Raw genomic sequence first — 72,089 nt, 5'->3', positions numbered from 1 at the left:
AATCTTCACCTACTACACCAGTTAAAGAAAGTTTGGTTTTCTTGTACGGTATGTCTAAACCTTTAGCCAATTTTGTAGGAATTATTGTAATCTCTGCACCTGTATCAAGCAAAAAATCAATTTCTTTCTCTTGTATGCTACCTTTCACAAAAATTAATTTGTCATTATGATGGATTACAGGTGAAAGGTAGCTACTCACAGCCCCAACAATTAGTTTTTTTCCTGGTCTTTTTGTGCTCTTAGAAGAGCCTGAACTAGCTGTCCTAAAGTTTCAGTGGACACTTGCGGAACTATTTCAGGGTTGTATGCAGGCTGAGAAGTAGCAGAATTATGCATAGCATTTCTTTTTGTATCTTGCAACTTCTTCCTACACTCTTTCTCCCAATGTCCTAATTTTCCACAGTAGTGGCATTTGCCTTCTTTTTTAGACCACCTGTTTACTGGTGGCGTTGTGCTAAATGTAGCTGCTGCTGCTACTCTCACTTTGGCTTTAACATCAGCATCTCCTTCCCATGCTGCCAAACTGTCTAAGTTACTTCTGAGAGTTCTGTTAGACCAAGCTATATCTAGGAATGTCAAAGCTTTTCTGTATTCAGCAACAAGACCATCTGACCAGATACGAATCAGTGGTCCTTTGTCATCAAGCACACTTTCAGAGTCATCCACTATTCCACTGTACGTTATGGCTGACTGACAAAACCTCTCAGTATATTCGACACATTTTCATCTTTCTTTTGTACACAGCTAGTAATTCTAGACCAATCTATTTTGGGCCCTAAGATATTCTTTAGGATTTTCAAAACACCTTCTCTCATATCACTTCTACTGGCATGTTGTAGTTCAGAAGTCACGGCAGATTAGAGCTGTCACGATAACTACTTTTTGTTGTGCGATATATTGCACCAAAATTAATTGTGATAAACGATATTACAGTAATTTTCAGACCATTTTATGCCACTGATTACATAATGACAATATAATAGCATAATAATGCAAGTACAGTTTCAAAGAACAAAGAACATTTTATTCTTATTCTATTCAATATTTAGACATTGTGAAATGTGAAAAAATATATCCCAAATAAATAAAACAAGTAAATAAATACACTTTCGCTAACAAAAAAGTGCAAGGTATCAAGAACTAGATAAAAAAAAAAGTAATATGTCAATTTAAACTTTTAAAGTGTCTCACACAAAGGCACAGATGCATCAACAGGACATTTCTGCTGCCAGATTAGTTTTTTAATTGTTAGGCAGATTCCGAGAAAGGAACACCAACATGTTTACCTTGTGGGGCTTAAGGCAGGATCTTACTGGGGTAACAATGTTACCAGCTGTGCTAAACAGTCTTTCTGAGCTGGTGCTTGTTGTACAAATGCACATGTATTTTTGTGCTAACTTGGCTACTAGGGGAAATCTTCTGTGGTTATCACGCCACCACATTAAGGGATCAGATGATGCATGAACTGGTTCTTCCTGGAGGAACCTGGTCAGCTCCACATCAGCCTGCACTCTTTTTGGAACCAATGCCTGAGTCTGGTGACTTGCAAGTAGGTTTCTTCTGTGCTGGAGAAGGTCACACAGCCTCTTCTTCTTGCTTGCTGGAGGTCCAGATTCAGATCCTTCATTTCCCCCTGCAGCTTCAACACAGTTCTCACCACTGGCACATTCTCCTTTTCCTTCTTCCTCGTTCATGTCTAGTAGTTCTTGCAATAGCTTTTCTTTTACATCATCCAAGACCTCCGCATCCTCCATGGTACCACGATACCTTGGATCCAAGATGGTGGCCTTTGTCAGAAGGTTTTGGATTTCAGGTGGGCTGTATTTCTCTTTCAACACCCTGCACATGTTTGCCTTTATGTTTGCTGTCAGTGCAGTGTCATTGGGGTCTGGTGATAAAAGTTCACCTTTAAGAAGTTCCAACACAGGCTTTACTGAGGACACAGTCACATATTTTTCCCCTGAGAGGACAATCTGTGAAATCAGCCACTGGCTTCATTGCTGCATTAATGGATTCCAACACAGAAACATCCTGCCAGGTTGGGTTGAGGTGGCCATGTTTTCGATCTTCAACCATGACACGTCTTATGGCTGGGAGTTGCTATAGCACACTCTCGATCATTTTGTGCTTGGTACCCCATCGTGTGGCGACATCCTGTGGAAAATATATTTTTTTTTTTGTCTAACATTATTTAACAAATGCTACTTTTACTACACTGTAAAAAAAAATAATCACAATTTTTTTTCTTTTGTCAAATCAACTTAGATAATTTATGTGGTTCAGATAACATAATAGTTTGAGTTTCTGATGGTTAAATCAATCTGCTTCATTGTATTAACTAAATTTTTCAATTTCAATTAACTTAAAATTTTAAGGCAACCAGGTTACTTATTTAATTAAGTTAAACCAACAATATTTTTATAGTGTTAGTAGTACTTTCACAAATAATAATATGGTTATTATAATGTAACCAATTATATAATACATACAAACAGGCCCCAAAGTAAGTAATAAATAATAAAAACCCTTTAAATTAAGTTTATATAAACCCTAAATATTGTGTGTTGTATAACAAGTTACCGGTATCATCACTCACCAGAACTAGATTGTGTTGGGGGACATTGGTTTCAGTCTGTGCCTTCCTCAGGTCTCTCTTCTTTAGCCAGCTCAGGTTGAAGGTGTTGACAAGATTCCTACAAATTCCCATGACACGTGCTGTGCGATCCTTGTCACTGTCCAGTCCATGGGAAACAGCCAAATGGAGGTTGTGTCCAAATCAATTGAGCCATGGCCAGCCAAGATTCATATATCGTGCGATAAGTCGATATATTGACTATCGCGACAGCTCTACGGCAGATTCAAAACTGTTGAATTCAGTTGCAGTTAAAATTTGTGACATTAACTGTGTGACCTCTGTTAACGACATGTCATATAGACGCATTTTGCTGATTAATGTTCTTCTAAATTCAGAAAACTGTTTACGTGCTGAATGTAGGCTCTGGGACAGTCGCTCTATGTCTTTAGGTCCAAGTGCTTTTGCAACAGTTTGGATTTGGACAACAGAAGAGTTGGGAGGAACACTTTCAGTTCCCTCAATTCCCTGCGATCTCTTTATAGCACCACACACATTTACTGAATTTACAGGCACATCAATTACTGGGCGGAGAGCCGCATCTGTTTCAAAGAACGCTCGTAAGTCAGGGTAAATGTTATCCGGCTGACTAACTTCTTCTACATCATTTTTTTCTATAGGTTTGTTGCGGTTCAATTTCTTAGTCAAAAAAGAAATTCTAGCACGTAGCTCTTTGTTCTCTTTTTCTAGTTCTGAGTTATGCTGAGACTGTTGTGTAGCTACTGCTAAACCAAATTCTCTATGGCAGCATAATATCCCTTTCACATTTTTTTTGCGGATACTTGCTCCAAGCACCTTTTTACACTCATCTACCGACCAAATCTTGTCTGGATGAATCTCATATTTCTGTGTTAGTTCTTGTCTAACTTTTTCTGTGACTATTAGGTTCATTTGTTCTCCTAACAGTGTTTTAAATTCACTATCTGACCACAAAGGGGTCGCAAGACCACCTTTTTCCGTTGTTGGAACCAGCCTAGCATTTCTTCTAACCATTTTGTGATGTTTCTTTATCACACAATCAAAAACACTAAAACTTCTCTGATCAACAGAGGGTACACTTGTTAACACAGATCAACTATTGTTAACCTTCTTTGACAGAGCAAAGGGTAACACAAATTACTAGCACTTTACGCTAATCTTCCCTGATTGAATCAGAGGATACAAACAACTTCCCTGACTATTCAGAGGATAAAACCAAAATATTATTGGCACGTAATGCTAACCTTCTCTGTGACCAGAGGGTAACCAAACCAATATATTAACACGTAGGCTAATGTTAAAACTTCCGTGCCTGACAAAAACAGAGGATATCTTTCATCTCTAAAAGCAAACTTTTAGAGGCGCAGAGGAAAACACATTTGTACTGGTCTGCAGTTGTTCTTTGAATAGAGTGAAACTCACCAAATCTTTAGTTGTACGGAAAGATTCCGTCTGGAACTCAGTCAGAAAGATAATTCTTTGTTGAAATCTTTGTTGAGCTTGAAGTTTCAAAATTCAGTCTGGAATTCAGTCAGAAGTTCATTCTTTGTTGAGATTCTTTTTTGCGATGGGGTTCTGCTTTCCACTGCTCTGCCCATGAGACCTTGTGGTCCACTGCATGCTCCCATCTTGTCCAGGCTCCCTGCTGCCGCATTACAACCATCCTGCTGGCTCGCTCCTCCTCTACTCCTGCCCTCACCTTATGCTGCACCAGTGATCTCCTGTCCTTCCCCTGTGCCTTGTTGTAGCGAGATGTTGTGCCGTTACCCAGGCCAGCTCTTCCATGAGTCACTGCTCCCACCAGTGCCCTGTGCCGTAGCCGCGACTCAGCTACATTCACCGCCTCTGCTGCCCTCCACCTCCGCCCTGTCCTCACCTCGATCCCAGCCTGGGAGACCTTCGGGTCCTGTGACTCTCTGTATTGCAGCACCTCCCTGGCACGGCCTACCTTGAACTCCTCATTCAGGCTTCTGAAAGGGAGCTTCAGCTTGTTGCTCTGGCCATACAAAGCGGTGCTGCTCAGGCTTCGAGGTAGACCCAGCCACTTCCGTAGAAACCTGCTGACTCTCCTCTCAAAGCCCTCGATGGTGGAGATTGGAACCTCATTATTCAGGAGGGGCCAGAGAATCCGTGGGAGGATGCCATGCTGGTAAATCCAAGCCTTGAACTTGCCAGGTAGGCCTGACTTGTCCACTGCGGCTAGCCAGCCTTCCAGTTCAAGGTTGGTTGCACGGATGGCTGCCGTGTCTTTTAGGCTGCAGTCGAACACCTTTCCCAAGCTCTTCACTGGTTTCTCAGTGATTGGTGGTATCTGAGTCGTGCCAAGTGTGAAGTAGAACTTGTTGGTAACCTTTCCTTTCTTCAACACCAGAGATCTGGACTTTGTTGGCTTGAAGCACATGCGAGGCCAGGTTGTCACCTCTTTCAGGCCCTTCAGGATCCACCTGGCCCCTAGGACGTGTGGTGTTGTCACTGTCAGATCGTCCATGAAAGCCCTAATGGGCGGCTGGCGGGCACCAGACTTGGTGAGGGGACCTCTGCACTGGACCTCTGTAGCCTTCACCAGCATATTCATGGCGAGTGTGAATAATATCACTGAAATTGTACACCCAGTGATCATACCCTTCTCGAGCCTGTGCCAGTCTGATGTTGTAGACCCCGCAGAGACTCTCCGACTGAAACTGTCGTAGTAGTCCAGAATGAGGTCTCTAAACTTGTCTGGGACGTAGTGCCGGCGCAGGGCCTCCTGTACCAGTTTGAGGGGTATGGACCCATGACACATGACAGGAAACATGACAGAACCCACACCGTGACACATTCATGTTGATCACATATTATGAATGTCACGGTGGATGTATTCGCTGGTTCCTTCTAGTCTTGTGTTTATGTTGTTGTATGAGTGCACGTGTGCAAGGGGCGTGTCTGTATGTCATTACCTGATCCACTCCAGCTGTTCATCATTACAATCACCAGCTGCAGTTCATCTCACCACGCTTCTTAAACTCACCGCTGTTCTCTCACCTTTGTCAGATCGTTGTTTGATGTTCCCCTGTCTTCTGGTTCGTGTTCCTGCCTGGTGTTTCCTGTTCGTCGTCTTCCGTGTGGATTTGGATCGTCTCACCGTTTGTCTGCACGTCACCGGTATTGACCATCGAAGTCCCTGCGTCACCTATCTCCACCTGGCTCACTGCACCCTGGACTTGTGTGTTTTGTGCTAAAAATAAATATTGTATTATACTCGCGATTGCTTCCTGTGTTTCTGCCTAAACATGACAGAACGATCTGACCATGGTATGGAAGCAGCGAGCGCCTCGTCATCCTCACTCGAAGAGTTCATCCATCACAGCATCTGTAGAATGGACTCGCAAGAGAAGGAGATTGGAGATACGGGCCGTGCAGTTCAAGCCCTGGTGACGCAGGTGTCCGAGCTCACCCAGCAGATCCAGCGCCTACGACCTCCCACTGCGCCACCCACACCGGCCGTTCCTCCCGCACCATCAGGAAGCCCCTCCCAGTCAGAACCCCGGCTACCCACCCCAGAGGCATACTCAGGTGAACCGTCATTTTGTAGAGCTTTTTTGACTCGATGTTCTATGCACTTTGCCCTGCAACCTCACACTTTTCAGACCGAGCAAGCCAAAGTGGCGTTTGTGCTGACGCTATTGACTGGGAGAGCGGCACTCTGGGGAACGGCGGTGTGGGAAAACCAAAATCCATGCTGTGCCTCGTTCCAGACCCTCGCCGCCGAGATGAGACTGGTTTTTGACCGTGCGGTCACTGGAAGAGAGGCGGCCAGAACATTGGTCGAGCTACGGCAGGGAAGAAGATCAGTGTCCGAGTTTTCCATCGAGTTCCGGACCTTGGCGGCGGAGTGTGGATGGAACGAGGAGGCGCAGTGGGACATGTTCCTGCATGGGCTGGCTGACCACGTCCAGAAGGAGATCTACGCCCTGGATCTTCCCACTACCCTCAACGGACTCATTGATCTGGCCCTGCGGGTGGACGCTCGGCTGTCCAGAGTCGAGCGTCGAGCCACCCCACCCGCACACTTGAGGCAGCCAACGGGCTACGATCCAGCGGCAGGGACGTGGTCAGCCCCGTCTACGATCACGAGCCCATGCAGGTGGGTCGAGCTCGGCTTTCCCGGGAGGAGAGGGAGAGGCGGAGGTCCCAGGGCCTTTGCCTGTACTGCGGAGGAGCCGGACACTACGCCTACAACTGTCCGGTAAAAGGCCCAGCCCGATAGTAAACATGAGGCTACTATCGGGTGGGATCTCCGCCAGGAAGACCTCATCCATGACAAGATCTACCTCCACCCTCCTCTCGGTAAGACTAAGATGGTCAGTCCACCAGCACGATTGTCAAGCACTGTTGGATTCGGGGGCCGAAGGTAATTTCATGGACCATAATTTTGCACGCAGATTTCAGATTCCCATCAAACCCCTCCCACAGCAGATTGCAGTTCATGCACTCAACGGACAAGAACTTCCCACCATCTCATTATCCACTGAAGAAATCACTCTCATCACCTCTGGCAATCACTCGGAAACTATTTCATTTTTTATTCTGGATTCACCCCTGGCACCCGTTGTTCTAGGACACCCATGGCTCATTCAACACAACCCCCGAGTGGACTGGATACATAGATCTGTGCTGGAGTGGAGTCAGGAATGTCATAGGTCTTGTCTCGTGTCTGCTTGTTCGTCTGTACCTGTTTCTGTGTTTCAGGAGGAAGCAGGGGATTTGTCTAACGTGCCCGCGGAGTATCTGGACCTGAAGGAAGTGTTCAGTAAGTCTCGTGCTGCTTCTCTCCCTCCGCATCGTCCCTACGACTGTGCAATAGATTTACTCCCAGGTAAGTCTCCGCCTAAGGGCAAGTTATATTCGCTTTCGATTCCTGAAAGAGAGGCTATGGAGAAATATATTTCTGATTCTCTAGCAACCAAGTTCATTCGCCCTTCCTCTTCTCCAGCGGGGGCGGGGTTCTTTTTTGTGGGGAAAAAGGATGGTTCTCTGCGACCTTGCATTGATTACCGAGGGCTGAATAACATCACGGTAAAGAATACTTATCCTTTGCCGTTGATGTCTTCAGCCTTCGAGAGGTTGCAGGGAGCATCCATCTTCACCAAATTGGACTTACGTAACGCTTATCATTTGGTCCGCATCAGGGAGGGTGATGAGTGGAAAACTGCGTTTAACACCCCTAGGGGGCACTTTGAATATTTGGTCATGCCGTTTGGGCTGTCCAACTCCCCAGCAGTTTTCCAGGCACTGGTCAATGACGTGTTGCGAGATATGATCGATCAATTCATATATGTCTACCTGGATGACATATTGATTTTTTCTGCATCTCTCCAGGAGCATGTGCAGCACGTCCGACGAGTGCTTCAGAGGTTGCTAGAGAATGGGCTTTTTGTCAAGGCGGAGAAATGCGATTTTCATGCACAGTCTGTTCCTTTTTTAGGATACATCGTGTCGTCTGAGGGGATACGGATGGACCCTGAGAAGATTAAGGCTGTGGTGGATTGGCCAAGTCCAGATTCCCGCAAGGCCCTGCAGAGGTTTCTGGGGTTCGCCAATTTCTACCGGCGATTCATTCGCAACTTCAGCCAGCTGGTCGCGCCTCTGACTGCCTTGACCTCCCCCAGAACTGCGTTCAGGTGGTCCGACACAGCCGAGACTGTGTTCAAGAAACTCAAAGGCTGCTTAGTTTCAGCCCCCATTCTAATTACCCCTGATTCATCACGTCAGTTCGTGGTGGAGGTCGACGCATCAGAGGTGGGAGTAGGGGCGGTGTTATCTCAGCGTTCACCTGTAGACGACAAGATGCATCCTTGCGCGTTTTTGTCCCATCGTTTATCTCCAGCCGAACGTAATTACGACATCGGTAATAGAGAGTTGTTGGCAGTCAAGTTGGCGTTGGAGGAGTGGCGACACTGGTTAGAAGGGTCGGGGGTACCTTTTATCGTCTGGACTGATCATAAGAACCTCGAATATATCAGAACTGCTAAAAGATTGAACTCCAGGCAGGCTCGGTGGGCACTTTTTTTCGGTCGTTTTGATTTTTCTCTCCAATATCGTCCGGGTTCTAAGAACATCAAACCCGACTCACTTTCTCGTATATTTGATTTTTCCGGTCGCCCGTCCACTCCCGAGTGTATTTTACCCGAAACCGTATTTGTTTCAACACTCACATGGGAGGTCGAAGCGAAGGTCAAAGAGGCCTTGGAAGGGGTAACGCCTCCGCCCGGGTGTCCACCGAACCGATTATTTGTGCCGGAGGGCTTACGGTCTGACGTTATCCAGTGGGGTCACAGCTCCAACGTAGCTTGTCATCCAGGAATTAATCGCACTTGATTTCTAGTCAAGCAACGATTCTGGTGGCCACTTATGGCTCGTGACATTCGCGATTTTGTTTTGGCTTGCTCTGTTTGTGCCACGGGTAAGTCTTCCAATCGACCTCCAGATGGGCTACTTCAACCGCTGCCGGTGCCTTCGAGACCCTGGTCCCATATCGCTCTAGATTTTATTACCGCCCTCCCACCCTCCCAGGGTAACACAGTAGTTTTAACTGTGGTGGACCGATTCTCGAAGGCAGCACATTTCATTCCCTTACCCAAATTACCTTCAGCTAAGGAGACAGCGGCTACGGTCGTAGATCATGTCTTTCGGTTACATGGCCTCCCGATAGACGTGGTCTCCGACCGGGGACCCCAGTTTGTGTCCAAATTTTGGCGAGAATTTTGTAGATTACTGGGGGCGACGGTTAGTCTGTCATCTGGGTTTCATCCCCAGAGCAATGGTCAAACAGAGAGAGCCAACCAAGATTTGGAGAGAATGTTGCGATGTTTGGTTTCCAGAAATCCTTCGTCTTGGAGTCAACAACTGTCTATGGTGGAGTACGCACACAACACGTTGCCAGTGTCAGCGACGGGCCTATCTCCGTTTGAGTGTAGTGTAGGTTACCAGCCACCAATTTTTCCCAGTCTGGAATCCGAGGTTGCGGTTCCCTCCGCTCACGCCTTTCTCCAGAGGTGTCACCGCACCTGGACTAGAGCCCGGGAGACTCTACTCCAGGTGGGGACGCGCACCAAGGCCAAGGCCGATCGCCACCGGTCAAAGCCTCCCGTATACGTCGTTGGTCAAAAAGTGTGGCTTTCAACTAAGAACATTCCTCTTCGCACCGTTTCTAATAAACTTGCTCCCAAATTTATTGGCCCGTTTCCTGTCACCAAGATTATTAGTCCGGTGGCAGTCCGCCTCAAACTACCTCCTGCGTACAGGAGGGTTCATTCCGTGTTCCATGTATCTAAAATCAAGCCCGTTTTTCATTCTCACATTAATCCGCCTGTCCCGGTTCCTCCCCCACCGCGGCTCGTAGATGGGGAGACCACATATTCGGTCAACCGTATTCTGGACTCTAGGCGGAGGGGACGCGGATTTCAGTACTTGGTGGACTGGGAAGGTTACGGTCCGGAGGAGAGAAGTTGGGTTCCTGCTAGGGACATCCTGGATCACTCCCTTATCGATGATTACAATCGGCAGGTAAGGGAGTCTGAGAACGCCAGGAGGCGTTCTTAGGAGGAGGGGTACTGTCACGGTGGATGTATTCGCTGGTTCCTTCTAGTCTTGTGTTTATGTTGTTGTATGAGTGCACGTGTGCAAGGGGCGTGTCTGTATGTCATTACCTGATCCACTCCAGCTGTTCATCATTACAATCACCAGCTGCAGTTCATCTCACCACGCTTCTTAAACTCACCGCTGTTCTCTCACCTTTGTCAGATCGTTGTTTGATGTTCCCCTGTCTTCTGGTTCGTGTTCCTGCCTGGTGTTTCCTGTTCGTCGTCTTCCGTGTGGATTTGGATCGTCTCACCGTTTGTCTGCACGTCACCGGTATTGACCATCGAAGTCCCTGCGTCACCTATCTCCACCTGGCTCACTGCACCCTGGACTTGTGTGTTTTGTGCTAAAAATAAATATTGTATTATACTCGCGATTGCTTCCTGTGTTTCTGCCTAAACATGACAATGAAAGCCCAATGTGACAGATGTTAATATTCATTAGTAAATGAATGTACTTCACTAATGAATGTATTTTTTATGTATTTACTTTATACTAAATTGTCTAAGGAAACGCTATATTTTTGTTTTGATCATCATTAGTGTCAATTTGGAAAAGGAGTTTTATGTTGTATTTGTACTGCCGTCGTGACGTCATTGCCGTTCAGCTCACGCTGCGTCCTCAGACTGCTTTGAGCAGCTGAAGAGAGGTAAGCAGTTAGTGGTACTCTTTCAATATAAGCCTGTAAAAGTTCTCAGGAGTTTGGTTAAGTACATAATATGCAGTAATATTACTGTTAAGACTGTTATAAATGTCCTAGGAAGTGTTTTATGAATGGATCGATAGGATTTTATAGTTTTATTACTGAGTACAGCAGTTTATGTGTGTGCGTCAACAGAACGTGGTGATTTTAACTCAATCATTAACTGGCCTTTAATCTGTGCAGGTGCTAGAATCTCGGAGAAAACATTTCTGATTGCTGTATTCTCTCTTTAATCCATCCAGGTATGGTTTATATGTGTTCAATTTTCCAATGTATTCATTTTGTATCAATTTGTTTCCTTTCTAATTCATGATGGATGTAAAATTAGCTGCAATTCGTTTTGCACTTAATGTTTGTGACATGTTTTCATCCATTGTATTTTTGATATGTTATAATTGTGATGTTTGTTGAGACTGCTTTGAGCATGCTGAGGAGAGGTGATAAAATCACAGAGAAAACATTTCTAATTGCTGTATTCTCTCTTTAATCCATCCAGTACATCTAAATGCTCCATGATAATATCCATAATTCAATATGATTAATACTCCTTAATCAGAAACATTAGTAGCAGGGATACAACAACATGCTGCCTTCCACAAGCAACAACATCTGATTGTCAGGAGTCTAGTTTTATTCCTCTGCTTGTTTCTCTCTCTCTCTCTCTTACGTGTGCTCTCGCACAGCTGAACCCATTCTCAATCAGCGTTTACTCCTGCTCTTCTCACACCTGTTTCCCCTTGCCCTGATTTTCTGGCTATTTAGACCTCATGTTCTCTTTCCCTCTTGTCGGTTTATTGTTTGTTCATGTCTGTTACTGACGCTTGAGTATTGCTACTGTTTCCTGTCCTGTGTGTACGCATATGTCAGATGAGTTTCTGCCCCGGCTATCCTGTGTCAAGTCTGATTCTCTGTGCTGCGGTAACTGCCTGGTGGACTCTGCGCTTGCCTATTCCTGTGAGTTCTCCCTGACTGCTTACCTGCATCCATCATCCTGCCTGGTTTCTGTCTGGAGATCGTTTACCTGTTCTGCGTTCATCAAGACTACCTGTGATCGGCAGACAGCCTTTGTTGCATTTATCTTCTTTCTTTTCAATAAATCATTAACCTGCTTTCGCGTTTGGGTCTATTTCGAACTGTTACAGAATAAACCGACCATGACGGACCCAGCGAACGATACTACCATCCGCTCAGCCGTTGAACTGCAGGGAGCATTGCTGGGTAGACATTCCGATGAATTAGCCACAGCCAAGCACGCCGTGGATTCACTCGTTGCCCAGGTGTCGGATCTTACTGGTCAGCTTCATCACCTGCGTCAAGACCAGTTCTCTTCTGGGTCGCGACACACCTCCGAGCCTCGTATTAACAATCCTCCCTGCTACTCTGGTGAGCCTACTGAGTGCCGTGCATATCTCACCCAGTGTGAAGTGATATTCTCTCTTCAACCTGTCACGTATGCCTCCGACCGCGCCAAGGTTGCGTATGTGGTTTCCCTTCTCACTAGTCGAGCCCGGGAATGGGGAACGGCTGTCTGGGAGGCTGGAGCTGATTGCTGCGACCAGTTTAATTCATTCAAAGAGGAGATGTTGAAGGTTTTCGACCGTTCTGTCTTCGGGCGCGAGGCCTCTCGTCAGTTGGCTGCGCTTCGTCAAGGAAGACGCTCCGCAGCTGATTATGCCATTGAATTTAAGACTTTATCTGCTACCTGCGAATGGAATGAAGCTGCGCTCACGGCACGCTTTCTGGAGGGCTTGAATGATGAGCTTAAGGACGATATTTTTGCTCGAGAATTTCCCTCCAGTCTGGATGAGCTGGTTGAATTAGCCATCCGTTTAGACAACCGTTTCGACCTACGCCGACGTGCTCATTCTGACGTCACGGGATTCCGGGGAGCCCCACTCACTCAGACTGTGTCACCTGAACCTCACCCTGAATCTGAGCCAATGCAGCTAGGGAGAATACACCTCTCCTCAGCTGAACGCCAGCGCCGTATTCGAGAGAGGTTGTGCCTTTACTGTGGTGGCACGGGTCACTTTGCTGCCACATGTTCGGTAAAAGTGAGAGCTCGCCAGTAGTTAGGGGAATATTGGCGAGCGCTACCCCACTATCCCCATCCTTCAGTTCCCGCTCCATGATTTCAGCCATCCTTCGCTGGGGTACCAGTTCTGTTGTCTGCTCTGCTCTTATTGACTCCGGGGCGGAGGGAAATTTTGTTGATGAGAGGTGGGCTATTGAACATGGTTTGCCCCTTCATGAATTAAAGGATACACCCACAGCCCTCGCCCTGGATGGTCGCGTTCTTTCCAATATTCACCTGGCTACTGCCCTGGTGAGTCTCACCACGTCTGGCAACCACCAAGAAAAGATTTCTTTTTTTGTTTTTCAGTCCCCTATGGCCCCCATTGTCCTAGGACATCCATGGTTAACTAAGCACAATCCACATGTTTACTGGTCTGATAGTTCTATTGTTTCTTGGAGCTTGTCTTGTCACATCAATTGTCTTGTCTCTGCTGTTCCCTCTGTTTCTTCTTTGTCTGTTTTACAGGAGGAGTCTATTGATGTATCTGGGGTTCCGGAGGAGTATCTCGATCTGCGAGTGGTGTTCAGTCGATCCCGGGCCGCTTCTCTCCCTCCCCATCGCCCTTATGATTGTAGTATCGACCTCCTCCCTGGCACCACTCCTCCCCGCGGGCGTTTGTATTCTTTATCCGCTCCTGAACGTGAGGCGCTCGAGAAGTTCCTTGATACTTCACTTATGGCCGGTACCATCGTCCCTTCCTACTCCCCTGCCGGTGCGGGATTTTTCTTCGTGAAAAAGAAAGACGGCTCTTTGCGCCCCTGCATCGATTATCGTGGACTGAATGACATCACCATTAAGAACCGGTATCCTTTACCATTGATGTCATCAGCCTTTGAGATCCTGCAGGGGGCAAAGATTTTCACGAAGTTAGATCTTCGCAACGCGTACCACTTAGTGCGCATCAAGGAGGGGGATGAGTGGAAGACGGCGTTTAATACTCCGCTGGGGCATTTTGAATATCGGGTTTTACCGTTCGGGCTGGTAAATGCCCCAGCCGTTTTTCAAGCGCTCGTAAACGATGTATTAAAAGGATCCCCGGCTAGTTTGCCAAATTGGTCTAGATATGATGTCAATACCCCTCCTAATTAAGGCACTTGGTTAAAAATACCTGAAACGCTTTCATGATTAAGAAAAATAAAAAAGCGCGATCACTACTTTTTTTCAGCTTTTTTGTACTATGGGCCGTCGACTGTTGATGACGCACGACGGTCCTGAGCGCTAAACTAAAAATGACACGTCAGAGGCGAGCGTTCGCGGGCAGTTCAACACACTCTTCTACAGTTCATCGTCGGACCCACCTAGAGAGATGAAATGCCACATTGTGTGGCTGTTGGTTGTGATGCCCATTCGAAGACAAACGAGAGTGGTGATTTGACCTTCCACTGTTTTCCTAGTTCTGATGCAAAGAGAAGAAAACAATGGGAAGATGCTTGTGGGCGAGTGAAACTCCCCAATTACCCGCGGCTCTGTTCTCGACACTTTAGCCCTGATTCATTTAAGGATTTTGATCGCCGAACAGCTGATGAACGAGCTCATTGGGGTTCGTGGTTCTTGCGGAACGGTTTGCTTACGTTCTCTGACTGAAAATATCACTGTATTGGAACTGTCACGGAGAGAGTGCTAAAGCTCCACAGGTCGTATTTTTGGTGGAAAATATGTAGAAATGATCATTCTTTCTAATTGTGCTATAAACATACTGTCCAGTGACTAATAAACAGAAACAGACACGACTGAATGTTATCTTTTTTTGTGAAATAATGTTAAATACCACTTTATTTCAGTGTGACTAATGTGCAACCTTGACATAAATTAACTATGATCAATGTATCATTATTGTAAAACTGTGGGTTTTACCGTAAGCAAACGGTCTTTACGGTTTGCTTTTCTATGCATTTTCTTTTTTGCATAGTAAAATAAAACCTGTAGCTGTAACGTTAGTTTGCCTTTGTATGCCAAATAATTCTGTCAGATCAATACCTTAACCAAGTTCGAGTTTTGTTCTTCCTATTTAACATATTTTCCTCATATTTTGCTGGTTTAACTGAACTTGTAGGGTCATTAAAAGTCAGTGCCCAGACATTTCGCTCGTTTATTGAGGTAGTAGTTTAACCTGATAACGTTAGTGTTTACGCGCCTTCTGTTTGTAGCGGCGCTGGGACCAGTCTACGTCACGGCCCAGAATGCAATGGGTAAAAACAACAATGGCGACTTACAGGTAAAAACTTTATTTTAAAATATCTCGCTACAACGAAAACATCGGGTGTGTTATTATATCACGTTTGTGGCGCAAATGGTATCGATAACCCAATAAGACTAAGTTGTCAAACTAGCCGGAGATCCTTTTAAGAGACATGCTCAACATTTTCGTCTTCGTGTACCTGGATGATATTCTCATTTTCTCCCCATCTCTCCAGGTACACACCCAACATGTGCGTCGCGTATTACAGCGGTTATTAGAGAATCGCCTCTATGTTAAGGCCGAGAAATGCGCGTTTCACCTCCAGTCAGGTACTTTCCTTGGTTCGGTCGTGTGTGCGGAGGGCATAAGCATGGACCCCTCCAAGGTTCAGGCGGTCACTGACTGGCCTGTTCCTGAGTCTCGCTCGGCGCTTCAGCGGTTTTTGGGGTTTGCAAACTTTTATCGCCGTTTTATTAGAAATTTCAGTCAGGTTGCCGCCCCTTTGACTGCACTCACATCCGCAAAGTGTCGTTTTGTCTGGGCCGAGGCTGCCCAATGTGCTTTTGAGCGTCTTAAATGTTTGTTCACATCTGCTCCCATTCTGATTTCGCCTGATCCTAAGAATCAGTTTATCGTTGAGGTGGACGCGTCTGACGTCGGGGTGGGAGCGGTTCTCTCGCAGCGCTCTGCTCTTGATCAGAAGGTTCACCCATGCGCATTTTACTCGCATCGACTCTCGTCTGCCGAATGTAAGTATCATGTGTGTAACCCGGGAGCTTCTAGCTATTCGACTGGCCCTGGAGGAGTGGCGCCTTTGGTTGGAGGGATCCTCCTGTCCGTTTATAGTCTGGACTGATCACCGTAATCTTGAGTATATCCGCTCCGCCAAGAGGCTTAACTCTAGACAGGCTCGCTGAGCTCTTTTTTTCGGGCGTTTCAATTTCACTATCTCTTACCGTCCCGGGTCAAAGAACATTAAGCCTGACGCCCTTTCTCGCCAGTTCTCCTCCTCTGAGGGCCGTCCCACCACCGAGACCATCTACCTGAGGGATGTGTGGTTGGGTCCGTCACCTGGGGGGTGGAACAGCTGGTGCGAAAGGCTCTTTCTCACACTGTCGTTCCCCGTGGGTGTCCTGAGGGGAAGCTATTTGTCACCAAGTACGCTCGTCCGGCCGTCCTTCGTTGGGGTCATTCATCTAAACTGGTCGCTCATCCGGGGGTGGGTCGTACTTTGGCAGCTGTCCGCCAGCGATTCTGGTGGCCTGCCATGGAACGGGAGGTACGCCGATTGGTTGCGTCATGTTCTGTCTGTGCCCAGCAGAAGTCCAGTAATTCGCTCCCCGATGGTCTGCTTCGCCCTCTCTCTATTCCCTCCCGGCCTTGGTCCCATATTGCCCTGGACTTCGTTACGGGGCTTCCCCCCTCCAGCGGCAATACGGTGATTCTCACTGTTGTCGATCGGTTTTCGAAAGCGGTTCACTTTGTTCCATTCCCCAAGCTTCCGTCGGCTAAAGAGACTGCGCAGGCGGTTGTGGACCATGTCTTTAGAATTCACGGGCTTCCTTCTGATGTTGTTTCGGACAGGGGACCCCAGTTTGTCTCTAACTTTTGGAGGGAATCCTGCAAACAGAATGGTGCTACCGCCAGTCTGTCTTCAGGGTTTCACCCACAAAGTAATGGGCAAGCTGAACGCGCTAATCAGGACCTCGGTCGGATGCTCCACTGTTTGGCGGCTCATAACCCCACCTCCTGGTGTGAACAATTGACATGGGTGGAGTACGCTCATAATTCTCTGCCTTCGTCGTCCACTGGCCTTTCCCCGTTTTCTTTTTGTCTGGGCTGCCAGCCACCTCTGTTTCCCTCTCAGGAACCAGAGGTCGCCGTCCCCTCGGTCCAGGCCTTTATTCAGCGCTGTCGTCGCACCTGGCGGAGGGTGAGGTCAGCTCTGTGCCGGACCAGGGAACGCACTTGTCGTATCGCCAATCGTCGCCGTTCCAAAGCTCCCAGGTATGTTTGTGGGCATGAGTTTGGCTTTCCACACGTAATTTACCCCTTCAGGCACCCGCTTGGAAACTGGCCCCCCGTTTCATTGGACCATATGCCATCACTAAGGTCATCAGTCCGGCGGCTGTACGGCTCAGGTTACCACACTCCCTCAAACGTGTCCATCCTGTTTTTCATGTCTCGTGTATTAAACCTGCGCTCCTCCTCCGTTCTGCTCCCCTCCCTTCCCCTCCCCCCCTCTTGCCCTTGCTGCTAACTCTCCTGTCTTTAAGGTTAAGAGGCTGCTGGACGTCCGACCCCGGGGACAGGGCTTTCAATATCTTGTCGATTGGGAGGGATATGGCCCGGAGGAGAGAAGCTGGGTACCGGGAAGGGATGTGCTGGATCGCTCGCTTATCGACGATTTCCTCCGCTCCCGTCAGTCCTCCTCGGGGGCGCCAGGGGGCGCCCGTTAGGGAGGGGGTACTGTCAGGAGTCTAGTTTTATTCCTCTGCTTGTTTTTCTCTCTCTCTCTTACGTGTGCTCTCGCACAGCTGAACCCATTCTCAATCAGCGTTTACTCCTTCTCTTCTCACACCTGTTTCCCCTTGCCCTGATTTTCTGGCTATTTAGACCTCATGTTCTCTTTCCCTCTTTGTGGTTTATTGTTTGTTCATGTCTGTTACTGACGCTTGAGTATTGCTACTGTTTCCTGTCCTGTGTGTACGCATATGTCAGATGAGTTTCTACCCCGGCTATCCTGTGTCAAGTCTGATTCTCTGTGCTGCGGTAACTGCCTGGTGGACTCTGCGCTTGCCTATTCCTGTGAGTTCTCCCTGACTGCTTGCCTGCATCCATCATCCTGCCTGGTTTCTGTCTGGAGATCGTTTACCTGTTCTGCGTTCATCAAGACTACCTGTGATCGGCAGACAGCCTTTGTTGCATTTATCTTCTTTCTTTTCAAGAAATCATTAACCTGCTTTCGCGTTTGGGTCTATTTCGAACTGTTACACTGATGTAACCAGGGAACTTCAGAACATTCTTATGAAACATAAGACTGCAAATCGACTCATCATTCATGTGGGGAAGAATGATATTCATAAAGAGCAGTCGGAACTCCTTAAGAAGGATTTCAATTAACTTTTTGAAACACTTAAAAGACTGAAAACATTCATCAGTGGACCACTCCCAGCAAGAGGAACAAACAGGTTTTCACGGTTGCTTGGGCTTAAAACAGGGCTGCATAAAACCTGCAATATAAAAGGAGTGAACTTCATTGATACCTTCAATCTTTTCTGGAGTCAGAGGCAACTGTTTCAACAGAATGGCCACCACCCAAACAAACTTGGTTCAAGAGTGCTAAAGGACAATATCTACTTCTCCCTCCGTCATCCTTCTGCAGTGTGTGACAATCCATTCATGATCTCGAGACTAGATTATTGTAATGCTATATTAGCTGGCTGTCCTGCATCCTCAATAAACAAGCTACAGTTAGTGCAAAATGCAGCTGCTAGAGTTCTTACTAGGTCAAGAAAATATGATCATATAACACCAATTTTATCATCTCTACACTGGTTACCTATCAAGTTCCGTATCAATTACAAAGTACTATTACTGACCTATAAAGCCCTAAATGGTTTAGCTCCTGTGTATTTAATGGACCTTCTATCGCCCTACAATCCATCACGTTCTTTAAGATCACTAAATTCGAGGCTTCTGGTCATTCCTAGGATATCTAAGTCCACTAAAGGAGGAAGGGCGTTCTCACATTTAGCTCCAAAACTCTGGAATAGCCTTCCTGATATTGTTCGAGGCTCTGACTCGCTGTCCCAGTTTAAAACTAGATTAAAGACGCATCTCTTTAGCCAAGCATTTACATAATGCTTACCTTTTATACCACTGCTGAATCAGATCAAATGCATTTAATATTATAAAACTTGAAGAGTCTGTAGGTTATTTTTATAGGTTGCATAGTATTTACAGTCATTACGTTCCTGTGTATATTGCGTGAATGACGGGTGGTTGGGTAGATATTGTGTTTTGCGGTAGGTGGTATGCCATACGGAACCGTTGCCACTGAACCTGCTTTAACGACGACAGTGGGGCTCGACAGCCTTAGTCAAACGGGTCGGCGCGTATGGTTGGGCTGCGGAGAGATTGTGAGATTGTGGTTGGGTCTCAGCAGCAGGAGGGATGTAGAGGTCAGTAAGCAGGGCTGAGTTGAGTGGGGGACGGAGGGGGGTGACTCTGGGACGCAAGAATCACTGTCTTCATGTTTTTTATCGTTTACGCCCGTGTTATGGAAATCATTATGAACAGCAGCTACGCTAATTATTTTCCCTTTTTGCTTTTCTGCTGTTATCTCGGGACGCGAGTCCCGAGAAAAACGGCGTTCGTCAGCTCCAGTTTGTATCCAGCCTTTCACGGAGACTTCAGATACCCCAATCACAAAGCCTGTGAAGAGACGAATCAACACCGGCGATATGGACCCTCTATGGTGGACGGCACTGATCCTCAACAACTCGTCTCAACACCGGCGTAATTACTTGGACTTCCAAAAGATGGAAATGGATAAATATTCTAAATGTTCCGATCCAATCTGACTTGTAATGCTGCCCGAATCATAAATCATGCACTGTTCCTTCGTTGGCCAGAGGAGAACTGGCCCTCCGACTGAGTCTGGTTTCTCCCAAGGTTTTTTTCTCCATTCTGTCACCTGATGGAGTTTTGGTTCCTTGCCACTGTTGCCTTGGCTTTTGGCTTGCTTAGTTGGGGACATTTAATATTCAATAATATTATTGATCTGCCTTACTTAAGGTGGACGTTGACGCAATTTTCTTTTAGAAACAAACTCTGTTATATTATTTTCATGTTATCACTGTGAAGCTGCTTTGATACAATCTGTATTGTAAAAAGCGCTATATAAATAAAGGTGACTTGACTTGACTTGACAATCCACTCAACCTGAATGGCACACACACACACCTGGATACAGTATGAATGACCACAGGACTTCACTTCAGCACCTGAATAGACATACCGTTTACGCATCACACAAGGACAATGATAACACCACTCAGCCACAACAACCTCTGCTCACAGACACAATCTCAGCTGAGCCCTCAGCTGAGCCCACAGAGCTCAGCTGAGCCCACAGAGCTCACCACAGACAGACTGTGACATACTAGCACTGCTCCAAGATTCAGCAGCCAAGGATGACTTTCTGGAAAACAGCCAAGGAAACCAGGACAGCATATTACAGCCTCCAATAACACCAGAGCAACAGTCCCTCTCACCAGACACTCTCGCCCTCCCCCTCGTCCGGTGAGAGCTCTTCGGCCTCTGCCACAGCGCCAAGGCCCACACCCTCCTCCAGCGGCTTGAGGTGAACCAAAAACACCTGATACCAGCTCTCAGTTATATGTGTCGGGTCCCCGCTATGATAACAATAACTTTCACAAATGTTTATAGAACAAGCGGGAACCCATTGGCCCTCATTTATTATTCTTGCGTAGAAACGGGCCTATATGTTGGCGTAAGATTATGCTTACACTCCTCTCACCGCCTGATTTATGAAGCTATGCGTACCTTTGAAATCCAGGTGTACGCAATACCTGCCCTTGATAAATGCCGCGGCTGAAAATGATCGTCATTAGAATAACACGCCCCTATATATTCAAGTCTCCGCTTCCCCCACACCCTCATTTTACGCTATGAACACACGGAAGACGGCAAAGAAGATAAACTTCTCCGACGTGGAGATCAAGGCCGTTTCTCAATACCAAGTACGCAAACTTCGGACTTGCGTCCTTGGTAGTTCAGACTTGCGAAGTTCGACTCAGGAGAACGAACTCCCGAGGACGAGAGGACGCAAGTCCGGTTATTCTGCAAATGCAACAGCGGCGTTCTTGATCGCGTCACTCAGCACGCTCTGGCTACTCCGGTTATCTCTTTATGTATATTTTAGGCAACAATAAAACAAAATATGTAATAAAACACCACTCTGCCTCTTTTCATTTAAAAAAAATCTTAAACATATTAATGGCCACACAAATGTGGTTCAGGCAACGTATATATTTATAACAACACGAAATATAAAACACAACCCTGCTTCTTTTTGTTTTCATTTTAAAAATATGAAACATTTATCATTAAAACTGACATCTAACTAACAGAGACAGGGTTGTGTCATTTTATTTGATTATACATGTAGGCTACATTGAAGAAAATGTATAGTAAAATATATATAAAAAATCTTCTTTATATTTTAGAATATATCAATTTACACAACCCTGTCTCTTTTTGTTAAATGTCAGAGGAGCCAGAGTCAGACTGGGGGAGGCCCACCGGATCCAAGCCTCCAGCTGACACCGAGCGAGGAGAATATTATTATGATTTTTATTATTATTGTTATTTAGAAGAAGAATGTCGTTATTATTATTATTTGTATTATTATTATTATTATTTAAAAGAAGAATGTCATTTTGAAACGTCAGGTAAAGCGCACAGGCTCGCAACTGAAGGAATACATATGCCTACAAATCAAATGCTTTGGTAAAGTCACACAAATTAAACATTGAAGTCCATGTTGCACAAAAATAAACACTGAAGTTTATAATTACTATGTTGTTGTTTTTTTCACAGTGGGTCATAATATGTCATATCTTTTAGTTTGTCAGTGCGTTTTGTGGTGTTAGGAATTGTTTTTCTGCGCATTTCCGCACTAACTCAAAACGTGCGTACATGTACACCACCTCCTGACCTGAGATGCTGAAGAGATGCTTAAATGAGAACACTAGTATACTATTTATGAAGGCTATATCTTTAACACCAAGCATATCTGCTGACTCTGTTGATTTTCTCCTTGATTCTTTTAACTCAAAAGTTAAGAGTGTAATTGATGATATTGCTCCTGTGAAAGTCAGGAAGAAGAGTGGCAGACAAAAAGCACCTTGGAGAAACTCAACAGCAGTGCAAAATATGAAAAGACAATGCAGAAAAGCAGAGCGCATGTGGCGGAAGACAAAACTTGTAGTCCATTATAACATCTACAAAGACAGCATCCATGCTTTCAATAAGGAACTAAGCAAAGCTAGACAGACTTTCTTCTCGAATATTATAAACAGCAATATAAACAACACGCGCACTCTTTTTGCTACTGTAGAGAGACTGACAAACCCCCCAAGCCAGATTCCCAGTGAAATGCTCTCAGTGAGAAAGTGCAGTGAGTTTGCTTCTTTCTTCTCTGAGAAAATCAATAATATCAGAAAGGTGATCAGCTCATCCTTGAGTTGCGCTGGGGTCAGGCAGATCAGACCACAGCCTGAGAAAGTAGTCACTATATCTGATTTCGAAGAAATTGATGGCAAATTTTTGGAAGAAACCGTACAGCAACGTAAAACATCAACCTGTGCCCTTGACGCACTTCCCACATCTTTTTTCAAAAATGTGTTACACAGCTTAGAAGCAGATCTCCTAGAAGTGGTAAATGCCTCACTTCTCTCTGGGAGTTTTCCGACCTCCCTGAAAACTGCTGTTGTCAAGCCCCTCCTGAAAAAGAGCAATCTGGATCAGACCATATTAAACAACTATAGACCGATCTCAAATCTTCCTTTCATAGGCAAGATCATTGAAAAAGTTGTCTTCAATCAACTGAACAAATTCTTAAGCTCGAATGGATACTTTGAAAATTTTCAATCTGGTTTCCGACCGCACCACAGTACAGAGACCGCGCTCGTAAAGATAATAAACAATATTCGCTTAAATACTGATACAGGCAAATTATCAGTGCTGGTACTACTCGACCTCAGTGCTGCATTTGACACTGTCGATCACAACATACTTCTTGACAGGCTGGAAAACTGGGTCGGGCTTTCTGGGATAGTCCTAAAATGGTTCAGGTCATACTTAGGAGGCAGATGTTATTATGTGAGTATAGGAGACCATAAGTCTGAGTGGACAACCATGACATGCGGAGTCCCGCAAGGCTCAATTCTTGCGCCACTACTATTCAACCTGTACATGCTGCCAATGAGCCAAATAATGAGAAAGAACCAAATCGCTTACCACAGCTATGCAGACGATACACAGCTCTACTTATCCCTATCGCCTAACGATTACAGCCCCATTGACTCCCTTTGCCAATGCATTGATGAAGTAAACAATTGGATGTGCCAAAACTTTCTTCAGTTAAACAAAGACAAAACTGAAGTCATTGTGTTTGGAAACAAAGATGAAGTTCTCAATGTGAACGCATACCTTCAGTCTAGGGGTCAAACAACTAAAAATCAAGTCAGGAATCTGGGTGTGTCTCTGGAGTCAGACCTTAGTTTCAGTAGTCATGTCAAAGCAATAACTAAATCAGCATACTATCACCTGGAAAATATTGCAAGAGTTAGATGCTTTGTTTCCAATCAAGACTTAGAGAAACTTGTGCATGCTTTCATCACCAGTAGGGTGGATTATTGTAATGGAATCCTCACTGCCCTTCCCAAAACACCATAAGACAGTTGCAGCTCATACAGAACGCTGAGCAGAACCAGAATATATGAACACATCACACCAGTCCTCAGGTCTTTACACTGGCTGCCAGTTACATATAGGATTGATTTTAAAGTATTATTACTGGTATATAAATCATTCAATGGCCTAGGACCTCAATACATTGCAGATATGCTCAGTGAATATAAACCCAACAGATCACTCAGATCATTAGGATCACATCGGCTAGAAATACCAAGGGTTCACTCTAAGCATGGCGAGTCCGCTTTTAGCTACTATGCCAGCCGCAGCTGGAACCAGCTTCCAGAAGAGATCAGATGTGCTCCTACAGTCACATTCAAATCCAGACTCAAAACACATCTGTTTAGCTGTGCATTTACTGAATGAGCACTGTGCCACTGTTCGTCCGACTGTTTGTACTGTATTTTATGTTTTAATTATTCTGATTTCTTTTGATTATTTCTGTCTTTTATCTTTTATTCTAAACTGTTTTAATTATTCTGATTTCCTTTGATTATTTTAATTTCTTCTATGTAAAGCACTTTTAATTACCATTGTGTATGAAATGTGCTATATAAATAAACTTAACTTGCCTTGCCTAATAAACCCTCCGTCAGCAGCAGTTCCAGTGTCCCGTGTCTTCTCTCGATTAAATAACACAACGTTGATCGTAACACTGGTCTGAATTGGGTCGGTTACACCTGTTTGTGCTGAATAGAGTGTAATGACACCTTTGACATTGATATGTTTATATGCAACTGAAAAAAGCACAAATATCAGGGCATGTCAAAACATCTCAAGGACCCCAAAAACACCTTAGAGCCCTACGGGTTAAACACAACAAATGAATCAGAGTCATTTTTTTTTATTATTAAATAAACATCCCTCACCAATTGTCATAATTGAAAAAAACATGCACAGGAATAACATCAGTCAAAGGAGCCTGATTTTCAGAAGCTTCGTAACATTATTTGATGATGCTTTTGCAGCTTCTGAAAGTTGGGCTCCATTGACTGATATTGCATCACCTTGTGTTAATATTTAATATAAACATTAATTTTGTTATTCTTCGTCTCAGAGAGACATCAATATGTAAAATAATACATTGACAATTGACATGAACCTCCAGACACTGTAAACACAAATTCTGGACAACACTTCTGGCAAATAAATTCATGATAAAAGGAGAAATAAAATAAGTTTGTTCATTAAAATAAGGCAACATATTTGGATTAAAATCTTCCAATGATCATACTGAGTCAAGTCAAGGCTGTGAAAGTCAGATATACCTGAAATATGTTTTAGTTAAGTAACACTTTATTTTACAGTGTCCTTACATGCGATTAACCAAAACCCTAATCCTACCCTAACCTAACCCTATATTAAGTACATGTTGTTAATTAGGATTACTCGTTAATTAATAACTATAATTACACTGTAATAAAGACACCTTTATATAAAGTGTAACAGTAGTGTGCTGATGTGTTTTTGAAACAATCATCACGTCCACAACTGACAGAATAGGCTTAAACAAGTAAAACTTTTGCTTGGTATAAATGTCTTGATATTAACAGAAAACGCCTTCCAACAGAACTAGGCACACAACACTTCAGCGCCTGTTAAATATGACCATTTCTGTAACTTATGAGTTTGCAATAAAAAATCGACTGATGGCATGAGGTCAACATATGAAGTCACATGTTGCTCTGTGTGAGAAACAGACCCACTTTCACGTCTGTATTCCCCCCTCCACCAAAGGGAAACTTCAGAAAATGTTCAGATTCAGACAAGGTTCGTTTGTGCACTGAATCTGCTGCACCAGTTCAAAGAAGAGGAATAAACATTTATTCTTCTTTACGTGTGTGTATATCTGTATTATTATATATTCAAGTGTACATGGATTTGCTGTGGTATGGAAGCTTGTTTCTGTCACAGAAAAACCATTTTAAAAGATAATTTTATTTCTCAGAATTGCGAGATATAAAGTCAGAATTGCGTGATACGTCGCAATTGCGTGTTATAAAGAGTTTATATTTCGCAATTCTGACTTTATAACTCGCAATTGTGTGTTATAGTCAGAATTGCGAGATATAAACATGCAATTGTGAGAAAAAAAAGTTAGAATTGAGAGATAAAAAGTCGCAATTTTTTTTTTGTTTGTTTTTTACTGTGGCGGAAACAAGCTTCCAAAATATGGGGCAATGAGTGCATTCAGCAGAAAAGTTTTCATTAGCACAGAAATGATGTAAGCATGTATTTGAGAGCTGCAGCAGAGCTTTTTAGGCAGTTACTTGATACTTAAAAGCTTGACAGACATGGTCACTATCACAGTTTACCTGTTTCTCCATGATTCATGATTTACACACTGTACATATTGGCTGGGTTATTTCTTAAGGCAACCTACTGTTAATTATTGAAAATATTACATATGTAATAACCAGGGAAATTAAAACCAACATGACAGATAAAAACTGATCAAAGTGAGGGATAATGATAAAATTTGAACAGATTTTTATGAAATAACGGTAAATATTCTTCAAAAATTCTATTTTTATGTTCCTCAGGGAGCTTTACCTTTAATGAAGAAGTGATTGCTTAAATCTGTACCATTCAATTTAAATGCAAATCGTTGCTTCTTCAAAAAATACAGCCTTTTAACATTTTTATCTAACCTTAAAGTTATGCATAATGATAATCACTCATCCAGTCACTCATTCAGATGTTGGTTTGCATTCCATGATGGTATGTGAGAGCCGATCCGTCATTACTAGCCAGCAGCTTTGGAGCCTGTCTTTCCGAACTTGACCACCATCACGGTGATGTTGTCCGGACAGCCGCGGTAGAAGGACTGCAAGACGATGCTCTTCGCACCGAAGTGCGGCTCATCCAGACGCTCTTTGATGAAGTGCACGGCTTCCTCGCTGCTGAAGGCATCCCAGAGTCCATCTGAGGCCAGAATCATGAACTGAGGCTGTAGTTTGTCCAGGTCAAAGTTTAGCACATCAGGGTCAGGGATCAGCACCTTCAGCTTCTTCAGCGGATAGTCGCCAAGTGAACGGGACATGGCGAGAACACCTTGCACACGCCAGGAGCCGTTGAAACTGATGAAGCCACCTAAATCAGAGAAGCTGATTACTGCGGGATTAAAGCAGGCCAGTCATTCAATAAGATAATTCAAGGTGTTTCAAAAAATAATTTTTTGTTTTGTTTTGTAGGAAGTCATGAGGTCAGATGTTGTCTTTGACAAAAACATGATTTTCTCAGCTTTTTGCTCAAAATGTTACTTTTTATGAAACTTACCCAGATTCAAGTTTTGATAATAAAAGGCATGAAACTCTGTTCTTTCTTTTGCTATATTGCATGTTCAGATATTCATTCAACAAAATATTCAGAGGGCCATGCAACCTTTCTGAAAATATTCAGAAATGCTGGCGGTGGCAGGCAACTTCTTTAGAAAACTCTGGTGAGGAAAGAGTTAAACTGCAATTTAATGTTAGCTTCAGAGATGTTTGGCAGAATGTCATGAAAATGTGTACAGGTCGTATTTAACACCTAAATTAAAAAATTGTCATTTGTTTCATGTCAGAATCAGAAATGGTGATTGTATATTCCTCCCTATTGTGATGTACATTAGAGTGAAATTGCTTAAGGAAAAGTAAAAAAACAAAAAAACATGTAGGGCCGGGGCTTGATTGAACAAATCTCATGTGATTGACAGGTTGATGGAGGGGAGGGATGACTGTGCACATCATCAGAGAAAAGATGTTATGAGGGGGAGGAGACTGAAATATTTCATAAAAAATAAGATAAAGTCTGTTTCATAACAGACTTTAACAGAAAAAGTTATTTTAGGACCATTAAGACGTTTTTCAATACAACAACTTTTTTATTGTTGTTGACAATTATTCACTTTTCGGGCCAACTTGTATTTATATAGCAGGTCTCCTCTCACTTTGAGAGTTGTTGAAATGAGACTATAGCTCTGAACTTCAGACAGATGATATTCATCTCAATATCTGGCTTAGGCATGTGTACTAGGAATTATTTGGAGGTGGTCTGCTAGAAGCATCCTCGCCTTGAGCCCCTCAGATTATTTAGAGCTACACTCCATCAGTTCATCTTCTGTAAGGTCTAGTTTCACTGGTACTGGCCTCCTCTTATTACAAGAGTCGTCTAGCTTAAACCCGCCTATGCACTATCCAGCTAGGCCTTAGATGGTTTAACTCAAGGCTCCTAACTCATTGTACTCCCTTTGTTTAAAGGGTCGATAGCACTTCTGCTTAGTACACTGCCTGTTGGCGATGTAAACTAAGTATATCCAGGCCCACAGAAATGTCTGTGAGAGCACCTAAGACGTCTGAGGCAAGCTCGGCTAACAAATATTGCTATCAAGTAGTTAGGCTTTCACAGGCCTCCTTGAAGGCACCTCCCCAATGAGTTGGATGTTTAGCAATAATTATCATGTTGCAGGCTCCCTTGGAGCCTCCCTGATTCTAGCCCAGAGCCTGGTCAATGTATGTCAGGTTAAGCATAGTGTTTCAGATACTATCTAAGGTTCGCTCTGTACGAATACGTAGCTCCCTAAAGGGTCCCTTCTATTAGGGTCCCTTTTTTAGAGTGCCCAGCATCCACAGGGCTTTGAAGCACTGTGTAGATCCAGGATTCAGTAGAGTTACTCCCCTTGTTTGCAAGGGTTATAAAGTGCTATGCTGAGTTCTACTCGCCAGGATCCCTGGCTCTATGATCCGGTCTGTGAGTGACTACTGCCAATATCTACAGTCCTCCCTATCGGATGCCTCCACAGGTTAGTCAGATAATGTGAGAGACTCTGTTTAGGAAATAGACAAGTTGTGGGCAAGATAGGTCAGTAAATAAGACCAGGCCAGCCTCCCTAGTGGCATGTGGGGTTGACTTTATGTTCCTCTCAGAAAGTGACTGGATGGGACTCCTTTCTAACCCCCTGGCGATATTCCCTAAAGGAACCCCTTCCATGGAAGCTGTTGGTTCCAAGCCTTTGAGCGGCCTTGGTTGGCCTTGATTGTTTCGGAGGCCTCTTTAAGGCTCATAGCTTGGGCAATGGCTGTAGGGAATACTGTCACTGACAGCTTGTATGTGACCTGAAGGGGGAGAGTTTGGGCATTTCAGGGAAACTGCCGTTTTTTGTCACAGCCATAATTTGGCATGCACTACCCTCAGCATGGTGGTGTTCGTAACTCATTCCCCAAAGCATCATCCCCAAACCTATGTTCCCTGAGAACAGGGAATGAGACACTGCGTCATTTGCCATGCCTCGGGGATGCCCACTGAACAGTCCCTTCAGACAATAAGTGGATGACATGTTCTCTATGCAACCCTTTTATACTTTCAGGTCGCACCAACATCATAGGCTGTTGCCGGTCAATAACGATTGCCGTGATTGGATAAGCTTTCAGACAACGGTTCACGCAGAGCTGTTTCCCATAGCGTCATAGACGCAGTGCTAGTTTCCTCTTGAAAAGGGAACCCTTTTGCTGTTCTGCCCTGCTGCAAGCGAGATGTATAACCAGACAGCAGCTTCTGGCAGCGTTTCTAAAGAATCTGAGCCCATTCCTCATGAGCAATGGCCTCCAGTTTAGTAATATTCTTGGGTACGGGTCATGCAACCACCTTCTTCAAATCCCACCAGAGATTTTCTATGGGGTACAAGTCAGGTGACTGTGATGCCACTGTAGACTCTTCCATGACTTCTTCCGCAACCAAGCCTTGGTGGAATTTGAGGAATGCTTGGGATCACTGTCCTGTTGGAAGGTCCAAGCTTCAGCTTCCTCACTGACGGCATGACGTTTTCTCCTAGGATCTCCTGATACTTCAATGAATCCATCTTGCCTTCCACACGCTGTAGGTTTCTAGTGGATGCAAACGTGACACTCAACAAACCTAGCCAGTTCAGATATTTTATGTGTTTCATGTGTTCATCTCAAGCAGACCTGGTGGAACTAATGAAGCCCTTGATTAGTGAGACAACACCAATTTTGCATATTTGTGCTGTGGTGAGGGATTATATTCAGGGGGTTGAATAATTTTGAGACTGCAGAAGTCATTAAAAGTTGCTTTTTCAGTTGAATTTGGGGAAACAATATAAAAGTGAATTTTGCATAATAGATTACCTTTAAATCAGTGTAAAGGAAGTATAACTACTACCCTAATGTAGCCTGGCTTACGTCAGACCGAGTCTCATTAAGACGTTGGTCTGGGAACCACATGTTCATTTTCACGTATTTGAGGCGTGGTTTACGAATGCCCAGAGCCGTTTATTGGGTGCTACGAATGTCTATCAAATGCGCCTGTATGTAGCTCATAGCCAATCGTTTCAATTATACCAGATGACGACGTATGTAGAGCGACAGAAATTAGATGAGGAAGAAGACGATGGGTCAGAGATTTAACTAAACTACTTAGAACAATATCTAAGGCTGCATCGAAAGGTAACTTTGCGTCTGCTGCCATGTTGGATCCATAGGTATAAACAAACTGCTTCGGTGTGTCGCATAGACGTCATCATCGTCTTGCTGCTCCCTCCCCGTTCTGTGATTGGTCCCCTCGCTGAGGCGAAAATCTGGTCCATGGAATCCAGACTGCCTAGCAGCGTGAATAAAATTGCGCTGTGCACAAGACAGCATGGGGAAACCCAGGCTAACCCTAATGTATAAATACTTTACAATTATCACATTAAAGTAATGAAATTTTTGGGGTAAAATGTTTTTAATTGATGGGACATCAATGTGACGATGCAAAAAAAATCCAAAAGATAATTTAGTATATATATACACGCATGACTGCAGTAGGCTGCTACTCACCTGCTTTTTTGATTCTCTTTCGCTCTTTGACCTGGTAGGGTTTGTGCTCATGTGACAGCGGGACGGCATTACCGTCTTTATCGCACAGCACTGCCCTGGAATCGCCAACATTAGCTACAGTCAAGTCCTTCTCAGACAGCAGAGCCACGAGACACGTGGTACCTGAGCGAGACACAAACTGGACGTGAGTGAGGCTCTGGGCTGAACTTACCCGTTTACAAGACTGAAAAACCTCATGAAAGGGAACTCTGAGCCAGTTATCAATGGAAACCCAGACTGGTTTCATGCGTGTCTGGTATCATTCTCAGTGCCGGTCAGCATGCATGTGTCATGTATGTATTTCAGCGTGTAGGTGGTGTTGGAGAAGCGGATTCTCCGATTCTCTGAAGTGGAGTGACATCATCTGGGATCTCTACTATAAAAGCATTAATGGTGTCTCTCTCTTTCTCTCTCTGTTAGTCTGGTTTTTGTTCGCCTCATGCAAATCCTTCACCACCTCTCTCCTCTTTACTGGAGCGATCCAGCTCTTGGCACGGTTTACAGTTGAACTTTGTATTTTCGTTAGCTTTTCAATTTATCCAGAATTATGCAGCTTTACTGAATACTGTCAGGTACTTTTTTCAAAGCAGCACAGTATCAGGGTTCTGTCACTTCTGTCTAGTCTATTTCTTGGTTTTGTGACAGAGTCCTGACACTCCTGTTTTGTCTTGTACTGTGTAGCACACAGCTTGTGTTTAACACTAGGTGTGTGCTTTCATGTTGTCATGTTTTGTGTCAACACGTGGCTTATGAGTGTTTCATTAGCTGCATGCTCATGTCACGTTTTGTGTTAGCACATGGCTTGTGATTTGTTTTACTGACCATGTGCTTATTTTAGTCATGTTTGGTGTGAGCACACGGCTTGTCATGTATGTTTCCCATGTGCTCTCCTGTCGATTGTCTAACCCCGGCCATCTTGTTACCTGATTATTGATTAATTTGCCCCCCCTGTCCTCCCTCGTTACCCTCTTTTGTTTGCTTCCCTTTTTATTCTCCTTCTGTTTTCAGTCCTGTGCTGGTTAGTTGTCATATGTACACTGTGTGTTTCCCTTCTGTTGTTTTATTTTGTTTTATTTTTATTATTAAAAAAAGACCATTAACTCTGCACCTGAGTAATCGCCCCTTTCACCACCCCCACATCTGACACACAGAATATGACATGACAGTGCACAATGACCTCATCACATCATATTTGATTCTCAGGTCGAAGGTCAAATTGTCGTAGACTTGCACTTAGTATATCGTGATTCTGAGCCATCCATCGGACTGTGAGCTCTCACCTGCTTCATCATAGGATGCCGACAGTTTCTGCAGCATCTCTTTGTCCATGTTGAGTATCTGCTGCCTGAGGATGGATCGAGGAGTACGAGCGCTGTTTTCTTTCTGAAGCTGCTGGCGCAACATGACGGGAAGACGAGACTTGGCGTACTCTGCAGCTGCCTGAGAGACAAACACAGAAAACATTACTCATTCTTGAGCAATACTTCACATAAATTTATGAACACTCTTGACTGTGGTCAATTTGGGTTCATCATACAGTTCATCCGGAGAGTATTCACAGCACTTCACTTTTTCCACATTTTGTTATGTTACAGCCTTATTCCAAAATGTATTAAATTAATTATTTTCCTCAAAATTCTACAAACAATATCCCATAATGACAACGTGAAAGAAGTTTGTTTGAAATCTTTGCAAATTTATTAAAAATGAAAGATAAAATAAATTGCATGTACATAAGTATTCACAACTTTTGCCATGTCACTCAAAACTGAGCTCAGGTCCTGTTTCCCCCTGATCATCCTTGAGATGTTTCTACAACTTGATTGGAGTTCACCTGTGGTAAATTCAGTCGATTTGACATGATTTTGAAAGGCACACACCTGCCTATATAAGGTCCCAGAGTTAACAGTGCATGTCAGAGCACAGACCAAGCCATGAAGTCCAAAGGTTTGTCTTTAGTTCTCCGAGACAGGATTGTATTGAGGCACAGAGTTGGGGAAGGGTACAAAAACATTTCTGCAGCATTGAAGCTCCCAATGAGCACGGTGGCCTCCATCAATTGACCCTTCGCAAAGACCCGCCCCGCTTAGTTACTGTCGCTATGTCCAACAAGCTACGCCGCTCTCACGCACACACCATGTTCTCACGCAGTGAAAAATATACGCGGATCAGAGATGAGACTGACAATACGCTGACAGACAGGAAAAACCAGGTTACTTTTCGGTTACTTTTGATATTAAACATATTAAACAGTCTCACCTTTCAAATTTGGTCATTTAAAAAAAAAAATTGAAACAATAAATACCGTTTTGTGGCTCTTTAATGTGTCGTGACAGATCGCTGTAGAGCCTCAGTTAAAGCTGCTCGTGAACCGATCATCTCTTCCTTCTAGTTCATTTAAAGCATCAAATAAACATGAATGAACACAAGAAGGAATGTTGTTTTAACCGCGGAAAGATGTCAGTATATTCAGTTTTTCAAGTTCAAATCCTCCCATGTTAATCTACTAACTCTCCTGACTGCTTTGTCGTGACAAAATGGCGGATGGCGAAGTATGATTGGTCAGATCACCTGTCAATCAAGCTCCCTGCGAAGGGTCAATTTGGAAAAAGTCTGGAACCACCAGGAGTAGGGATGGGAATCGAGAATCGGTTCTTCTGCAGAACCGGTGCCCAGTGAACCGATTCCTTGGAACCATTAGCATGCTTCCTTAACGATTCCTCTTATCCGTTCTGCTCGTTGCAAATGTGTCATGACGTCACACACGCGCAACGTTGTTTTGGTTATTTTTCACGCGAAAAGACGACAATATGGTCACTTGCAGTTGCAACACTTGTAGAATTTCAATTTCGTCAAAGGGAACTACCTCCAATATGCAGAAACATTTGGCCACACAGCATGCAACTCATTTGACGCGAGTGTGAGTAATTAAAAATGCTCCAACTACTTTAAAAGCCTACATCTGGGCACATTTCGGCTTTTATGAACAACCTGGTAAGCACGACCTGGAGAAGAGACAGTGCGTGTGCGCTCATGTCACGCAAAAATAGAATATGCAGGAGGTAATACCACTAACTTGAAATACCACGTTAGCCGTGTTCACTCGAGCTGTTATAACGCCTGCAGAGTCTGAATGCTTTAGAGTAAGCATGAGCTCCAATATCACCCGGATCCGCAGCCAAAAACAATTCATCCACCCGCCCTAATGTTATCTGATTTAGGTATCCGCACCCGATGGTCAAATTACAAGTTTTCTGTGTTGTTACGCGTGATTATAAATGGATGATCGTCTTCAACAACGGACTCGTTGACGGATGCGCGCGTCTCAGGGTAACATTATACAATGATGAATGAGCGCTGCTTTTAAATGAACATTTCTTTAAAACAAAATTGATTTGACAGAATTTCATTTTCTTAATGGCATAAACAGACTTTAGTCCCATGAAACTTTAACTGGAATGTCACTGTTTCTGTCACTGCGACTTCCCGAACAGGCGAACACACACACACACACACACACACGCGTGCGCACGCACACATCACTTTTGAAGTAAAATTGAAAATTGGATGCAGTGCATCGTAATGCATCGAGATATCGAATTGAACTGTATCGATGACATGATAATCGTAATCGAAACGAACCATGAGACCATGCAGTGTAGGTTCAAACCACTAATACTCTGTGCTGTGTCTTCTGATCAGATATTAAAGCGAGTTAATACAAACAAACACATTTGTACTTATTCCCTCACCCAATGAGAATCGATAAGAGAATCAATAAGGAATCAAATCGATAAGCAATATCGATAATGGAATCGGAATCGTTAAATTCTTATCAATTCCCATCCCTAACCAGGAGTCTTCCTAGAGCTGGCCGCCCGGCCAAACTGAACGATCAGGGAAGAAGAGCCTTAGTCAGGGAGGAGACCAAGAACCCGATGGTCACTCTGACAGAGCTCCAGTATTTCTCTGTGGAGAGAGGAGAACCTTCCAGAAGAACAACCATCTCTGCAGCACTGCACCAATCAGGCCTGTGTGGTCGCGGGGCCAGATGGAAGCCACTCCTGAGTAAAAGGCACATGACAGCCCGTCTGGAGTTCGCCAAAAGGCACCTGAAGGACTCTCAGACCATGAGAAACAAAGATTGAACTCTTTGGCCTGAATGGTAAGTATCATGTCTAGCCCTCAAACCGTATTCACTTTATAGCCCTTAATCCTGTAATTGTGGACAAATGTGGGCACAGAGGACTCAGGTGTGATCCTAATTTTTATTTATTATAAATGTTATATCACTGTCTTCGATAAGGTTTTGTCTATCCATTTATGGTGTTTTCTTTTAATTTTGGGGGTATTTTTGAATTTATTTACTTAAAAAAGTACCATATTTTCTATGTAAATTATGCTTATTTTTACGTTAAATTTTTTTAACTACATTAAAATATCATTCCAATAAGTTCTTAGGGCTAAAACCTAAAGATGAAGTGACTTTGCTGTCACCTGGTGTCTTATTTGGTATTAAATTAACAAAATAACAATAATATCAATAGCCACTAGATGGCTATAGTACTTAATGGCTGCATAAATAGGCTTAACTCTATGAACCACTGTATAAAATGAATTTGACCTCTTAAGTTTTTGACTATCACAAGTTAAAATTGTAATTTAAAAAAATATATAACTGTGTTAGGTGAGACTATACAAAGATGCCAAAATATGCTAAGATAAATATGACCATGCTATAAGGAAAAGACAAAGTAGTAGATCATTTATCATTTATTTCAAACACAAAACATCAAATTTAAATAACTAATTAGTACCAAACAGGTAAGAACATACATAAAATAACTAAATAAGTGACAAGAACAAACAATAATAATTATTTACACTATTTACAAATTTACCTGCACTTGTGGCAGCAGGTAATTGTAACTGAATGTTCTTTGCAGATATATTGTTTTCCACATACAGTGCTGGTTTTTTTTCTCTTGGAAGTGCAGACATGGCACCTTTTTCTTTTTGTTGGGGGAGTTGCTGTGGATGTGCTATGGATGCTTTCTGAGGAGGGTTGTCCTCTGATCTGATTCAGCATCCTCAGAGAGGCCGCTCCTTGGGGAACGCTCTTCCGTCTCTCGATTTGTGGGGACACCAGAGCCTTACCAAGCTCTTCCAAAAAGATCCGCCTTCTCCAGGAATTTCCTGCATTCCAGCCAGGATTTATTTTGGACCACAGGACGAAGGCGTTGAGAGCTGACACATCGAGCATGCTGGAAAATACAACCATTGGCCAACGGTTTGATTTTCGCTTACAAGTGTAAGCAGCCACCATCTTGAATAATACACACAGAAAAAGAATAAAAATCAAACGTTATACTGACTAAAGTAAATTTACATTTATTCACTTAGCAATTCATACATTTGTTACAAATTATAAACCACAAGCAATTTTTTATAGGAAATTTGTAAAAAATGCAACAAAAGATAAATAAATAGTAAAATACCTGGTCAAGGCTGTCCACTCCACCCTTGGTCTTGTTGTAATCCAGGATTACATCCGGCTTCCTCTCGTCACCTGTGCTGACCGTGGCTCCCTTGTGAACTGTGCTCATCAAGAGCACATTTCTGTTTTTTTTGGGACAGTAAGACACAAGTGTGTGTGTATTGGTGAAGGCAAATACTGAAGAGAATTTCTCTCTGCCCCTTGTCTTTACCAGTGCAGATGGGAGCTCAGGTTTGTTTTTTCTCACAGTTCCCAGCATGCCCAGGTTTCTCTTCAGGAGCTCCTGGCCAAGGGCATACAATGTGAAATAATTATCACAGGTGATGGTGTGCCCTTGGAGACCCACGGACATGTCGAGGACAACGCGCATTGCCAGGTTCTTCTCTCGCTGCCCATCAGCTGGCTTGCCAGTATATATTTGCATATTATATGCATAACTGGTCTTAGCATCACAAGCTGCCCAGATTTTGATGCCATACCTGGCTGGCTTGCTTGGCATATATTGCTTAAAGTTTCAGCGTCCTCTAAACGGTACCAGACATTCGTCGACTGTAATTGCTTGGCCAGGGTTGTACATTTTCGGTAGAATTTCAACCCATTTGTCCCATATTTCTCGAATCGCTGCCAGTTTATCATCTCTCCATAAGGTCTTGTTTCTCGGTCGTCAAATCTAGTGACTCTTGTCATCACTTCAAAGGCTTGCAGAGACATTGTAGCACAAAAAATGTCTCTCCCTGTTTCTGCGTTCCACAGACTCATTGTGGCCTCATTGTGGGAACGGTAGACACCGGCCAGCAATAGAAGGCCAATATAAGCCTGTAAGTCCACCCAATCCACCTCATTCCATGACTCTCCAAAGACTCTTTTTCCCTCTAAATTTGTCATGTCTATCAGTGTCTTTTGAATTTGCTCAGGAAAAAAAGCTCAAAAGCTGACCTTACGTCCTCAACACGAGAACAGGCATATCTCGTTGGCCCAGGAGTCATCTTCATGATGTTCTCTGCAGCTGTTCTCCCTGGTGTCTGGTCAGGTGCAGTAGCAGTCCAGACAATTTTCCCATTTTTGGATGCATACGTTGCTACACCAGGATCCTCTACCTCGCAGTCTTCATCTGTGTCGACATAATCTGGGTCAAACTCAGTCTGACTGTCTGTTTCAGATCCTTGATCCTCTGCTGACTCCAAACCACAGTTTGTCTGGTCTCTGTTTGGAAGTATCAACAAACCTTGCAGTAGCAGTTTGATCTGACTCTGAAGGTGTCAGGTGGTTGATTGGATCATACCAAAAAACATGGTCAGACATTGGCTCATTCAATTCAGTTTTTAAAAGCCCAGCTCTGTCATAGGCTCATTGAATGCATTGTGTGTGTGTGTGTGTGTGTGTGTGTGTGTGTGTGTGTGTGTGTGTGTGTGTGTGTGTGTGTGAGAGAGAGGGTGATGAGCCAGGTGGATGATTGGATCATACCAAAAAACATGGTCAGACATTAGCCAAGCTCTGTCATAGGCTCATTGAATGCATTGTTTGTGTGTGTGTGTGTGTGTGTGTGTATGAGTGTGAGTTTTTGCCATGATGAGAATGTTGTACAGGATCAGCCCTTCATTTGTGTGTATGTGAGATATGCATTGTATTGGATCTATTAATTTATTTTTACAAAAAAACAAGAAGAATGCTCTAAATTACAGTTTTTCCCATTCATTTCTATGGGTGCCCATTTTTGACCCAAGTACAAGATTAAGGAGTTTTTTTTTCACCCACTTAACATTGTAAAATTGAGTAAAAAAAAATTGTGTGTGTTCAGGAGGCAAACTTAGGAAAAGTAGCCAAGTCTTGTACCGTTCAGATCAAGGGAAGTATTTTTTAAAAATAAATCAAAACTATTTTGCCCACATTTGTCCAGAATGTTTTAGGGCTAGAGGAAACCAGGCACTGCTCATCACCTGGCTAATACCATCCCTACAGAGAAGCATGGTGGTGGCAGCATCATGGAATGGTTTCATACATGGAAGGGCGCGCACGCACCTGTAGCCTAGAGCGAGAGAGCGAAAGCAGTATGACTATCAAAGCGCTGTGCTCGGCTTTATGGAAGTCATCGGCTGTGCTGCAATAAAGAATGTCACCAAAGAAGTGTGTTTTTGGTTGCAAGGACAAGACAACCCTGCACAGATTCCCAAAGAACCCAGCGTTAAGGGACCAGTGGATGGAGTTTGTTTTTCCAGTGCATCAACGGAGTTGTGCAAGTGTTCTTGTTTGTTCCCTGCATTTCGACGATGATTGTTTTATAAAGAAGGCCCAGTTCGACGCCGGATTTGCAGATTGTCTAATGCTTAAGGATGGAGCAGTCCCAACGATAAAGGTTCACGGTCGTGCGTTGGAACCGCAGGCGGTGAGTAAAACTGCTTCAAATGTCTGTGTGTTGTTAACTATCGGCGTGTAAGCACAGCAAGTAAACAACATGATCACGTATAGTTAATGTATCTATGGAGCATGCGATGTATGGTGTGTGTGTGTGTGTGTGTGTGTGTAAATGCATTTGTTTAGCTGGCCGATGTACGTGTCCGTTTGTTTATTGTAAAACCAAATCATGTCCTCATAAACCACGAGGAAACACACACAAATGTTGTAAAACTCGCGCATGACATGGTGTTCTAAAAACACTGCGCTCAAGTTCAAATCATTTCTACTTTTAAAAAACTCTCGAGACCTTGTGTTTTCCCCCATTTCACTGCCCATCTAAACGCGTTCTGTATGAACGAGCCTTTAGTATTGTTTAGATCCTTGTTCTGCAGGGGATTACAATTTGATTCAGTCTAGCAAGGTGATTATTCTGAAATTCATATTGCAAGCAAAGAACCACATTTTGGTATTTATTTAATTCTTTATTTATAGAGCACATCTACATATGTTCCTACCAGCCAGGACTTGCCTTCTATCAAGCACATGGAATGTCAAACAGAACATAAAACAACTGTGTCTGCTGAAGTGCAAGCCAAACCACTAAGCAATCTATAGTGTACTTCTTCAGTGTACTTTTTTCCATCTCAAAAAACAGCTGCCACACAGTTATCTTTCTCGAAACAGACAGGACATGTACGGAGCAAAGGTATGTATATAATATGTGAAATGGTTCTTACTACCTTTACCTTATAGATAATTTTAAAGGCACTGTTTTATATATGAAGGTGTACCTAAATCAAATATACATTTTTACTCTGTCAGGCACGCAGGCAACAGTTTCCTTTACAAATGTTAGTACTGAGACAACACAGGTTGAAACATGGAGGCATTTGTCATCTACACCAATAAAGGCATCCACATCTGCACTCGGCGCAACACCAGTTAAAAGTCCACATACAGAATTGCTGGATGAGGATGAGTTTCAATCAAAATTTTCAGAAATTCAACAAAATTTAGATTCCACGTATGAGCCTGGTGACTCAGTTGCAGAGCCTTCTGAAACAAGGTAATGTTGTTCAAATGTACATTGTTATTCATTAAGTTTGTTTTTAATTTATCACTGATATTCCATACTTTTAATTAACTTTTAGTGGGATGGACGTCTCTTGTGATTACACAGACGCAAAATACATTGCTTTTGAAAGTTCTCTCAGAGAGCTTTTTAAAACATGTCCTTTTTGCAAGAATAACTGCAATGTACAGCGACGTCGGCTTGGGACATTTGTGTCACTCTGTCAGGTCTGCGAACGCTGTCAATATACCAAAAAATGGCAGAGCCAGCCTGTGGAAGGAAGCAGCCCAGTTGGAAACCTGCAAATGTCACCGGCAGTGTATTTCACTGGTGGATCATGTATTCAAATGCATAAGGTATTTTAAGAGTATTATTGTTTTGTAGAATTCACAAAGGAAACAACCCATAATTCCATTTCTGCTATGTTGCCAGATTTGCAGAGCTATGAATCTGCAAATACACCCGTTCAGATCATTCATAAGGCATGCTCGGTTGTTTCTGGAACCATCCATATTTCACAAGTGGAAGACGGATCAGCAGGCCATGTTCCAGTCACTACAACTGTTGGGCAAAATTGCACTGAGTGGCGATATGCGTGCGGATTCTTCAGGTGGTTTTTAAAATAATATTTATTCTATGTTGGCAAGACTTTGTAATCATACACAAAGAAATCCTACACGTGCGAAAATTACATATTTTTGGTTCCGTAGAGTATTTTATTAACTTACAAATGTTTTCTATATTTAGGACATTCTGCCAAATATGGCAGCTATACTTTATTGCATCTTGACAGCAATAAAATTCTGGACATTCAACTAATACAGGTAAATCTGTCTTGCAGTATGTAGTAGTACATCATGTTTTTTATGTGACTTTGCATTTGGTAAGGTGATTTTGATTCTTTTTAAAGAGCAATGAAGTTAGAGGCAGTGCACACATGAGAAGGAAGGACTCAGAAGAGGTCTGGATCATCTATGTAGATTGCATTGTGACTGATCAGAAATATCTGAGGGAGAGAGAGATCAAACAGTACTATGATGTTTGGCACCTCGAGAAGGGTAAATGGAAGTCAAAACTCTTTATTTTACTGTAGAAATTTATTTGAAATCTTTGAACAATTATTGGACATAGATAATTATTTCATTTCAAGCTATTTTTTTACTTTTAGTTAGCTTATGATTTTCATTTTGTTTCTCTTTTTGACTTGTAATTCCAGGGCTATCTAAAAAATTGGAAAAATTGTCAAGAAACAAAGACTGCCAAGTGCTGCGAAACTGGTTGCTGGGTATAAAAAATCACATCTACTGGTCAGCCATGTCTTCCACAGAAGGACCAGAGAAAGTTGCAAAGTGGAAGAGTTTATTAAATCACATCCAAAATGTTCACATTCATGAAGATCCAGTATTCCCCAAGTGCGCTTATGCAGACAGTGTGTCCAGAGATCCTAGTAAATGGTTAAAACCAGGTTTGTGACAGTAATTTATAGTTTTTAAAACAAATAATCTACTATTGGTCTAATTGTCAGTATTTTTAACATTTTCCCGTTTCTATTCTAATAGGTAGCATGGTCCTGTATAAAGTGGAGAAACGGCTCATGAGCAAGAGAGTTCCCCGCGATGTGGAAAAGCTGAGCCACCAACATCAAACTATATATATATATCGCCTTATTTTCAAACGTGTACATGTGCTTGTTAGAACATTTTTTAAATCTTATTTTTCACTTTATCTTTCTAAGCTGTATCTTGCGGCAATGCATTTCAACGAGAATGCTGATCGTGAACAGGCAATGAACAAAGCTGTATATAGAATAATGTTTCCAAAATCTAAGAAGGGGCAACCAACAGTGAAGTCAGTGAAGACAGAGCCTACTTTGGTTTGTTCATAAATCTTTTTTTATAAATACAATTAAATGGTGTATATATTTATAATTAAAATATAACAGTACTTCCAAAAAGTATCACAAATGTTTAGAAATAGTACAACAAACAAATAACAGTAAATAACAGTTTTTTTTTATGGCAGGACACGTCAAAGATCTGATGAGACTGGTGTTTGTCGAGGTGTTTGAAGACCCTGCCAACTATGTTGAGGAACTACGAAAAGTACCCATTCCAGTTTCCCTATCAGAACAGTTTGACAGGCCAGCAAAGGAGGATCTCATTGCTAGACACGTGTCTAGGTTCAATCCAGCGGTGGCCGGAAGCCAACATAGTTCCCACCAGCATCCGTAAACTCCTGCCGTATCCGCAGGACAACACACGATGGAATGACCACACGCACGTGTCTGCCGAGATATCCCCAGCACCAGCTGACAAAACTACGATAGGCAAGATACCTGAAACATCTGGCAGAGAGTGGTGGAATTATTACATTGTCATTAATGCAGCGTTTCGTATTATGTTCAACAAATACTTCTTGTACATTTGTATGCTACATTTTTAGATGTCCTTGCAAATAAAAATTTCAAATGATTGATATCTAAATTAATTTTATTACAATGCGGACCTTGCTAGATAAATAATCACATTTTACAAAGTTTATTGGTTTGATATCTGTATCATTACATAATGATGAAATGTATAGCTGAATCTGATTGTTAGCCATGGTTTGTTTTGGGATGTCACAGCTTCCAGACGCTCTCAATGCAAAAGCTTCGCCCACACGGCACGCCTCCACCCGTTCGGTTTTCTCCGGAAAGACTCGGTACAGCCTATCTTTCTTTTATAAATATAATAAAACTAAAGACTTTTTGGAGATATGAAGGATGCAATACTACTCTATAGGTACTCAAGATTAACACGAGATTGACTGAAACTGAGTGTAGAAAACAGTCAGCTTGCCAATCAATAAATCTCTGCATGTAGATGCGGTGAACGTTGTTTCCAAAATTGCCTGAGCCGTCACAAGTAAAACATTGAAGTAGTTGTGCAATTGGATATCGCATTAAAAAAGGCAGGATAGAAATGCCAAGATGCACATAAACTCAAAAAAGCTGCATTAAAAACAAATCCGCTCAATTGAGGCAGATATCCGATAAGAAGACATGAGCATAAGCTACGATGGAAAGACATTTACTTAATAAATCCCTCGATGTGTAACAAAACAATCAGCAGAGGCTGTGATTGGATAACTGGACTAACAAGCGGACCAATGGCATCGCAGCATCTCAAATGTTGGTTTGGTGGTCCTGGAACAGTCTAAGGGCCCTATTTTAACGATCTAAAGCGCATGGTCTAAAGCGCATGGAGCAAGTGCACTTAGGGCGTGTCCGAATACACTCTTGCTAGTTTAACAACGGGAAAAATGGTTGGCACGACCAGCGCTTTGGTCTAAAGCAGGGGTTCCAAAACTTTTCCATGACAAGGCCCTCCAAATACCACTAGGTTCTGGCAAGGCCCCCCTTTTGCAGAACGTGTTATTGAAACCATCGACAATGCTACGGCAAATGTAGAAATAATTAAATAAAACATGTAGGTGAAAATCCATTTACTTTTATTGGTGTTGTAATAATAACATTTGTATGTCAGATCTTCAAATCTGGTACAGTAATTTCAAAATTCAATATTGTATTTGTGTGTGTGTCAGTGAATGGAAAAAGAGAGAGATCTTAACGAGAGGGTGTTTGTGTGTGTGTGAGAGAGAGAGAGAGAGAGAGAAAGAGAGAGAGAATATCAATGGGTCAATGGGAGGGCTGGGCCTGGTGGCAGTTTTCAGTGTGTGTGTGTGTGTGTGTGTGTGTGTGTGTGTGTGTGTGTGTGTGTGTGTGTGTGTGTGTGTGTGTGTGTGTGTGTGTGTGTGTGTGCGGAAAAATAAATAAAGCGGAAGATCTACGGGACAAAGTGTAAGTGCGTTGTGGACCCGCCTATAGGCGCATATTACTAATTGCCAGGAAGTGAGGATTTTGTTCTCTTTGACACATGGGATGAAAATGCTGCTTTATTCGCAAATGTTTTATGACATGTTCTAATTTTTCGCACAAGGTAAATTCACAACTTTGAATGGAAACATGGCTAATGTTACTCGGAGAAATGGTCTGTTCGCGAGCGCCACCAAGTCTTGTTTTATGTAACTGCATCGGCTCTGGGCACACGCGTGACCTTTCAACGTGATTACGTAATGCATGGCGCATCACAGCTAGTGCAAAACGAGCATTTGTGGTCAAAACGTATATAAATGTTTTTTTTATTTATAAAATGTGCGCTGGTTTGTCTAGATCAGACTCTTATTCCTCGGCTGGATCGTGTCGAGACTTTGAAGCTGCACTGAAACTCACATTTGGACCTTCGACACGTTGAACCCCATTGAAGTCACTATATGGAGAAAATCCTGGAGTGTTTTCCTCATAAACCTTCATTTCTTTTACACTGAAGAAAGAAAGACATGAACATCTTGGATGACGTGGGAGGTGAATAAATTATCAGGAAATTTTAATTTTGTAGTGAACAAATCCTATAATTGAACTTGTAGGGTCATTAGGGGCTTTTGCACCCGATAGTTCTAGGAACTAGCCAACAGGGTTGTTCCTCGAGAACTAATGATTCCCCTAGGAACATTTTCTGGTTGCATTCGCACCACCAGTAGGAACTCTGAAGTGACGTAAGCTGTGTTGCTGTGACTTTTATTTTGAGGGCGCAGCGGACCTTTATTTTGATGATGCTGAGAACGCCAGAGCCTGAGGACACAGTGCTTGCATTCTCCGTGTTCATTAGTTTACGATCAGTCTAACAGTCCTGTCTAATATGTTATTATATAGAACTACTATACATAGAAAGTAGACAGTAATGAAAAGTTAGTAGCCTATGCCACGTGGTTGATGTCCAGTGATGCTAGCAGAGCAGAAATACATAATCATGTTTCGCTTGGTCCCCTCAAAGTTGCGTTGGATTTCCTCCGTTCGGCCAATCAGCGTATACTAACGTCACGTATATTTCCTATAGCGCTGGTTTAGACCCGACTCTGAAGTAGGAGCTAAATTAGTTCCTCCAAAAGGAGTTCCTAGAACTAAAATCGTTCCTAGTTCCTGCGGTGCGAACAAGGCAAAATCCGGGTACTTCCGCCAATAGTTCTAGGAACTATGAAAAGGTTTCTCTGGTGCGAAAGCCCCTATTGAATCCCCTCTGGACATCACTTCCATCGAATGACACTAATCCAAGAATAAGGACACTTTCTATTACTCAGAAACCCAACTGAACTTATCCCTCATACTGTAAACATGAGCGGAAAGTTAACAGTATATCCATGTAGATGCCTCAGTTAGGGACAATTATACTCACACTCATTTTCAAAACCGGTGAACAAAATCAACACTATCCACTAACATCATAAGTGAAATCCAATTTTTTCCCCCAACTAGTCAGCATGTAATCAAAACTGACCCTTTTTTTCTTCTTCATGCTTGTTACTGTTATTACTGTGAAAAAAATCATCTGTGCATTTAATTTTCTTGATTTAAGTTTCTGCTTTTCCTGCTTGTGTTTAGGAAATGTTGGATGTTGGAGCCTACGGGATGAGCATCATTTTCCATTAACTGACTCAAACATAATCAAACGTTTAGTGTCCTGTTCTGACACTGGACAGCCTCAGCGCTGATGAGAATGAAACAGCAGTTGCAGCCCTTTGTGCCCTAAGCAGATACTAAATTTAGCTTTTATTATGTTTAGACACTAATTTTAGGCATAAAGGCTTGGCGGAATAATGCGTTTGCCCCACTTGTTACCTTCTGTGTTATTGAGTCCCCTGTCCATCTTGACTGTCAGATATACATCAATATAATATACAGCATGGAATACAACACCGAACATAGTGTAACTACAAATTATTCGACTTCTTCAGCAGTCAGCATTTCTCAAGTGGGCTAAAAACTGTTCAAAGAACAACTGACATAGAGCTGCATGATTAATCGTTTAAAGGTGGTGATCTTGATTCAAACACCCATGTGATCTTGTTCCTAAATGACAATGATTCAGCTCTATGTCTATTAAACCTTTGACAAGTCCTATCACAGGGAACATTTAAATCTGTGTTCTCAGCCAGAGGTTGTGTTTAGACTTGGCATTAACATGCGACCTGTATCCGGATGCTGTCCACATACACATTGAAAAGACAAGTGTAAACGTGCTTCTGATCGGAATGTTATCCGATCAGCATGTCCAGGTTCGGAGGGAGTCGAGGACGCATTGTGATCGGATCTCAGTGTAATGTAAACGCAATCCAGCCATCGTGTCTGCATTCACAGGTGGACATCATACAAAACCGCCCACTGTCATTATTCCCCCTCCTCTCTCCGGGAATTGCTGCACGTAGCTGTAAAGAATGCACATTTTTCCCACCACAGCTGGCAACGTTCTCGGACCCATACGTTTCTCTGTACCATTTCCATTACGGCATCTATCCACATTATTAGTAGGCTACTTGCAGCCTCTCCATCCTCCTCATTTTGCGAGATTTTTAAAATGTACCCCCACTGAAAACTTATTTTAAAAGAAAACCCACCACTTCAGGTCGACTTTGCACTGGAGCCATCCTTTTTTTTTTTTTTTTTGCGAGATGCGAGATCCGATCTGTTATCCAGATACAAAAGCCACTTGATGTGGACAGGTGTAAACGCACCGTGTCCTGATTGACTTATGATCCGATCTGCTTAATCGGATCACGGTGATCGCATGTTAATGCCAAGTGTAAACGCAGCCAGAGAGAGCAGTTGTCGTGTAGGTATGAAACAGCTTCACAAACAGTCTTTTCAACTACAGAGTATTTTTACTTCTGTGTTAAAAATATTCAAATTATTACAGAAGTACTGGGATAAAAGTTTATAGCTCAGATATAAACACTGATGTTTATGGAAACTCAGGGCCGGCGCTATGGTGGGGCATTCGAGGGCCGTGCCCCCCCTAGCGGTCATTGATGCCCCTCCTACCACAGGCCATGGCATGGCCTAATAAAATATCCCTTTTAGTTATTTTTTTAATATTAAATAGTGGCATAACTTTGCTTTAAAAAGTGGCTGGGACAGCAATCGATTTAAATAGTACTGAACGAATACAACTTTGTCAAATGTTTAATTTAGTTTCATATATAAACTGAGAAAGTTCTGTAACTTGAATTTAGCATTCAGCTGTGGAGCACGAAACTCCTGTCTTATTCTGTGTCTCAATATACAGCTGTCAGACGGGTTTTCTTTCTATTGTAAGTTAAATGAAACATATTAATGAAACTCTTGGAGACTCAAGCGAGCTTTTGTCTTAGCAAGAGAGAGTCCTGTTACTCCTGTTCTGGAGTCTCAGGGTTTGAATAAGTTTTTCCCTCTCTCTTTTAATACAGGTTCCTAAACTGGTATACGAGTTTCCACCATCACAATGTAATCCCTCCCTCTTATAATGTATATATATTACAATGTTTGACTCAAGAAGTCAGACTTGATTGAGATGACTACAGCGACGAAATAGAGAACTTATACCTCAACAATCTCCTGGTCTGCAACTCTATATTTTCTACACTTGAGAAGAAAAAGTTCACAACAGATGCTGCTGTGACCCGGATGGAGAAATTGAAACTCAACAAAGAATGCACTTTTCTAGACTGATTTGAAACTTCAAAGCTCAAAGATCTCAACAAAGCTAACTGAGTTCCAGAACTGAAGCTCAACAAAGATCTCAACATCTGACTTTCCAGTTCCAGACTGAATCTTTTGAATCCAGATTGAGCTCAACAAAGATCTGACTTTCCAGTTCCAGACTGAATCTTGAAATTTCAAGCTCAACAAAGAAAGAACTTTCTGACTGAGTTTCCAGACGGAACCTTTCCGTACAGCGAACGATTTGGTGAGTTTCACTCTATTCATAGAACCACTAAAGACCAGTACAAATTTGTCATTCCTCTGCGCCGCCAGAGAAGAAGTTAACAGACAGCTGTAGGGTTTGTTAATTAAAGTTATCCTCTAAAGTTGCTTTTAGAGATGAAATGTATCCTCTGTTTTTCAGGAAGGGAAGATTAACGTACATGTTAATATTGCTTATCCTCTAAAGTTTCTGTTAGAGATGAAAGTGATCCTCTGTTGTCAGGCAGGGAAGAATTTAGCATTACGTGTTATTATTTGGTGATCCTGTTTCAGGCAGGGAAGTTTAGCATTACGTGCTAGTTATTTTGTTTTTGTTTTTTGGTGATCCTCTGTCCACAGAGTAGAATTAGCATTATGTGCTAGTTATTTGTTTTTTGTTGTTGTTCATCCTCTGTTCACAGAGTAGGTTAGCATTACTTGCTAATATTTGCTATCCTCTGTTTTCAGCAGAGAAGAATTGTTTTTATCCTGTGTAAAGTTAGGGAAGACTTATCCTCTGCTTTACCAGGGAAGGTGATACATCCTCTGTGTAGTCATAGAAGATTAATCCTCTGTTCAAAAAGGGACGTTTAACAACAGTTACAACAGTTAATAGTTTAAACTGTTAACAGTAGGTTGTCGTCTACTTTGCTTAAGAAGGTTCATCCTCTGTTTAATCAGGAAAATTTAACAACTGTTAAAAGTGTGTTAGCAAAGTGGTTTACCCTCTGCTTTGCCAGGGAAGTGTTTTATCCTCTATAAAGTTAGGGAAGATTAGCATCAAGTGCTAATATATTGTACCCTCTGTTTTCAGGCAGGTAAGATTAATGTACATGTTAATATTGTTTTATCCTCTGCTTTGCCAGGGAAGTGGAAAAAGTTTTTTTCAGGCAGGGAAGATTTTAGTATAAATTGCTAATATTTTGTGCGTTACCCTTTGCTCTGGGCAAGGACGGTGAAAGATCCTTTGCATTTTTCTTTTAGGGAAGATTAGCGTAACATGCTAATAGTTTGTGATGTGTTGGTAACAAGGAAGTTTAACAAGATTTGATCTGTGTTAACAAGTATACCCTCTGTTGATCAGAGAAGTTTATTTTTTGATTGTGTGGTAACAAAAGAAATCCACAAAATGGTTAGAAGAAATGCTAGGCTAGTTCCATCAACTGAGAAAAATGGACTAGCTAGCCCTTTATGGACAGACAGTGAGTTCAAGTCATTGTTAGGAGAGAAAATGGATTCAGTTAGATTGGATTTGACAAAGAAATTTGGTATTGATCCAGACAAAGTATGGTCTATTGAAGAATGTAAGAAGGTGTTGGGTGCATGTATCAGGAAGAGAAACATAATAGGGATGGGACGGTATGAAAATTTCATATCACGATTATAGTGACCAAAAATATCACGATTATCAATATTATCACGGTTTTGTTAAAATGAGATGGAAATGTTCAAAAAGAACTGATACACACATCTCTCTCACTCTCTCCCTCTCTCTCTCTCTCTCTCTCTCTCCCTCTCTCTCTCCCTCTCTCTCTCCCTCTCTCTCTCCCTCTCTCTCTCTCTCTCTCCCTCTCTCTCTATCTCCCTCTCTCTCTCTCCCTCTCTCTCTGTCTTTCTCTCTCTCTCTCACACACACACACACACACACACACTTTAAATGACCAAAATATGTTGGTTCAGGCCAGGGTGACTAAACAGCAATGATCAATAGCAACGCAAACACAGCGCACATCCAGTCTCGAATCACCGCGGGCCCAATCTCTGGTTTCATTCTGTGTATGTCTTGCGTCTCAGTTTTGGATTGTATTGAAAATGAAATCAGAGTAATTTAGAATTAATACTATAATATTGTTGTAGTGATCATATTTCCTTGACGATTGTTTTGTACACTGCAACTTACAAAATGAGTTTATAAACCAGTAAAAACATTAACGTTAATCACAATTCAATATTTTATGCCCCTGAAATTATTTCTGTGGTAAAAAAAAAAAAAAAAATCTGTGTAATAAGTTTACTATGAATGATTACAATACATTATCCCTTAAATCTCACCCGTGAAATATTTGAAAATGAAATATTTAATCGCTAATCATTTTTTTTTTGTCCAATTATTTGCCCAAGTAGTTTTGGTATTGAGGTAAAAGTTAACTTGCCTTGCATTCGCTAGATAACAGTGGGTGGTTGTCACTTAAGATGACTAGCAGATTTGATGTGTTTCCTTCCCCCTTTTGCAGCGACTTTCCTCTTGCGAGATCTGCAGACAGTACCCATCCTCGATTAAATTGTAACAGCCAAAATACGACCACACCTCAGATTTTGTCCTCTTGGATGGCTGAAAAATCTCCCGAGCGCTGTCACTGCCTTCCGCCATGTCTTCTCATGCAAAAAACAGCAACGTTGCATGCTCGCGCGGCGTCGCGTCTGCGTCTGATTCTGGCTGGACAGGATTTACTGCGAGTTTTCAAAATCAGGATAATCAAACACGGTTTTAGTGATAATTAAATTCTAAACGATAATACTAACCGTCAGGACATTTTATCGTGGTTTATCATGAAACCGGTAATCGTCCCATCCCTAAAACATAAAAGGCATTATTTTCTGTCACATGGAATTTAGCTTATCCATTGCACAAGAACAATCTAGGTGTATAGCTAAATTAAAATAACAGAACAAACAAATGCACACTAAGGTGGGCCATAACAAGGCCTCAACCAAATGTGACTCAGAAGACCAACAGTCAGATAAAACTTATCCTGACTTACAAGCATTCTTTGAAACAGATGTAGACATCCCATCAGTAACTGATAAGCCTGTAGATTCAGTAAAGGTATGTGTTGCAAGAAGATCTCAGGGAATTGAGGGAACTGAAAGTGTTCCTCCCAACTCTTCTGTTGTCCAAAACCAAACTGTTGCCAAAGCACTTGGACCTAGAGACATAGAAAGACTATCCCAAAGCTTACCTTCAGTACGCACAGATTTTTCTGAATTTAGAAGGGCATTGATCAGTAAAATGCGTCTTTACGACATGTCGTTGGCAGAAGTCACACAGCTGATGTCACAAATTCTAACTGAATCTGAATTCAACAGTTTTGAGTCTGCTGTTACTTCTGAACTACAACATGCCAGAAAAGATGAATTGAGAGAGGGAGTTCTGAAAGTGTTGAAGAACATTGTTGGACCCAAAATTGACTGGTCGAAGATCACTAGTTGTTTACAGAAGAAGGGTGAAACTGTTAGTGAGTACACTCAAAGATTTTGCCAGTCAGCAGCAGCATACAGTGGTATAGCTGGCACTTCAGAGAAGGTGCTAGAAGATAATGGTCCCATAGTTCCCACATGGTTTGATGGTCTGTTGTCAGAACATATAAAAGCATTGCCTTTCTTAGACTTAACATGGTCCACTAGAACCATACAAAACAACTTGGAGAGGTTAGCTACTTGGGAAAGAGATTCTGATGTCAAGGCAAGAGTAAAAATTGCAGCAGCATCCTTTAAGGTCAACACAGAGAATCAACAGAAACGCAAATGTCCTAAGAGAGAGGGCAGCAGTTGTTATTACTGTGGTAAACATAGACATTGGGGAAAGGAGTGTAGGAAAAACAAATAGAACTTTAAACAGGTTAACAATGTTACTCAGCTCCTACTCAGTCTGTTTGCTACTCTGAAGCAGCCCGTCCCCTCGTCATTAAACTCGTTGGGCAGCTTGTTGATGTGTTAACCATTTGGGCTGTGAGTGCTTAATTTCCCCACTAACTTGCAACAGAGATAAAAGACTTCGGTTTTTGTTTAATAGAACAAAAGGAAAGTGACGGTCTCAACCTTCCTTTGGGGAACACTGGTTAAGTAAACTCACAGCCTTAAATGTTATGCTACAGCATAGGCCCTTTATCAGTAATGGTGTTAGGTCAGACTGTAAATGTAAAATGCCTTCATGCAGTCTCCACACCTGATGAATGAAACAAAAGAAACTTCTGTCACCTCCTCCCACTGGGGAAATTGGTTAACTACCCCCACAGCCCCGAACATTGTTTTACAGCGTGCACCAGTCAAGAACCCATCCTCATGTATGATGTCTGCAATGACTGAATTTTTGTTAGAGGATGAAGGAGAAATGACACACGATTGTGTTACGCTTACATATACACCTATGAGTGAAGTAAAAGAAACTCCCACAGAGAATTCAGAATGTGAGTTGTTTGTTGACGGTTCAGCTCAAGTAATTGAAGGTAACAGACGAGCAGGTTATGCAGTAACGTCCACCACGGAAGTGTTAGCTTCAGGACGTCTTCCAGATCATTTTTCAGCTCAAGCTGCAGAACTAGTAGCCCTAACAAGAGCATGCACGCTAGCTTCAGGATCAGTTGCTAATATCTACACAGATTCCAGATATGCTTTTGGGGTAATTCATTATTCTGGTGTCATTTGGCAAACCAGGCAGTTTCTAACTTCTGCGGGATCCCCGATTAAGCATACTGAATTAGTGAAAGATCTAGTGTTTTCCATGAAACTTCCAAAGAAATTAGCAGTGATCAAAGTGAAAGCACATCTCACAACTAATACTATGGAAACTAAAGGTAATGCTCTTGCTGATATGGCAGCTAAACAGGCTTGTTTCTATGCAACTGTACAAGTGTGTTCAGGTAGTGCAGCACAGAAGAAAATGATGCCTCCTGAATCAAAAATTGATCTGTACAAAGACGTTTCCTCCATTAGAACCAAAGTGACATGGGCCACATAAAGTGATGTTGATTACAGCAGCTGCAGTATTGTGTCAGGGAAGGAAAACCTGGACTCATGTGTCACACTGTAAGGTTGTTCCTGCTCCAACAGGGATAGGATAGGACACAAACCAGTGAGGAGCCGAGGGAAGAACCGATTGCAACAGGCGTCGGAGGCCAACCCTTTGGTGAAGAATCCCTGATAGGCCTTCCCATCCATTAACCCATCCTCACCTCACTGCGTTCTTTAGGTGTCATAATTGAGAAATAGGGAAAGAGGGAACAACACTAGCAGACTCAGAAAAGTTTACAACCCTAGTGTTTGAACAAATACTGCTCCACTGTCTAGCAGAATCAGAAAAAGTTCACAATCCTAGTGTTTGAACAAATACTGCTCTCCTGTCTTTTGTTTTCTTTCTTACTCTGTGCAGATACCACTTGATGATGGCTGTCCGGGACCCATACGCACCGACCTCGTCATCTGCGTAGGAAGCCACAAGAAAACCTCAAGAAAACGATTAGACTCACTGCCGAACCAACTATCACCAAAGGAAAAAAAATACACAACGCAGAGACTCACATACGAAACCTTCAGTCATCTATCAACATGATCAAGATTGTCGTACCAGTAACATCACAGACACTCTCGCTTCGCACAAGATAATGATCTTACAGAACAGAGTGGCCTTGGATTACATTCTAGCGACGCAAGGAGGAGCCTGCACCATCATTGGACCTGAGTGCTGCACCGGGTTAATGGATCCAACAGAGAACTTGAACAAAATCCAACAAGACATTCTTGATCTTTCAGCAAAATTACATCAGATGACTGAAGATAAGTCTTCATGGTTCGGAAACTTGATTGGTAAACCCTGGCTGTGGATAAAGGAAATAGCAATTATGTTGTTGTTTGTTCTACTGGTGTACTATCTATGCGTCCACAGTATCAAGTGCTTCATTCAACAAATTAATCACGCCTCTCACGAGAAAATCACAGTTCCAACCAGAAAAGACTATTATCCGTAAGAACTTCACAAACCCTGATTGCATGTTTGTTTTCTGTGTCAGCATGCAATTACAGAAAAGCAAACACAGAGTGCATTATGTGCCTGTAACTATCACAAGTTACAAGAATGAATTTTTAATTGTTTAAATTTGTATATAGTGTGGGAGTTATTTAGAACTCCCAGAGGGGGAATTGAAGGAATACAACTTTGTCAAATGTTTAATTTAGTTTCATATATAAACTGAGAAAGTTCTGTAACTTGAATTTAGCATTCAGCTGTGGACCACGAAACTCCTGTCTTATTCTGTGTCTCTATATACAGCTGTCAGACGGGTTTTCTTTCTATTGTAAGTTAAATGAAACATGTTAATGAAACTCTTGGAGACTCTCGCGAGCTTTTGTCTCATCAAGAGAGAGTCCTGTCACTCCTGTTCTGGAGTCTCAGGGTTTGAATAAGTTTTTCCCTCTCTTTTAATACAGGTTCCTAAACTGGTATACGAGTTTCCACCATCACAATGTAATCCCTCCCTCTTATAATGTATATATATTACAATGTTTGACTCAAGAAGTCAGACTTGATTGAGATGACTACAGCGACGAAATAAAGAACTTTGCCTCAACAATCTCCTGGTCTGCAACTCTATCTTTTCTACACTTGAGAAGAAAAAGTTCACAACAGATGGTGCCGTGACCCGGATGGAGAAACTGAAACTAAACAAAGAATGCACTTTTCTAGACTGATTTGAAACTTCAAAGCTCTAAATAAATAGATCCAATCCGACAATGTTTTGTTTGTATTTCAAGCCTGTCAGAGGTCCTGGGTTCTAATCCAGTCTCGTATAGTTTTTTTTTCCTCATTAAAACCGATTATGTTTATCAGTGGTTGTATATCAAACAGGGTTTGTGTGCATTTTACTTTGTGATATCACCGGAACGAATAGAGAGTCTCCGCACAAGCCACAATAGAACACTGTCTGTATCCACACCAATCGCAGCGCAACGAGCACTTTGATCACTTGATTTCAAAAACAACACATTTCAGCGTGCTAGATCGCCTCTTATTTAACAAACGAACGAAATGAATGCACTGCTAGTTAACTGGAGATGTTTTATTTATTTGTATTATTTATTTATTAGTATTTGGTACATCTGTGGCGCGAGATGTTTCAAAAGTAGGCTAGCTCCGATTTCTGATTTCTTAAAAAATAAAATAATAATAACTTGGGGGGCAAAATATGTTTTAGTGATTATGTGAATTACACTGCGCAAACCAAAGTAAGAAGGTTTGGCTCTCAGTCTCCAAAGTACATAACATATTCACTTTATTTTATTTTATTTTTCGTGTTCGCATTTATGAGGAAAAAACAATGTTATTGACGTGTTCTCCTTACGCACATGAGCGCTCTGAAAGCGGCACTAAAATATGCTTTAAAACTTTCACAGAGACATCAAACAGAAAGCACAAAACCTTTCTTTAACCTGAATTTCATTTTATATTAATTGTATCTTAATTTTAATCAATGTTTCATCTACCAATTGCCTGGATTTAATAAATAAGAAGTAAATATAGCAGACGATAGATAAGAAACGGAGGCGTCGGCGCGTGAACTGGAGCTCGTCTCATAGCCTAAATGAACCGAAACTCAGCGTATAAGGTAGCCTAGCCTACTTGCCTTACAGACATGTCTACTTTTAAACAGAATAATTCAAAACGAAAGAAAACAGACTACAGACTGCTCTCTGCTTTTGTAATCCGTATGAAATGTGCATTTCTCTTTGGCGCGTTCACTAGTGTACTGAAGGTCGCGAGTCAGCATCGTCAACTTCATCTTAGCCGACACTGGCAAAGAAAACACTTGTTTATTAATAAACAATTAAAATATCTCCTTGCTATATTTTACATATTCATAATCATTACTTTTGCCGGTTCTTTGTGACAGCTTTTAGGTGCTTTATTGGCAGCGCCACCCTTACAAACACAAGTCTCCACCGCATCACGGCACACACCAGAATAGGCCTGAATATATAAAATTCTGACTATATATATATTTATATATATATATATATATAGCCCCCTCATTTAAAGACAGGACCCCCCAAAAATAAAATTCTGGCTAAGCCCCTGGCTGGGACAATATCGACCCATGGCAAAAAGTGGTGCGGACATGACCCACCCGCAAATTACGCCTATGATTAAATGTTTTTATAGCATTTCTGCTGTATTGGACTATGATATCGCCACTGCGTCAAAATATTTCTCAAATGGTGGTGCCCCCCCGCCGATGACCCAATGCCCCTCCAGTAGATCTGCTGTGGCGCCGACTCTGTGGAAACTTGACCCTTCAAATACATGTTGTATCAATTACATCGTTACACCAGTAGGTGGAGTCAAGTGACTGTTAAAAATGTATACGTCATTGAATCATTCAAGAGATTTATTCAAAAACATGTTGTCTCTACATGCTTGGTTGTTCCGTTTGTGTTCCCTTTGAATCCTATCCGTTAATAATCTATTTTGTTTAAATAAACACTGCTGCAATTGTGATCTTCCTTCTGTTCCTGCTTCAACCAGCCCGTGACAGAACGACAGGCCGAGGTATTAGGATTTGGTATCTTTAATTCATTATGATGACACCAGCCTCTGAGTGTTTTCCCATCTCCGGGCAGGCGTGCTCTGATCTCTGAGTTGAGTGGAGATGGGCCTCGGGGGAGCTTTGAGGATTATGTAGAGTGAGTACTTTTCCACAATGGTTTTCTGTTTACCATTGGGCTCCGTAACAGCCAAGAAAAGGAGACCGCCCTGCCTGAGTCTTGTCCCGCCGAGACCGTCCAGCCAGAGTCTCGTCCCGCAGAGACCGCCCTTCCAGTGTCTCGTCCCACCGAGACCGCCCTTCCAGTGTATCGTCCAACCGAGACCGCCCTTCCAGTGTCTCGTCCCACCGAGACCACCCTTCCAGTGTCTCGTCCCGCCGAGACCGCCCTTCCAGAGTCTCGTCCCGCCGAGACCGCCCTTTCAGAGTGTCGTCTCGCAGAGACCGCCCTTCCAGTGTCTCGTCCCACCGATACCGCCCTTCCAGTGTCTCATCCCCCCGAGACCGCCCTTCCAGTGTCTCGTCCCACCGAGACCGCCCTTCCAGTGTCTCATCCCGCCGAGACCGCCCTTCCAGTGTCTCGTCCCGCCGAGACCGCCTTTCCAGTGTCTAGTCCCGCCGAGACTGCCCTTCCAGTGTCTTGTCCCGCCGAGACCGCCCTGCCTGACTCTCGTCCCGCCGAGACCGCCCTTCCAGAATCTCATCCCGCCGAGATCGTCCCTCCAGAATCCTTTATTCCTTTCCTCCACCAGGGTCCTGGGGAAATAAATTTAATAGACTTTGACACAGAGCCTGTGATTCTTCACGTCAGTCTTGCCGAGCCCGATCTTCATGTCAAGCCTGAGCTTGTGGCCCGTCAGCCCTGTAGAGCCTGAGCCTTACCTTAGCCCTGCTGAGCCTGAGCTTATTCACGTCCATCCTGCCGAGCCTCCGCATCACGTCTGTTCAGGTCTGTTCAAATCTTGTCCGCCGAGCCAGAGTCTGTTCATGTCATGCCCGCTGAGCCAGAGACTGTTCACATCATGCCCGTCGAGCCAGAGACTGTTCACGTCATGCCCGTCGAGCCAGAGACTGTTCAACATCATGCCCGTCGAGCCAGAGACTGTTCACGTCATGCCCGCCAAGCCAGAGACTATTCACGTCATCGCCGTCGAGCCAGAGACTGTTCAACATCATGCCCGTCGAGCCAGAGACTGTTCACGTCATGCCCGCCAAGCCAGAGACTATTCACGTCATGCCTGCCGAGCCAGAGACTGTTCAACATCATGCCCGTCGAGCCAGAGATTGTTCACATCATGCATGCTGAGCCAGAGACTGTTAACGTCAAGTCCGGCGAGCCAGAGACTGTTCACACCATGCCCGTCGAGCCAGAGATTGTTCACGTCATGCACGCCGAGCCAGAGACTGTTAACGTCAAGTCCGCCTCACCTGAACCTTCATCTTCGGCCTAGGCGACCGCCGTCATGCCCCACGAGCCAGTCCCTGAACCTGTCCCTGACCCGTGGCCGTCGCCAAGAGACCCTGCAGAGAGCACACCACAAATGGCCCAATCTAATCTTTTCCCTCCCATGCTGAGTTCCCAACTCCTCACACTATCTCCTTCCCTCAGGACTCATTCAGTCATGCAAATCTCACAAATAGACTGCCTCCAGCTGTTTTATGTGAGGTCAAAATAAATACTTCTGCTGCGAATGGTAAGGGGGTTTCATTCCCGCAGCTGCAGAACAGTAAGAACAAAGAAAACAATGCCTGTTCTTCTGATGCGGGAGATGCCCCAATAAAGATCCTTGATAACCATCTGTCTTTATCCTCTAAAATCAGGTGTGACCACTTGGGGCATGAAAAAAGGTCCAACGAAAGCTGAATAAATATTTGGGTGCTAGATGTTTATTGTTCTTTTGTTCCACTTGGGTATTTAAAGGGAATTGACAAACCACTCAGGGAAGCATCTGTAAACAGAACTTCCCACACTGTTGCTGTGTGTCTCTATTGCCAGGTATGCTGACTCTTTGAAGCTATTTTGATATTGTATTTTGAATTGTGTCACTATTATATGCTGATCAGTTTTGTTCTATTTATTAGTTTAATTCTTTTAATATGATGCTTAATCCTGCCTGGCAAAAATAAATGTTAACCTTGATTTATTCTGCATTACTCTGGTCTGTAATAAGTCGTTATTTCAACATAATATGTCGTTATTTCGACAGAAGTCGTTATTTCGACCTAATATCTGTTATTTCGACATATCTCGTTATTTCGACATAATAAGGGGACATTCTAATCTGCATTTGGCCACATTGTTTTTTTATGGGAGGACAATGCTTAATGACGTGCAATTAAACGCGTTGCGTTCATATTCTGGGCTCATCTGATTTTTTTGTACATAGTATAGCCTACTTAGCTATCATAATGATTAATAAATGCATGTACAATTATCCGTGAACTTGATAAATGTTGTAGATATGTTTTACTATGCACAAACAAATGCCTTTCAACTTATGTGTGCAACATTCAGAATTAAATGAATGTGCAGCAATTTGTACAAATGGAGAGCCTGTAGGCCTACTATACGTGTTGTAGCCATTAAACAAGCGCATTTAGTTTCATATTTGTTAAAATAAAATATTATAATGTTATTTTGTGCCATCTATGTTGATTATGAAAAGTGAAGGAGCATGAGTAAGACAGGATGCCTAATATACTGGGAGACATGGTCAGACATGATTTTGACCACTTCATTAAGTTCTGTTATGTAGAAAGCCTTTCTTTAAAGTGAATTTCGTTTAGTATAAATTGTATCTTAATTTTAATAAATATGGCTGATATGGTAAGAAAGCAGATCAGTGATGAATTGAAGAATGCTGGTTATTTTGCCTTAATTTTAGACGAGAGTAAAGACATAAGCAAAAAAGAACAGATTTCGGTAGTAGTCCGCTACCTGCATGCCGGGAATGTTATGGAGGAGTTTTTAAACTTTACGCCAGATGATGGATTGGATGCAAATTCACTTCTACAGTGTATTAAAATAACTCCCAGTCATTGCAACATTGATGTCAATGCAACAGGGTGCAGGAGAAGAGGTGCCTCACGCATTATACGTGCACTGCCATGCACATAGACTTAATCTTGTTCTAGTGGACTGTGTACGAAATATCCAGCCTGCTGCAGTTTTTCAAGATTGTACAAATGCTCAAAAAAAAAATTCTGGTCCAGTGGTCCATGACATTTTCAAGAAAAAACAGAAGGAGCTTGAACCATCTGAACAGCCAGTCGAGTTGAAGAAACTAAGTGAAACACGTTGGGCATGTCAGCACTCTGCATTGTGGGCAATTAAAAAGTCACTCCCTGCCATTCTGGCCAGTTTGCAGGATGTTCGAGTACAAACAAATGCGAGGTGAAAAACAGATGCCTGGGGAATGCAGGGGCTTATCGGCCAACAGTTTGTATTGCGCCTCATTTTATTTGAGGACATTTTTCGGATCACCAAATTTGCTTCAGATCAGCTGCAGTCACCCAATCTGGACATCTCATCAGCAAGTGATCTGATCCAATCTGTTGTCACAGCACTATCTGAAAAACGTTCTGAGGAATATTGGAGCGATATACAAAACCGTGCAAATGAACTGTGTGCCAAGGTTGACCTCGCATCGGGGAGAATACCACCACAAAGGAGAGATACCCGACAACAAAGCCAGCGACTGAAGGACTTTATCGTTGAGGCCTCTATACACCGCGCTCACAACTCTGATGAGGATCTGCACATCGACTGCTTTTATCAAGTTGTTGACAGACTGGTCAGTGAATTGACGAGATGCTTCTCTAAAGATGCCGACGATGTGATGATGGGGGTCTCAGCTCTCAGCCCTCAACACAAGTCATTCTTAGACAAGAAGTGTCTATTGCAGTTTTATGGCATCACTGAAGAAAATTTAAACGCAGAGATGTAAACGCACCAAGTCCGGCATTTGCTTGAAAGAAAAATATAACAAGGACACTCGATTAAAAACACTTCTGAATTGCTGTTACTTATGGAACCATATACAGATGCGTTTATGGACTTGCACAAACTCATCTTGATATCCCTGACACTTCCTGTGTCATCTGTGTCATGTGAGAGACCCTTTTCCTGTCTCCGACGCTTGAAAACACATCTGAGAAGCAACTGTGGGGATGCCCCCGGAACAGCGGCTTGGCACTTTTGGCCATAAACACACGAAGAGCGAAGGCTCTGGATGTTCAGCGCATCATTGATGCATTTTCCGTCAACCACAACAACCGTTGCATTGTCCTAGTTTGAGTCAGTCAAGTCAAGTCATCCTCATTTATATAGCGCTTTTAACAATGTAGATTGTTTCAAAGCAGCTTTAAAGAGATAAACATATAATTTAAGGTAACAGAGATTGGTTTGGTTTTATAGTGGCTCTTGAAAAATGTTTTTTCCAGCTAAAGTTAGTTTTGATTGATTCACTTCCGTCTAAATGATCATTTGTTATTAAATTAGGGGCCGCTAAGACGACACCGTTCTCTCTAAACAGACTTTAAACGTGAACCTGTGATAGACGCTGATGGCATTCACATGCGCATTAAGAATTGATTCTATAGTTATGTGCGTTTGAATATATGTGCGCAGGTTTGTAATTCCTTACAAACCATGCCTAAACAAACTACTTGTCTATAAATTTTGATGCAGAATTTTTATTTTATCTTATAAAATAGAGACTGTAAGTGAGACTGTAAGACTAGTAAGTGATCATTGTCACCAATTTGGATACTGATTCCCTGGTCTGGGTGCTTTTTGATGGCATAATATTGCCCTTTACTGAAATTCTGAAATGTTGTTCAATGTGATATATAATGATCTAGCACGCCCTCAGCACCTGCGTTAAATATTATCTGGCGCCGCTTCTGTGACCAACTAGAAGAAACGTCTTACCTCTGTGCTATCCAACAAGGGTTTCTCCACCAAGTACTAAGGCATGTTTTACTTGGGGATCAAATACTTATTTCACTCACTAAAATGCAAATCAATTTATAATCTTTATATAATGTTTTTTCTGGATTGTTTTGGTTTATATTCTGTCTCTATCCGTTAAAATAAACCTACCATAAAAATTATAGACCCTTTATTTCTTTGTAAGTGGGTGAACTTACAAAATCAGCAGGGGATCAAATAATTATTTCCCCCATTGGACGTTATTTTGCTTAAACTGAAATAAACTCTTTTTAGTTTTAGTTGTTCCTGAGTGAAAACATTATTTTAAAAAGCTTTAAACTGGTTAATAACCAATCAATTTTGCACGGATCATTTGTCATGAAAAACAGACTGCTCTAACAGAGTATAATGATTAGGGCTGCAACTAACGATTATTTTGATAATCGATTCATCGGACGATTATTTTTTCGATTAATCGGATAAAAGTTTTTAGAAAATTTAATTTGATTGTTTGTTTATTATAACTAAATAAAACCCTAAATCAGGGTATTTATGTGTAAAAGTGTACTTTAAAAAGTGCAAAAGCTACACATTGAGTTTTACTAATATAATCTTTATTTTTTACATTTTAAACCTTAATATATTGATAAATTAAATATAGAAAGACTGAAAACAAGCATGTGAACATAGTAGAGCCGCAGTAGATTGCGTTTGAAAAACAATTAAAACTTAATTGTAGAAAAATGCTATAAAAAGACAAAGGAATGGAGGTACGCAGCAAGCTAACAGGTTCGTTTAAAACGACAGGACATTAGTGCACAAGCATTCGCTGAAAACCACTGAGTACAGTGACTAAAAAACAATATTTTACTGCTGCTGTTATTAACTGCCTTTATATTTAGTGCTTCACTTTGTAAACACCGTTTTAATTTCTTTAGAGGCGCTATTTTAATCCATAACTTATGTTACGAGCGAACTGATTACGCAACCTGATGCTCGAGACACAATAGATCTAGTGTGACTGTCCCGAAGTTAGTAAACAAAGCTGTTTACACAGTAGCATTGTTTTCTCAGATCGGATAGCTATCTGATCGTGAAAAGACCAGGTGTAAATGCCCTCAGAAACGCATTCGAGACGGATTTGAATCTGATCGCTTCAGGAGGAGATCTGAGACTCATTCTAGACGAAACTGGACAAGTGTAAATGCATCTGGTTGTTGAAACCACATGCAAATCTTACTCCTCCTAAAAATGCTAAAAAATAAACATGTGAGAGATTGTTATATAGGCTATATGTAACGTTAATGTTATAGCCAGATATGACGGCGCTACTGCAACACGCATCACCGCAGATGAGAAGCTGAACATCTATTTATTCATTTATTTGTTGGTTAATTTGTTCGATTAGTTTTATCTTCCGCTTATTTCTTTCTCTTTCTCGAGCTTACTCCACTACCTCCGCCGTCTTGCTGAATGCTGCAGAGACGCAGAGCCGCTGTGCGGGAAGCACGTGACATAAAACGAGGCCAGCTATTGGCTATTCGCTACTTCTCCTGCTGTGCTGGCTGAGTAAAACCTCTGGTGGCTCATTACTGCCACACTTTGGTCACCGCAGATTTAAAATATTTACGAAATGAGCCGCTTACGGCAAATAAAAGTTATTTAGCAACTAATCGATGACTAAATTAGTTGACAACTATTTTAATAATCGATTTTAATCGATTAGTTGTTTCAGCCCTAATAATATTAATATTTATAACATTACCAAACTTTTATTTCAATCTACAGTCTAATAATAGTTAAATTGAAGGAAAAAAAAAATGGCACCTATTTCTAAATATTGCTTGATCTAAAGAAATAATTTTCCTAAGGATGACGTCATCTAGGGGTTGAACCGACTAGTCGATTAGTCGACCTTAATGCAATGCCGTGATGCTTTAAGCTTGACGTCGACTAGTCGCGTTGATAATGTGACACTATGATTGGCTAATTTTGATACTAACATGGCCGCGTTGCAGACGACAACAGATGAAGAGCCCAGAGGGTCATTGCAGCAAGAAGGCAGCATTGGTACATCAAGTGTGTGTAAATACTTTACTAACTTAAAACTAGATATTGTTGAAAACGAAAGTAAAAGCATGACGCACGCTCACTGTTTTACCGGGAAATGAGAGTTCAGTCTCTTTATTAAAATCATTAAAACATTATTTTTTTTCATATATTTATTTAAACATATTAATGATGTATTTCTAATTCACCCGCAATTAATTGGAATATTATTTTGTATTACTTGGATCTGCGCATCACTAATGCAAATGCAGATGTGAATTTATAGCTTTTTTTTCTTTTCTTTTTAATTTTCCTGGCCACTTCATGTGTTTCTGTGATCTGATAGCTATCCGATCGTGAAAAGACCAGGTGTAAATGCCAAACGCATTCGAGACGGATTTAAATCCGATATCGCTCAAAGCACTTGGTTTAGGTGGACTGGGCCACCCGCATTCCAGACCAAACTGGACAAGTTTAAAAGCATCTGGTTGTTGAAACCACATGTAAATTGGACTCCTCCCAACAATGATAAAAATAAACGTGTGAGAGCGTGTTATAGGCTATACACTGTAAAAATGAATACGAATGAATACGCTAAATCTAATCAATAAAATTGAGGCAGCAGATTACAAGCAATATTATTAATTAAATTTAACAAATTAGAATTGAGTAATAATTAACCAAATTAAGTCCTTAAAAGTTAACCATTTAAAATGAGTAAAATTTACACATTTTCTTAAACAAAAATATCGGAATAACAGACTGACGTCAAAGATGATTTAAGAACACTTTTTTTTGAAGATTGAACAATGAAGACACCTGATGTTAACAAGCCGAATCACTGAAGGAGAAACCGTAATTGGTATGTTACCATTATGGAGATTAGTGTTTGCTTAAGTTGGGCTCTTGACTCTTAAATCATTGACTTTAGATTTTGTTTGGTTGTTGTACTTCAGTTATAACAGCCAGATGAACAACTAGAAAAGGTGATCTGATGGTGTTGGTTGTGTTTTAACATAATCATTATTTCACAATCATTTGACCTGAGTCACTGAGCTCATATAGAGTCCTATTTCTCAGTTAAATTTTCTTTATATTTAAAAGTAAATAATTATAGGAGCCCTGTCCTTGTACAGCTTCATATTTTTAGCGTTTTCAATGAGACCAAATCAATAATAAGACATTTTTAAAGGTACTTTATGTTGGCACACACAGACATCAAGAATTAGCGTATAAATCTCAACAATGGTGACAAACAGATCAACTCTGAACACAAGCTCATTATTTATTCATGCAGCAATGCATGATGGGAGCCATGAATGAGTTTTGATTGGTGGCATGCAGAATGCACTGCAACATGCTTTATAATTGTCACCATTGTTGAGATTCACAGGCTGATTCTTGATGTCTTTGTGTCTAAAAACTAAAAAAAAAAAAAAAATTGTATTTGAGATATGTTTAAAAAATTCTTAGGATTACATTGTAAAGGTTACAAATATTATGCTGTACAAGGACAGGGCTGCTATAATTAATAAAGTAAACCTAAATTGGGCTCTATATGAGTTCCATGACTCAGGTCAAATGATTGTGAAATAATGATTATGTTAAAACACAACCAACACCATCAGATCACCTTTTCTATTTGTTCATCTGGCTGTTATAACTGAAGTACAACAACCAAACAAAATTTAAAGTCAATGATTTAAGAGTCAAGAGCCCAACTAAAGCAAACATTAATCTCCATAATGGTAACATACCAATTACGGTTTCTCCTTCAGTGATTCGGCTTGTTAACATCAGGTGTCTTCAATGTTGGCAATAAAAAAAATTGTTCTTAAATCATCTTTGACGTCAGTCTGTTATTCCTATATTTTTGTTTAAGAAAATGTGTAAATTTTACTCATTTTAAATGGTTAACTTTTAAGGAATTAATTTGGTTAATTATTACTCAATTCTAATTTGTTAAATTTAATTAATAATATTGCTTGTAATCTATTGCCTCAATTTTATTGATTAGATTTAGCGTATTCATTTTTACAGTGTATGTCATGTTATATTCATTATATGACGAAGCTGTGGCAACACGCATCACCGCAGATCATCTATTCATCAAGCCAACGTGCAAACTATCGCAAATCAAAGTGAAAGTAAGTCGCAGACGCTTAACACACAATCAACTTCATTAAAAGTAAAGAAACTAAATGTTCTTACCTGTACTGTTGCCGCTCACTCTTATTGCGGTCTTTGATTTTGAAATTAGCTGATAATCAATAAAATGCAGCTCATTACTGTTGCTTTCGGTGACGTGAACTCCGTTAAATCTGCATATAGCACGTTGTTTGAAGATCGGATTTATATCCGTTTTGCGAAAACTTAATTATGTGACCAGGTGTAAATGGAATCGTTTTGATAAATCAGATCAGTAGAAACGCATGAAGTGACCCGGTGTAAACGGCCCCATTACGAGCTGTCTGTCAGCATCTGTTTAATCTTCTTTTAATAAATTGCAAATTGTGCAATACTTTACCTCAAGGAGAAAATGTAACATTGTATGTATTACAGCACTAACTTGTTTACTAATAGTTTCAAGAGGAATTGAGTTTAATGAAAGCATAAATATGAGGTATGAAATGTATGAAATTGCTCAACCTGACTTTGAAGAGTGCAACAGGTCAATACAACTGATATACCTTCGTCAACATTACTAACAGCGATTCTGTGAACACTGAAATCTTGTTCATCCTAAAAGAAGCATACATTACTAGTGAAGGATTCGTGAGGGTGATGATGACTGAAGTCTGAACTATTTCCTTAAAAGTTTCCCAACCCATCTGAAGAATTTCAAAGCCCTTCAACTCCCTACACATGTTATTGATCTTGATCAAAGGATGTCCATCCTCTCTGAACTGAATATATTCTGCCCATATGATTGTATTTATCAGCACATGAGGTCCATCTCAGACTGCTGGAGTAATTCCTGCTGCCGCTTTCCTTTCACTGGCTGTGTTTACATGCACAACTTTTCTTTCAATCACACTGAATTCATTCGGATTAATGAATCTGAATGTAGTGTTTACATGAACGCTGAACATGTGATCGGGTTGATGTGTGTGTTTATGTCACAAGCTTCAAATCAGAATATATTGTTAGACATGCGCACACTGCACAAATATACAGAGTTTCCTACATTGGTTCTTTATTTGTTTTAAACAGCAGACTTAATATTTATCCATTTCTGGTCATAATTTGGAGACGATGAGCATATGAACTGTTGTGCCGCTGCTTATATTTATCACAGTAAAAATGCCCAAAACCGTCGTCTGTGGATGAGAGTCTGAAACAAGTACATCATTGCACATGCGCAGTCCTTTCAGTTTCAGGTTTCAGTCTGATCAAGTGTTTACATGTTCTCTCGATCGGATTAGAAGAGGAATAAACCACCTCTTTCAATCCGATCGAAATCTGATTGGGATCAAGCTCAATCAATTAAAGTGATAGTTTACCCAAAAATGAAAATTCTGTCAGTAATTACTAACAAAATTAACAAAATTAACAAAAATAACGACTTTATTTCAACTATTAATTTCCTTCTCTGTGGGCCTCGAGTCAGTTCACTAGTGTAAAAGCGTAGTGCTTCTGTTGTTGTACGTCACACGCATCACACACATGACCAGCGTCGGCCAATAGTGAGCCTACGTGTGACGTAGCTCTACGCTATTACACTACGCTATTACACTACGCTAACTGACTCGAGGCCCACAGAGAAGGAAATGAATAGTGAATAATGAAATAAAGTCGTTATTTTTGTTTGTTTTTGCGCACAAAAAGTATTCTCGTCGCTTGATAAACTTAAGATTGAGCCACTGTAGTCACTTGGACTATTTTAACGATGTCTTTAATAACTTTTCGGGGAACAAGTGTCAATGAAGAAGCCTATAGAGGAGTGATCCAGCTCTCAGATTTAATCACAAATATCTTAATTCGTGTTCCGAAGATGAACGAAGGTCTTACGGGGTTGGAACAACATGAGGGAGAGTAAATACTGACAGAATTTTCATTTTTGGGTGAATTATCCCTTTAAGGCGTTTACACAAAGGCTTTTCAGTCCGATTGAGCCGTCAATCTGATTACTAACGGATTATTTGGTTGCATGTAAATGTAGCCACTGTCTGACAGTCCGACTGAAAACTGACAGAGAATTTTTTGTAAATCTTAACTGTAGTCAGAAGCAAGCACGCACGCACGCACGCACACGCACACGCACACGCACACGCACACGCACACGCACACGCACACGCACACGCACACGCACACACACACACACACACAGGCAAGATCTTCCTGTACTGGAAAAAGCTAATCTCCTCTGATCTGAGTTATCACCAGTTTGCACTCTCACGTTTAATTTAAATGAGCTTTAAAGTTCATTAATTTTTATTTAAAGTTTAATTTTACAGTCTGCTGGAAAAAAGTTTCCGTATATGGATGAAATCCAGCTGTGCGTCATCATTGGCAGTGTCCAGACATGTGCTCAGCAGACACAGACCTTCATCTTCAGGAGACACAGATGTGCGGAGGGAGAATCAGACAGAATAACAGTGCAAGTCCAGAGTAAACGAGTGTTGTACACCACACATACTCAAGCATGTGCGATGTGTGTTTGGGCTAGCAAAAGGTGACGTTCTTACAACCTAAAAACTTCAACTTAGAGCAACAACTCTCATGCATCGCTGGGTTTGTATGCGACCCCTGCAGGGGTTCGACAGTGAATTTCACTGACTCACTCAAAATACCCATGGGTTATCCATAATAAAGTGTGGTCTGTTCTTCATCTAACTCACAATCACAGATACATATGTGAAGCATGCCTCAATCCCAAACGCATCCTCAAAAACACCTTATAGAGCTGGAACTGGCAACAAAAGCACTTCTCAAGACCTGGTGTTCATGAATCCACAGCATTTACACGTTCAGGAGATTCTGGAGTGTGTCCGTGTGAGCATCGTACAGAGATCACTATAGGAGCACAACACAATCCTGAAACAGATGAACACAAGAATAACACTTCCAGAAGACTGTGAAAGTCTTTGTTCATGCATCAACTATCATGAAAAAACTGAACCAGAAAGGCGTTCACGTAAGGACAACAGGCAAGAAAACACTGCCGACAAAATTACATTGAGGCATCAGGCATATCACCTGTTTTCCCAAAAAGCAGAAACACACATATTCCCAAATGCAATGACAGTACAGGTATCAACAAGCACCAACAATGTGAGTATTGGTGTCACACTTGCTCTGGAAGACAGTGGTTTAGGAAAACATTCCCAACAGCCTTGGTATACTGTGCAACAGCATTTGAAAAATACTCTGGCAATGGCTCACACGCACAGTTCACAAAAATGCGCACACATACTCAAACACTCACTAGAGATGTGTGACGGTTCTCTGTAAAAAAACGAGCCATGCCAAAATATAACATCACCTCTCTTTTTATTTTTTCTCTCTTGCAGCTGGATCATGTTTAATTCTCTCCCTGTGTCGTGCTTCTCAGTCCCACTCTATATTAAGTGTCTTTAACTAACATGTACTAACATTTAAATTAATCATTTGGTTCAATACACAATGTACATACATTACATCGTACTTGTATTTAAAAAAAATACCTGCATTTCTGTAATTACATTACATTATCTATAATGACAGTGTTGCCCTTCCCTTTAAATCACTCATCCCAGCAAACCTGTCCAAACCTTTACCAGTCTCCACCTCAGTAGTGTGTGTGTGTTTTACACTATATCAACTAGTACATCGTACCTGACGTTTTATTTCACGTGAGTACATAGTAGTTAAAGACACCTAATATAAAGTGTGACTGATTTCTCTTTACTTGATACGATAGTGGCATCTAAAATTATTGAAAGAATTATCATGAATATAATTGAAAATGTGTAAAACATCTTTAACTTAACACTAATATTTTACAATAAAAATATTTTTAAAATAGAATAATAATACATAATCTTAGCTTAAATTAATTATTCTTTTTTAACGGGTGCTTTGCTTTGGTGTGGATCAATTTATAAATTATGTGGAATTTTTTTTTATTTAAACCTTAATTTACCTTGAAAAAAGCTTGCAGAAAATACAGTTTTGTGAGAATCACCCTTCAATTTGATGGTTCACTGGATATAGCAAATGATGAGAAAATAAACACGTTAAACAAGATAAAGGACATGCGCTTAATTTTGACGCCCCCTAAAAATAATATTTATGTTTTGAATATACTGAAAATGCATTCAAACTAAAAGCTTGTATCATTATTTCGACTGCGTCCATTGCAAATCCTGCCATTTTTACTTGCTTTTCAGCCTGAGCTTTTCCGGGTCAGTCCGTCTACCTTGGGTTGTATCGTGTAAATGCATATCGGATGTAAGACTGGAGAAACTGGAAGAACTGGAAGAGAGGGCAACTCTCTGAGAAAACAAAGGAAATGAACATTCAAACTCTCTCTTGTGAAGTTAGCATCACCATTTGAGACGCCAAGTCTCGCCTCATAATACATCTCTTCCCCTCTTCCCCCACTCCTTCTCTCTCACGCTGAGATCACCAAAATTCACCCAAAAATCTTTATGGTTAAATGTGAATATTTATTATACAGTATTATACATGTTTGGTATCATTTGAAATGCCTCAGTGCGACTGGTGCAAATGTCTCATTCCCAAAGAAGTAAACCGGAAGACAATGAAGTTATTAAGAGTTTAGAGATAACTTGCACACAGAGGAGTGTGTGTCTTCCAGGCAAATGGTCTCATGCTCTCAAAAGGTGTAAACTCTGCATGCAAATCCCCATTGTTAGCAAATGTTTCCATGTGAAAGAAGTTTCTGTCTATATAAAGAAATGCAACAAGAGGCTCAGGGCGATTTGTAGCTCAAATTAGCCCATGATGCGGAGTGTCTTTCTTACATCATGCACTTTATAATGACAGGTTCACATCTTCTCTCTTTATTTCAGAGCATTTGATGTTTTGTATTTATTATCTTTGAACTGATTATGAAATTGGCATGATACATTTACCTGACATAGTAAATTGTTACATTTGATTTTATTCTGAATTTCTCTGAAATTATTTTCTTAAGTAGATTAAGTGAAGTCTTATGTTTCTGCAAATCTGCATCCAGGGTTAAGTACATGCTAATGAACAAGTAAAATATAAAGTAAAGAGTTAAATAGAACAATCAAATGTATTACTAAACTATTATATGATTGACCAACAACCAATTGGCAATCTAACCTAAATTCGAAGTTGTGATAAAATGGAGTCGGATAAAAGCTTAAATGAAATTAAATTACTTTGCCACACGGGAAGACAGTAATGCGCAGAGACCTTCACCCGTTCTATTGGATACCGGCATTGGGCCGATCTAGACGGGCTTACACGGATATGGGTCACTTTTAACAGAAGATGTAAGCTGGTCGTCCAAAAAAAAAATCAGATACTCAACACATGGGAATTGGGCATCAAGACCTGCAGTGTAAATGCAGATCAAATGCTCTCTCTCACACACACACACACACACACACACACACACACACACACACACACACACACACACACACACTGCCCCATCCCTAAACCTACCCATCACACACACACACACGCTGCCCCTATCCCTAAACCTACCCATCACACACACACACACACACACACACACACACACACACACACACACACACACACACACACACACACACACACACACACACACACACACACACACACACACTGCCCCTATCCCTAAACCTACCCATCACAGGAGACATTCTGCATTTTTACATTTTTAATAAAATACTGCTTAGTATGTTTTTAAAGCCATTTGAAAAATGTGGACTCATGAAATGTCCTCATAAATCACGTTCAAGTTGTAATACCAGTGTAATACCCATGTCATTATACACATTTGTGTCCTCACAAATCACAAAAACACACACACACACACACACACACACAAACAGATGCGTACACAGACACACTCACAGATGCATAAACACACATACACAAATAGATGCATACAAACAAATACACACACACACACACGCACGCACGCACGCACGCACACACACACACACAGAGAGATGTTTACCTTTCCCCCATGCCCGTCGAAGATGCCGAAGATGTCCGGATGGCTGTAGTTGAGTCTGTCCGTGAGGATGAGGAACCGGTCCTCCATGTGATCTCTCCTGCCCTGGATCGAGAACAGCGCGGCAGAGCTGCTCCTGAACTGCCATGTCCTGGAGAAGGAGATCTGCTCCTCCAGCATCATCTCCCTCACCCTGACCTTCATCATGTTCATCTCCTCGCTCAGCATCATCTCCCTCTCCCTGCCCTGCATCATGTGCACCGCGTCTCGGCTGGACCGCACGATGGTCTTCACCTCCTCCGTGTGGAAGAAGAAGAAGCTCCAGAGAGCCAGAGACACACACAGCAGGAGCAGGAGGAGGAGAGTCTCGGGCCGCAGCAGCAGAGAGCGCATGATCCGGGCCAGCAGAGACAGCACACTCATGCTCTCACCCACACACAACTAATGCACATCAGAGTCTCATGCTCTCCTCCTCCGGCGAGCACGCGCACGCGCACACACACACACACACACACACACACACACACACACACACACACACACACACACACACACACACACACACACACACACACACACACACACTCTCTCTCAACTAATGCATATCAGACACTCATGCTCTCCTCCTCCGGCAAGCACGCGCACGCGCACACACACACACACACACACACACACTCAACTAAAGCATATCAGACACTCATGCTCTCCTCCGGCACACACACACACTCTGCGCTAATGACAGCAGAACGACTGCACACATCAAACATCTGTTAATCTTGTTATTTTTTCGAAGGGAATATCTTAAGCAGATGCAACGCTCTTTCCTTTAAAAATGGTAAATAAATGGCGTTTGTTTAGTCCTCCGGCTCTGTGCAGGTGTTCTGCGTACTGTGTGCTCGTAGCTCTGTGTATATTTGACAACCAGATGCCAGACAGACAGACAGACAGACAGACAGACAGGCCTTCGTCGTCAGTACTACTGCTGATTGTTGTCTGTGAGACAGACACAAGACGATGATCAGTGTCACCAATGTTTATTTTTAATTCTGCTACAGCCCTCTTACAAAATACACTAAACCAAACCAAACTACCCGCCAAAATAGAAGTCTGAACTTTGTGCTAGAATATTAGTCAAAGTTTACCTGGTGGTAAAATTGCCATGTGAGAAAAAATGGATCGTACATTACTTCATCTCTATTATTATTCACCTACCTACAAAATAAATAGGCTAAATGAACAAAATATTAATTTGATTTGTAATTATTTAACTATGTGAGAAATGGGTGCAAATAAGAGCGACATGAAATAACTATTTAGGATA

General features: G+C 42.0%; 1 protein-coding gene, 1 long non-coding RNA gene and 1 pseudogene across 2 annotated transcripts; 2 read left to right on the top strand and 1 right to left on the bottom strand.

Annotated features, from left to right (window-relative positions):
• Positions 1-24,523: 24,523 nt before the first annotated feature.
• Positions 24,524-71,265, bottom strand: ppm1lb (protein phosphatase, Mg2+/Mn2+ dependent, 1Lb). The gene is made up of 4 exons (XM_077197326.1): positions 70,772-71,265; positions 31,830-31,989; positions 30,511-30,672; positions 24,524-26,788 (listed from the first exon to the last, which is right to left on the bottom strand). The coding sequence occupies exons 1-4, from the start codon at positions 71,189-71,191 to the stop codon at positions 26,442-26,444; spliced, it is 1,089 nt and encodes a 362-aa protein (XP_077053441.1). The 5' UTR covers positions 71,192-71,265; the 3' UTR covers positions 24,524-26,441.
• LOC143703895 (uncharacterized) lies at positions 32,484-38,153 on the top strand (annotated as a pseudogene).
• LOC143703925 (uncharacterized) lies at positions 39,273-40,336 on the top strand. The gene is made up of 4 exons (XR_013191480.1): positions 39,273-39,506; positions 39,592-39,868; positions 39,945-40,122; positions 40,260-40,336. It is a non-coding gene; the product is annotated as an uncharacterized LOC143703925 (long non-coding RNA).
• Positions 71,266-72,089: the final 824 nt, after the last annotated feature.

The sequence above is a fragment of the Siphateles boraxobius genome, unplaced genomic scaffold, assembly GCF_051911475.1.
Source record: "Siphateles boraxobius isolate OS27281-9 unplaced genomic scaffold, OSU_SipBor_1 39, whole genome shotgun sequence".
Classification (NCBI taxonomy): domain Eukaryota; kingdom Metazoa; phylum Chordata; class Actinopteri; order Cypriniformes; family Leuciscidae; genus Siphateles; species Siphateles boraxobius.
The sequence above is the reverse complement of the archived record's forward strand: the minus strand, read 5'-3'. Positions and strand labels throughout refer to the sequence as shown.

Bases quoted from the DNA above. Each gene is read 5' to 3' on its own strand.
- ppm1lb (XM_077197326.1), bottom strand. From the start codon at position 71,191: ATGAGTGTGCTGTCTCTGCTGGCCCGGATCATGCGCTCTCTGCTGCTG. The intron at 31,990-70,771 runs GTAAACATCTCT...TTTGTCTCTCAG, and splicing joins TCGACGGGCATGGGGGAAAG to GCAGCTGCAGAGTACGCCAA. The intron at 26,789-30,510 runs GTGAGTAGCAGC...TCTCTGATTTAG, and splicing joins AAAGAGAATCAAAAAAGCAG to GTGGCTTCATCAGTTTCAAC.